Here is a 72,089-nt window from a genome sequence, read left to right on the forward strand (position 1 = left end):
ACACTAGAATGATTTAAATACTCTTGGTGAACTTCTAATTAATTTTAGTGAGTTAAAAATTAAAAAATGGTCAACCACCAGGAGATTATGGCAAAATTTTTTAAAAATTTGTGAAATAAATTTCATCTTTTATTAATAAAAAAGAGTAATCCCCATCGTTAGAGTATTCTAAAAGTGTCATTTTCCTTCATGCATAGAAAGATGCATATGGATTAAATTTTATAAAAGAATGATTTTCAATAGAATTAAATTCTATGAAAGATACTTATTGATAATTTTTTTATTATAAAAGTGTGTATCATTATTGATTTCTATGCATAAAAGAAAATTTTTTAATTATAAAAGTGTTACTTTTATCATTATTGATTTCTATGCATAAAAGTATGCATAAAAGAATTTTTTTAATTATAAAAGTGTTACTTTTATCATTATTAATTTCTATGCATAAATGGAACATAAAATATATTTTTTATATTAAAAGTGTGATTTTTATCATAAATGATTTGTATGCATAAACATATGCATAAAAGATATGTTTTTATATTAAAAGTGTGATTTTCATCATAAATGATTTTATGCATAAATTAGACGCATAAAAAAATCTTTTATTTTAAAAGAGTGATTTTTATCATAAATGATATTTATGCATAAATATATACATAAAATATATATTTTTATATTAAAATGTGATTTTCATCATAAATGATTTTATGCATAAATTAGATGCATAAAAGAAATTCTTTTATATTAAAAGAGTGATTTTCATCATAAATGATTTTTATGTATAAACATATGCATAAAAGATATTTTTTTATATTAAAAGTGTGATTTTCATCATAAATGATATTTATGCATAAACATATACATAAAAGATATTTTTTATATTAAAAGTATGATTTTCATCATAAATGATTTTATGCATAAATTAGATGCATAAAAGAAATTCTTTTATATTAAAAGAGTGATTTTTATCATAAATGATTTGTATGCATAAACATATGCATAAAAGATATTTTTTTATATTAAAAGTGTGATTTTCATCATAAATGATTTTATGCATAAATTAGATGCGTAAAAGAAATTCTTTTATATTAAAAGTGTGATTTTCATCATAAATGATTTTATGCATAAATTAGATGCATAAGAGAAACTCTTTTATTCTAAAAGTGTAATTCCTACTAAATTGGATTTATGCATGGAAAGATGCATAAAGAATTTATTTTAATCCAAAAGTATCATTCTCATCAATTTTGATTTTATGCATAGAAAGATGCATAAAGAAATCTATTTTTAGTTCAAATGAGTTATTTTCATCAATTTTGATTTTATGCATGAGAAGATGCATAAAAGATCGAATTTTAATTCAAAAGTGTCATTCTCATTTAAAATGATTTTTATGTATAAACATATGCATAAAAGATATTTTTTTATATTAAAAGTGTGATTTTCATCATAAATGATATTTATGCATAAACATATACATAAAAGATATTTTTTTATATTAAAAGTGTGATTTTCATCATAAATGATTTTATGCATAAATTAGATGCATAAAAGAAATTCTTTTATATTAAAAGAGTGATTTTTATCATAAATGATTTGTATGCATAAACATATGCATAAAAGATATTTTTTTATATTAAAAGTGTGATTTTCATCATAAATGATTTTATGCATAAATTAGATGCGTAAAAGAAATTCTTTTATATTAAAAGTGTGATTTTCATCATAAATGATTTTATGCATAAATTAGATGCATAAGAGAAACTCTTTTATTCTAAAAGTGTAATTCCTACTAAATTGGATTTATGCATGGAAAGATGCATAAAGAATTTATTTTAATCCAAAAGTATCATTCTCATCAATTTTGATTTTATGCATAGAAAGATGCATAAAGAAATCTATTTTTAATTCAAATGAGTTATTTTCATCAATTTTGATTTTATGCATGAGAAGATGCATAAAAGATTGATTTTTATTTCGAAAGTGTTATTCTCCTTAAAATGGAATTCATGCATAAAATAGATGCGTAAAAAAATCTTATATCAAAAATAAGAATTCTCTTGTATTCTATAAATAGATATGAGGATGCGAAATGAATCAGATAGATAAAAATGAACGAAGAATGGATGTAGATGTATGGATGTGGAGGTATGAATGTGGATGTGAAAATGGATGTATGGATGTAGATGCCAATGTGGATGTATGAATGTGGATGTGGATGAGGAGGTATGAATGTGGATATGGATGTGGATGTGGATGTATGAATGTGGATGTGAAAATGGATGTGGATGTGGATGTATGAATGTGGATGTGGATGTGGATGTATGAATATGGATGTGAAAATAGATGTGAATGTATGGATGTGGATGTGGATGTATGAATGTGGATGTATGGATGTGGATGTGGATGTATGAATGTGGATGTGGAAGTGGAAGTGGATGTATGGATGTGAATGTATGGATGTGGATGTGGATGTATGAATGTGGATGTGAAAATGTATGTATGGATGTAGATATGGATGTGAATGTATAGATATGGATGTGAATGTATGGATGTGGATGTGGATGTGGATGTGGATGTATGAATGTGGATGTGAAAATGGATGTATGGATGTAAATGTGGATGTGGATGTATGGATGTGGATGTGGATGTGGATGTGGATGTATGACTATGGATGTATGAATGTAGATGTGAAAATGGATGTAGATGTGGATGTGGATTTACGAATGTGGATGTGTATGTGGAATAATGAATGCGAATATTTATGTGAATGGATATGACGTCGATATGAGCAAATGGATGAGATGAGATGTCATGTGAATCAGAATGTGAATGAATGATATAAGATGTAAATGGATGAGATGAGATGTCATGTGAATCAGAATGTGAATGAATGATATAAGATGTAAATGAATGAGATGTAATGAGAAATGGATATGATGAGACGTAATGTAATTTAAGAAAGTTAGGAATGGATGTTATGTGAAGTGAATGAATCTGATGTGATGGGATGGAAAATGATGTATCCGGTTATTAAGAATGGATACACATATGATTTGGATTTGGGTTAAGTAATATGGATTGATGTGGAACAATGTGGAAAGACGAGAGTTCAATATAGAAACTGTATTTGTGACCTGTTTGTAAATGACTGTTTTATGTCAAGAATGCTGAGGAAGTATTTGGACCGTCTTGTGATTAAGGTCGTGGAGACCTAACTGATAAAGTTGCAACTGCTGACGGAGAGTCATTAGAGGACGTCTCGCGTAGTGAGGTCGCGAGGTCTTGACCAGCCTCAGTTCGATTTAAATGGTGAGCTTCCGGCACGGGCTTTCGGTACGGTGGATGAGGGACCAAGGAAGCGGCCTATGAGTGAAGTGCTAGGTGACCTGCAAGAAGGACCCTAGAGGGCGCTAACCATACGGTGCTCGGGCTCTGGGTCGCCGAAGATACCCACACGTGCGTCGTGGAAGATATTGGAATAAGGAGTAAAAGTTGTTTTCTGAAACCGGGCATGGATCTGGTTGATTGACCTTGCTGGTCCTCAACAGATGAGTCCATGGCTTTTTTATATGGATCTGTTGGTTGATCTTGCTGATCTTCAACGAAGATTCCATCTTGATTTTTATAAGTGATTATATTGCCGGGTACTATGAGCTAGGAACTATTGAAAAGGCCCCCCTGAGTGGACAGGTGGTGAGCGTTCTACCATGCACATCTAAGATCAAATCATTCCACATAATGGGCTACGGGTTAGCTTCCTCCACTGAACGCGGGGGGATGTGTACCAAAAAACTCCTCAGGCGAACCAGGGGGGATGAAGGGGAGCGGTGAACTGCATCCAAAAAAATAAAGCGTGAGCTGAGAGTCCAATCACCTCCCACGAATAGGGACACACTTCGTGATCTACTGCATGAGAAAGTCCTTCCACAGCTCAGTGCTTGGAAGAAAGCTCCTAACAACAAGCTTACAAAGCAAAGCCTTACATTGCACCTCAGGGTCAATGATATTCAATCCCCCTTCCTGCTTAGGCCTAATAATGGTTTCCCAAGCAACTCTGGCCCTGGTGTGTGCATTTCCATCAAGCCCTGACCAAAGAAAGTTATGAATAAGGCAACGAAGCTGGCCAACGCAGCCCTTATGAAAAATCTAGCTACACGAAGCGATAAACCAAGCCGTGGCTAGCAAAACTTGGTTAACCACCAAAGCTCTAGAGGCCAAGTCGAGCTTCCTCCTACTCCAATGATGAAGTTTGCTTTTAATGCTTAAGAGCATTGGAGCAAACTGTTGTGCAAGGGAGATAACACCCACCTGACAACCAAGGTATTTGGCAGAGCATCCTCTCTCAATCCAAGTAAAACCAACATCTGTACCCCAATCTACAAGAGGAGAATCACTGATCCAAAAACCAACTGACCTATGCCAATTGATAGTAGCTCCTTCTGCCAAACAAAAGGCCTCCAAGGCTGTCCGGAAAGCACATAAACAAGCACGTGAAGCCTCAAGGAACAACGTCGTATCGTTTGTTAACTCAGAGTTCAAAAACTCTTCCTCCATGCATAAAGGCAATCTGAGACCCACAACACTATAAGGGGCAGCCCGAAGAACCCAGCTCATAGCCTCAGCTACAATGAGGTACAATAAAGGGGCAAGGGGACAACCCTGCCTCACTGAACGGGAAATCTGAAAACGCTCGCCGCGGCCCCCACAAGCTAAAACAATGCTATGAGCCTCCCTGTATAGGCGACACCCCTCTGATCTAGTTTTGGGAAAACCCCATGTGTGCCATAGTGCCCTCCAAAAAATCCCAATCCACTCTGTCATAAGCTTTTTCAAAATCAAGCAAAAGAATGGCAAGAGGCTACTGACTAGACTTTGCCCACTTGATAGCTTCACAGAAAGAAAAGATGTTATCAAATATACTCCTTCCTTGGAGGAACCCATTCTGTGTATCATGGATAGTCCTGCAACCTCACACTCAAGGCTTTAGCTAAGATTTTATATGCAGATCCAAGGAGGGTAATGGGCCTCCATTGCTTGATGTCAGTCTTGTCCCTACTCTTGGGGGATAAGGTGAATAGCATCTCCAATACGATCCCAAAAAAGAATAAAGAAGGCGGGAGAAAGACCATCATCCCTTGGGCATGAACCACTGGAAAAGAGCATCCAGTGCGTAAAGGAATTCATCCTTCGAGAAAGGGGCATCCAGGGAAGAACACATAGCATCTGTAATGAGGCTGGGCATGCACTCCCAAACTTTCTGTCGTGCCACATCTCTCTGAGGAGAGGGCACCTCTGCAGTCAACAAAGACCGATAAAAATATGAAGCAATACCCCTCACCTTATCATGCTCAATCTGAACCTCCCCCTGTGAATCCTACAAGTACCTACAAGTACCTCACAGAATCGCTGTTGACTTTGTGAACATCGTCCAATGATGACCAAACTTTGCGAGCATGTGGGGGGAGTCCACATCGTCTGATGATGGACCAAACTTTCTGAGCATGTGGGGGGAGACTCCCCCCACATGCTCGCAAAGTTTGGTCATCATCAAACGATGTTCGCAAAGTTAAGTAGCACCTCGTGTGAATATTTAAAGTCTCTTTAGTGCTCGAGAGTCTCCCCCCACATGCTTGCAAAGTTTGGTCATCATTAGACGATGTTTGCAAAGCTAAGTAGCACCTTGTGTGCATTTTTCAAGTCTCTTTAGTGCTTGAGGGACTATGGAAAATATCGCTCTTCTCCATGCCATCATACCCAAACATTGTTCGATAGTGATCAAACTTTGCAAGCATGTGAGGGGGGTCCCAAGTAGCATCCCGTGTGCATTTTTCAAGTCTCTTAGTGCTTAAGAGGTTATGGAAAATCCTGCTCTTCCCCATGCCATTGTACCTAAACATCATCCGCCCCGATGGTAACCAAACTTTGCGAGCATGTTGGGGGGGGTTGATGACCATTAGACGATGTTCACAAAGTCAAGTAGCACCCCATGTGCATTTTTCAAGTCTTTTGGTGCTTGAGAGGCAATGGAAAATCCCACTCTTCCCCATGCCATCATACCCAAACATCATCCAATGGTGACCAAACTTTGCGAGTCACATGCTTCGCAAAGCTTGGTCACCATCCCATGATGTTTAGTATAATAAGTAGGGCTCCATGTGCATTTTTCAAGTCCCTTAGTTCTTGAGAGGCTATGGAAAATCCCACTTTTTCTCATGCTATCATACCCAAACATGGTGAGACCAAGCTTTGAGAGTTTGGTCACCATCGGACGATGTTCGCAAAGTCAAGTAGCACCCCGTGTGCATTTTTCAAGTCTCTTAGTGCTCAAGAGGGCTATGAAAAATCCCCCTCTTCCCCATACCATCGTACCCAAAGATCATCCCAAATTGTCATTATCGGATGATGTTTGCAAAGTCAAGTGGAACTTTATGTGCATTTTTCACGTCTCTTAATACTCGAGAGGCTATGGAAAATCCCACTCTTTCCCATGCCATCATACCCAAACATCGTCTAATGGTGACCAGACTTTACAAGCATGTAGGGGGAACTAGTGACCAAACTTTGCGAGCATGTGGGGGACCTTGATGGCCAAACTTTACGAGCATGTGGGGGGGTCCAATGACCAAACTTTGTGAGCATGTGGGGGGGCCCACATGCTCGCAAAGTTTGGCACCATGAGACAATGTTTACAAAGTCAAGTAGAGTCCCATGTGCATTTTTCAAGTCTCTTAATGCTCAAGAGGCTATGGAAAATCCCGCTCTTCTCCATGCCATCGTACCCAAACATTGTTAGATAGTGACCAAATTTTTCAAGCACGTGGGAGGGATCCCCCCACATGCTCGCAAAGTTTGCTTATCATTGGACGATGTTTGGTATATCAAGTAGTCCCCCATGTACAATTTTCAAGTTTCTTAGTGATCGAGAGGCTATGGAAAATCTTGCTCTTCCCCATGCCATCATACCCAAACATCGTCCAATGGTGACCAAACTTTGCGAGTATGTGGGGGGGTCCCTCCCACGTGCTCACAAGTTTTGGTCACCATTGTACAATGTTCGCAAAGTCAAGTAGCACCTTGTGTGCATTTTTCAAGTCTCTTAGTTCTCAAGAGGCTATGGAAAATTATGCTCTTCCCCATGCCATCATACCTAAACATCGTCCAACTGATGATGGTGGACCTCCCCTACATGCTCACAAAGTTTGGTCACCATCGGACGATGTTCGCAATTTCAAGTAGCGCCTCGTGTGCATTTTTTAAGTTTCTTAGTGCTCAAGGGGCTATGGAAAATCTCGCTCTTTTTCATGCCATCATACCCAAACATTGTTCGATATGGTGACTAAACTTTGCGAGCACGTTTGGTCACCATCGGACGATGTTCGCAAAGTCAAGTAGCATCGCATGTGCATTTTTTAAGTCTCTTAGTGCTCGAGAGGCTATGGAAAATCCCGCTCTGGTAGTAGGAGAGTACTTTCCCTTTATGTATGTACTCTTATCTTTTTGTTATATTGTTGTAAAGAGGAGAAGAAGATAAAAAAATATATATTCAGTCATCCATCTCTCTCTTGTGTGTGTGTGTGTGTGTGTGTGTGTGTGTTTTCTTGCAAGAAACTCAAGCTCTCTCTCTCCTCCGCATTCTCTTTATGGTATCAGAGCTCTAGTTCATGTGAGAGCTAAGCAGGCAAGAACAAGCAAGTAAGGGCGGTACACAGGTAAGAGCATCATTATCTCTTTTCCTTCTTATTTAGGTGTAACATCCCCTTGGTAGCTATGGGAGCTACACATATCCAATTGAGGAGTTGTCTTCACAGGCTTGGAGGTGTTGTGTGGTAATCAGTACTTTGTACTATGGTTTTGTAGCTAGCTTCACGTTTTAGTCTCCGTTGGATCACTGCAAGGTATTTTTGACAGTTTCAGAAAGTTCTAGTAGAGAACTATCTCTGGTCAGAATCTGGTTATTGTAGTGCAACTGTATTGTTGATATTGGATGTATGTATATGCACTATATTTAGATTTGGTGACATACATATTGTGTTGAAGTTGTGTTGAAGTACTGCAAGCAGTAACAGTCATCATAGAAGTATCGTCGAAGCAATCATCACAGAAGATACTGCTATGTTGAAGTACCTGCAGAGCAGTCATCTCACAGAAGTACCATTGTAGCAGTTATCACATAAGATATAGTTGTATTGAAGTACCGCTACAACATTCATCTCACAGAAGATATTGCTGTGTTGAAGTACCGCTCTGCAGCAGTCACCACATATCCAATTGAGGGGAATATTTAAGGAGAAGGGCAAAAGCCTAATGGTACTCTTCAATTGTCCGGCTTTCCTGCTTTAGTTCCAAGAATGTTCCAAGAATGTCCGGCTTTCCTGATTTAGTTCCAAGAATGTTAACCCGCAACTCGTGGTAGAATATCAAATTGTATGAACTTTATCACACAATTACAACCTTTTTGTGCTTCTTGATAAATTTTTGACATATTTGGCTTCTCGGTTGATCCTCATTAGCCAATTAGCTCTGATACCAACTGTAAGATCCCCGTCCCCACCGCGCAATGGATTTTGGGTGATAGCACCGGAAGTAGTACATCTAGCGCGAGGCAGGGTCCTACACTCGGGGCCTCGCCCCCACAGATATCCGGACAGGTGACTAATTCCTCGGTTCTTCCAAAACCGAACTCGGAAAAACTTCTCTTGCTCCAAAAGCACAGGCGATTCCTCCAGGATAAAATTTTACTCTAACGTAGTCAAGATCATTACTGACCAAACTGATCCGACCGCACCTATAAAGATACTCGGCTAGATCAAGGAAGAAACTTGTACTTGGATCATAGAGATCAACGCTTTTTTCCCCATCAAGAGACACAACCGTTGATTCCTATCCACACAACAATTACTATCCGTGATTTACTTCATCTATCGTAATAACAGAAAGGAGTCTCATTTTACGGATCCATCAATCCAGCAGCCTAACCCCATCCAGTCCCATGGGTTAGCCAACCGCCCAACCACTGTAGTGATGGGATCCAATTAGGAATTTGGTTAGGTTTCGTCTCCCGGGTACCAGGGAAAAGAGTTCCCAGGTCCCCTAGCCGGATATTCATGCAAATTTAACACCAGTCATGCCGCTTACACACCCAATATGAAATTGCCTTTTTCGCAGATTCAGCCATCTTTAAAACAATCATTTAATGAAATCATAGTATCACTGATCACAATCTTCCAAAATATCCGGTTGAATCTTAATTTCCAATCATTCCTTCATCGGAGTATCTATGGCATCATTGGCAACCAAAACGCTCACCACTATTCACTCAGGGGCCTTTTCAATAGTTCCTAGCTCATAGTACCCGGCAATATAATCACTTATAAAAATCGAGATGGAATCTCCGTTTGAAGATCAACCAACAGATCCATATAAAAAATCCATGGACTCATCTATTGAGGACCAGCAAGGTCAATCAACTAGATCCATGCCCGGTTTCAGAAAACAACTCTTACTCCTTATTCCAATATCTTCCACGACGCACGTGTGGGTATCTTCGGCGACCCAAAGCCCGAGCACCGTATGGTCAGTACCCTCTAGGCTCCTTCGCAGGTCACCTAGCGCTTCAGTCATAGGCCGCTTCCTTGGTCCCTCATCCATCATACCGGAAGCTCACCATTTAAATCGAACCGAGGCTGGTCAAGACCTCGGCCGACCTCGCTACGCGAGACGTCCTCCAATGACTCTCCGTCCTCACAGCAGCAACTTTATCAGTTAGGTCTCCACGGCCTTAATCACAAGACGGTTAAAATGCTTCCCCAGCATTCGTGACATAAAACAATCATTTACAAACAGGTCACAAATATAGTTTCTATATTGAACTCTCGTCTTTCCACATTGTTTTATGTCAAGAATACTTCCCCAGCAGTCATTTACAAACAGGTCACAAATATAGTTTCTATATTGAACTCTCGTCTTTCCACATTGTTCCACATCAATCCATATTACTTAACCCAAATCCAAATCATATGTGTATTCATTCTTAATAACCAGATACATCATTTTCCATCCTGTCACATCAGCTTCATTCACTTCACATAACATCCATTCTTAACTTTCTTAAATTACATTACGTCTCATCATATCCATTTCTCATTACATCTCATTCATTTACATCTTATATCATTCATTCACATTCTGATTCACATGACATCTCATCTCATCCATTTGCTCATATCGACGTCATATCCATTCACATAAATATTCGCATTCATTATTCCACATACACATCCACATTCGTACATCCACATCCACATCTACATCCATTTTCACATCTACATTCATACATCCACAGTCATACATCCACATCCATACATCCACATCCACATTTACATCCATACATCCATTTTCACATCCACATTCATACATCCACATCCACATCCATACATTCACATACATATCTACATCCATACATCCATTTTCACATCCACATTCATACATCCACATCCATATCCATACATTCACATCCATACATCCACTTCCACATCCACATTCATACATCCACATTCAAACATCCACATCCACATCCATACATTCACATCCATTTTCACATCCACATTCATATATCCACGTTCATACATCCACATCCATATCCATACATTCACATCCATTTTCACATCCACATTCATACATCCACATCCACATCCACATTCATACCTCCTCATCCACATCCACATCCATACATCCACATTCACATCTACATCCATACATCCATTTTCACATCCACATTCATACCTCCACATCCATACATCTACATCCATTCTTCGTTCATTTTTATCTATCTGATTCATTTCGCATCCTCATATCTATTTATAGAATACAAGAGAATTCTTATTTTTGATATAAGATTTTTTTACGCATCTATTTTATGCATGAATTCCATTTTAAGGAGAATAACACTTTCGAAATAAAAATCAATCTTTTATGCATCTTCCTATGCATAAATTCATTTTAAATGAGAATGACACTTTTGAATTAAAATTTGATCTTTTATGCATCTTCTCATGCATAAAATCAAAATTGATGAAAATAACTCATTTGAACTAAAAATAGATTTCTTTATGCATCTTTCTTTGCATAAAATCAAAATTGCTGAGAATAACACTTTTGGGTTAAAATAAATTCTTTATGCATCTTTCCATGCATAAATCCAATTTAGTAGGAATTATAATTTTAGAATAAAAGAATTTCTCTTATGCATCTAATTTATGCATAAAATCATTTATGGATGAAAATCACACTTTTAATATAAAAGAATTTCTTTTATGCATCTAATTTATGCATAAAATCATTTATGATGAAAATCACACTTTTAATATAAAAAATATCTTTTATGCATATGTTTATGCATAAAAATCATTTATGATGAAAATCACTCTTTTAATATAAAAGAATTTCTTTTATGTATCTAATTTATGCATAAAATCATTTAAGATGAAAATCACACTTTTAATATAAAAAAATATCGTTTATGTAAATGCTTATGCATAAATATCATTTATGATGAAAATCACACTTTTAATATAAAAAATATCTTTTATGCATATGTTTATGCATAAAAATCATTTATGATGAAAATCACTCTTTTAATATAAAAGAATTTCTTTTATGTATCTAATTTATGCATAAAATCATTTATGATGAAAATCACACTTTTAATATAAAAAAATATCGTTTATGTAAATGCTTATGCATAAATATCATTTATGATGAAAATCACACTTTTAATATAAAAAAATATTTTTTATGCATATGTTTATGCATAAAAATCATTTATGATGAAAATCACTCTTTTATAAAAGAATTCCTTTTATGCATCTAGTTTGTGCATAAAATCATTTATGATGAAAATCACACTTTTAATATAAAAAAATATCTTTTATGTATATGTTTATGCATAAATATCATTTATGATGAAAATCGCTCTTTTAATATAAAAGAATTTCTTTTATGCATCTAATTTATGCATAAAATCATTTATGATAAAAATCACACTTTTAATATAAAAAAATATCTTTTATGTCCCATTTATGCATAGAAATTAATAATGATAAAAGTAACACTTTTATAATAAAAAAAATTCTTTTATGCATAAAAATCAATAATGATAAAAGTAACACTTTTATAATAAAAAAATATTCTTTTGTGCATACTTTTATGCATAGAAATCAATAATGATAAAAGTAACACTTTTATAATAAAAAAATTATTCTTTTATGCATAGAAATCAATAATGATAAAAGTAACACTTTTATAATAAAAAAATTATCAATAAGTATCTTTCATAGAATTTAATTCTATTGAAAATCATTCTTTTATAAAAATTAATCCATATGCATCTTTCTATGCATGAATGAAAATGACACTTTTAGAATACTCTAACGATGGGGATTACACTTTTTTATTAATAAAAGATGAAATTTATTTTATAATTTTTTAAAAAATTTCGCCATAATCTCCTGGTGGTTGACCATTTTTCAAATTTTAACTCACTAAAATTAATTAGAAGTTCACCAAGAGTATTTAAATCATTCTAGTGTAAACATTTTCTACTTATTTAAGAGAAACATTATGAAAAACTTGATTTTATCCAATAATCAATCATCTAGGATAAAGAATGATTAGCTTTACTAAAGAAGAGAGGGGAATGCCTTTTTTCAATGAGGCATAACATCATTTCATTTTAGAGAAGACAAAAATCATAAAAAACTATAAAAGAATTAGAAAAGAGAAGAATCTCCAACTTACAGGGATAATTTGAGAGCTTTCCTTTGGCTTGATGGTTTGAGGGTTCTACTCTTGTTTGAAACAAGAGTGGCCACCAATCTTTTAGAAGAGGGAAGGTAAAAAACTAATGAATTATGAGTAAAATTCACAGTTTTTGGCACTTGAGAGAGGCAGGGTAACAGTGCAAAACACTATTGAGTTTCAACAGAGGGGAAGGCTTCTATTTATAGGAACAAGTGAGCTTCTAACCAAGCCAACTGATTCTAGAATTTTTCAGATCAGTTTGGTCAATTTTTGACCATTTTTGGGTCAGTTTAGTCCACTTTTTGGATCTAGTTGAAACAGGAGAGAGGAGAGATAAAAATATCTCATTATTTGGGAGTTTAAAACTCATTCAAGCATGTGAAATAGGCGCCTCCTTCATGAGGGGAATTCCCCCATGCTGAGGTGTCAAAAATGCATCATTTCACCTAAATATCTCTCTTTTTTAACTATTAACCTTGTCCTTAGTCAACTCTTCATCTTATGTAAGTATTTACTCATTTTTGGGAGATTTTTCTTTTATTTGTCTATTTATCTCTTCCCTACATTTGGATGAATCTTATTGGTCCATAAGAACCTTAATTTAAAATTTCGAAAAAAATCTCGACCCTCAGGATAATGCCTCTCGAACAGATTATACTTGATTTCTAATGCACCTTCTGGAAATCTTTTTGGACTTCTGTTTCAGGAAAAATTATATTAATAAGATCAGAAATTTTTCTATCTAAAAATATTCAAAATCTGAAAAATCTCTCTCTAGAATATTTTCTCTCTCTAGGCCAAAACAGGCAGAAACAAGATCTTTTATATTTCTAAAGAGGGAATTGATTACAGGGGAAGATATTGGACATCCTGAGAGGCTCGGGAGGAATCTTATAACATCTCCATTTTGTAAATTTTTTTCATACATAATAGAAGTCTCCTTTCTGCAAAACAATAAAAATAAAAATAAAATAAAATAAAGCCAATAATAAATGGCAGGACACTACTACTGGCAGTGGCATGTTGCAAAATTTGGTCACAAGGGCATTGTAGAGGAGCAAAGAGTGCTGTTTCTCCGTCAAAATGGGCTCTTTAGGCAAGGCCGTCTACCACATTGGCTTCTGGATTCGCGAGACAGGCCAGGCCCTCGATCGTCTCGGATCCCGCCTGCAAGGACATTACGCGTTTCAAGAGCAGAGTAAGATCCTTTACCATTCTCTTGCATATATGCATGGTCTGATGCTAACCCGCAGAAACCTTAACCCTTACCATAACAAACCATGAGAAACCCTAACTCTACAACCTAGCCGTAACCCCAACCATTGTCTCAAATTGTGTTGCTGAGCTTACAACAAATGATCTTTCCTGAGTACTCTTGTCACCATAAAGCCTGCAATCTGATGCCCATACACACACGAAATTAATTATGCAATGCAACTATCTTGCGTGTTTGTCCTGTGGTTGTCTCTAGGACTCTGCGTGTGTGCTGACCACTTGACTTGAAAATGTATCCTCAGCCAGTTCACAGGGTTAAATGTAGGTATATGGCTGCTTTGCAAGGCACGCAGCCGGCAATAAGAACTTGATTGAGGGCTACAGCTTACCGTTGGTGATGGACTAGAGGGTCCCTTCTAGTCTGTAACAAGCTTTTTAGTCTGACGAGCTTGTTTCTTTGTGCCATGTGACAGTAAACCCCCCTTGCTTCACCTTCTCCAATAAGCAAGCTGGCAGCTGAATGGACGGGCACACGTAGCTTTTGCCCCAGCCCTTTGCCTTTGCCCGTGCCCTTCACCTTTTATGTCCTGATTGGCCTAGGAAGGTGAGGAGCTTGTAGTAACGCAGGTCAGGGTTAGGGCTTGGAGGGCCAAGGGCACTGGCAGGATGAGGTCTGGATTGGCGGTTGCCTTATAAATAATAGCCAGGGGCTAATTATAGCTAAAAGCTAGTAAATAAATAAAGGGCCAATAATAGCGGGTAATTTCTAATGTAAGTGACCTTGGGCGAAGGTATTCACATCGTATCATGAGGGTTACTAGGGGTGACGCCGTGCAAGGCCTTGTGGCGGTAGAGCTGCAAGCGCGTGGCTTGGCTTGGTGGTATGGGACGCTAGGTTGGGGTCATCTAGGCTTGGTAGGCTTACGACACTCCGACCTCAAGCTTGGGGGTGGTTTGAGGCACCGCTACATTGTGTGTCACGAGCCATAATTCTTCACGGGGGTTATGCAAGGGCGTATGACATTGGGTCTATGAAAACCCAAATAGGGTTTCTCATATATACCCAAGGATCAACTGACATAGATTCCACTGAGTACTAGGGTTAGACCCACATACTTGAGAAACCCTAATTGGGGTTTCATAGACCCAATGTCGTATGCATTGTGTAACTGTGAAGAATTATGGCTAGTGACTCACCGCCCAGTTGGAGGTTCAATGCCTTGACCCACCCCCGAGCTTGAGGTCTGATTGTCATGAGCTTGCCAAGCCTGTATGACCCCAATGTTTTTCCCATTATCCATACCACTACGCTAAGCGACTTGCTTGTAGCTCTATGGCTACAAGGTTGTGCATGTCCATAGTGAATCTCATGTTATCGCGTGGATACCTCTTTATGACTAATAAGTGCCCCCAACGTCACTTCTATAGCAATAACCTTGCTAGGGTTGTTGCTTCATTTATTAGCTTTTTAGCTATAATTAGCTCTTGGCTATTATTTATAAGCCCATGGCCACCCTTAGCCTATGTGTGAACCCTCCATGTCACCATGTCTTGCTAAGCCCAATCTTAACTTAGGTTAGTACACGCTCCTCACCTTGGGTTAACCTAACCCTAGGCTGATTGAGATATAACATACTTCTCCCCTTTTGTTCAATTCATGTCCTCGTGAATCCTTAAGGAGACACGCTTATGAAAGCGAATCCTCGGTTCACATATAGCTCTACAAGTGCTCTGGCTTACCTAGTCTGTATGAGAGTTCTCTTAGTAAAAGTGAGTATGTGTCCTTTACTGAGAGTATGATCACAAAATCAGCCTTGTCCAATCCTCACCTAAGAGTGAATGGAGACTTTGTTTTTCACACATAGCCAATATCTTCCATGTCTTTCGCTAAGGAGTTTCTCCTTCCTATCAAAAGTTGCCTTTATTACTAATACGCATACTGGAAAAAATAAATAATCTGCCAAAACTTGTATGGAAAGATTCCCAACAAACTGGTTCCGATTTGGCAAAGGCATAATTGTCTGTTGCCCTTTCCCATCTTGACTCCTACACTCCCATCTAAATTCGCCTACTCCAAGAATCTCGACTTTTTGGAAGTCTTGTGTGGATGCCAATAATTGTCATATGTACGCTACACTATGGTGCTATGTGACACATTGGCTCAGCATTCAATGTAATATTATACACCATTAATAACCTTTTTAGGAATATTTGTCGTATGTTGTGGCTCCTTTGTGAGCCCTAGTTCCGGACATGGCAGGCACAAGCTACGTAGTGTCACGTGCATCCCGCACTTGGATGCCATGTAGACATATCTGTATAGAAGGTGTAGGACCTGGGATGGTAAACTGGTCCCATGGGAGCCCAATCCGGGACGAGTCATCAGCCAGGGATCCATCTCAGTCGTCAGAGCTCAGGCGTGCATTGTCCTGCATAGGAGTCCAAGGTCAGGTGTGCACTGTCCTGAACATGAAACAGTGCCAGTCCGCGCTGTGAGTCTCCCTTTGGAATGATGACAGTGATTTTGTGTATGTGGTGTGGTACCGGATGCCAGATCATTGTGTAGATAGTTAGGGTTTGCTTTTAGGAATAGGGGCCAGCCCATAGGGCTACCCCAAGTCTTAGTGTGGGCATGAGGATAGTGTGAAACCACCCCCATGAGGGCCAAGAAGGCCCTGGTTGTACCCACCAGCCATGGAGAGGCTGTAGGACAGCCCTACGGGCATGCCAGGGGCAGCCAACAACACATCTAGTGTTATAAGGGCTGTAGGGCAAGTTTGGGGCAGCCCATACAGGCTGCCCAGTCCCCAAGGCAGTCTAGATTCAGTGCTCGGCCCATCTAGATTCAAGCGCATAATGCCCAGCCAACAAGGGGGAAAAGCGCAGATTTTTTATGTGAATTTTCAGCATTTAATGCTGAACAGTCGTGGGACTTTTATTGCTGGCCGCTTGTTTATCTCCTGGCCGACTGCTGTTGAGGAGTAGTATAAATAGGAGAGCCACAATTCATTTGTGTTATCTCATATTTCACCAAGATCCAAGGCAAACAAGGGCTAGACAAGCCAAGTAGTTGCTAAAGCAAAGGGGTGAAGGACTGAAGGTCAAGGGTAGAGATTTCTCAGCCAAGAAAGGTCAAGATTTTTGTATTTTCTTTTCAGATTCACATCATTCTAATAAAGCAAATACACCATCCGTGGTGGGGGTCCTACAGAGGGTATTTGGGACCCAATACTGTGTCCTCTCCGTCTCTCTCTTTCTCTCTCTCTATTTTTTGCACATCTTCATTCAGTTTTGTGCGTTAATTCCGTCGAGAAAAGTGTGCTGATTTTCTGAGCATCGAAGTTACCGATCTTCTCCGAAGCTTCCGCTTGTTATAGTGGTATGAGAGCCTACTTCAAGTGCAAAGATTCAACAAAGAAACCATAATTTTTTCTTGCTCGTATGGTTGGTTTTTAGACGCCGGTGGACTACCCCTTTAAGAGTGACTCATGTCCCTTTAAGGACGGTTGGTTTTCAGTCTGGAAGCCTTCGGACATCTCCCACACAAATAGTGGATGGTCAGATTGCTCTCTAGAAAGGAAGTGCGTTTTCCTGCTGTGGCGAGCTTCGACAATGAGAGAGACCAAGAACCATGGGACCAGACTGCACGAGGCAGCCCAGCTAGGACACCAGGCTTGAGTGTTACAGATATGTTCCAACAGATGATGCGAGCAATCGCAGACCAGACAACCAAGTTGGATGAGCAGAAGGCGCAGATCTTGGCTCTGGAAGAGCGTACCCATTCTCCAGCGTCGCGTTTTCCATCTCCTCCCTCTCCTTCCGTATCCCAGATTCTTGATCCTCGACACAGGGACCCTCTCGCGGGGTCACGACCGCCGCAGCCGAGCTCTTTGCTTGAGTTGCAGATGCGTGCATTGGAGATCTGACAACGTGAAGACAAAGCCATGCGACGCGTGGAACACGAGTGTTACCTAGCAGCTTTGGACGCCAGATTGACACCGGCGGCGCCCTCGAATCATTTTCCTGAGAAAATGAATTTCAGTAAGTATAATGGTAAACTCGATCCCACAACTCTTTATTCATGGTTACATTTGTTTGAAGCTTACTTTGCCGCAGTTAGAAAGACAGATACTGACAGAGTGATCTTAGCCAGTTGGTACTTGGAAGGTGAGGCCATTCCTTGGTGGACTCAGTGGGCTCATGTCCACACCAGATTAGATATGGCAGCTTATGTGTGGGACGAGTTTGTCCGTGACCTTAAGCAGCGGTTTCTACCGCCCCACTACCTTGAGAGACTCCAAGACGAGTTCAGGGGAGCGTGTCAGAACGCGCAACCAGTCCTTTAGTTTGCCAATAGAATTTCAACCTTATGTTTGCAATTAGGCTTATTTGATTAGGACAAGAAAGGGCAGTTTTTGTATGGCCTTGACAAGCAAATCCAATGGGAGGTGCGTATGTTTAGGCCAGCCACCTTTGAAGACGCACTCTCGCTTGCGTAGAGTGCAGAAATGAAGCATAATGGTGGCAAGCCCAAGACTTCCTAGCCGGCTTCTCCCAAGGCTACTGCCTCGGGGGGCAAAGGCCAGAACCAGACGGGGTCTTCCCCAGGACAGAGCCCGGCCTCTGGCTCCAAGAACTTGAACAATGCGTGTAAGCTTACTCCAGACCAGAAAGCGGAGGCAGGCAAGACAAGTGGCAAGTTGAGTGCTGAGGAGCTTTCTCAGTACAAGGAGGGTAGATGTTTCTTTTGTCATACAAAAGGACATACTTCTCGGGAGTGTCCTAAGAAGCCTCCAAAGCCCGCCGCCGCTGCCTCCACAGCTTCTGTGGTGAGCTCAGCTCCCACACAGACCCCAATGGATGCCCCTAGTTCTTCAAATCCCGGTGCTTCAGTTGGAGCAATTATCAGCCGCCGGGAGCTCAAAGATAAGCAGAACGGCGCCCATGACCAGGAGTATGAGCGCAACAAATTGTTCAAGTCCTTTGGCTACATAGGTGGCCAGAGAGTCGTCGTCTTGTTTGACAGCGGCAGCACAGAGGATGTGGTCACGGAACATGCCGCTAGGCGTGCTCGTTTCGTCCTGACTTCGGTGGACAAACAGGTTGAGGGTTTTAGCACAGGCATGACAACGAGCGTCAAGTATGAAGCTCTAGGTGCTAAGTTGGTTATTTAGGGCATAGAATTTGTGCGTGATTTTATGGTTGCCCCTCTTGTAGGAGCAGACATAATTTTGGGTATTCAGTGGTTTCACAAGTTTTTTCCAGATGTCAAGTGCGACAAGCACACGTTCCAGATCAATCGGAATGTGTCAAACACCCCAGTGGCCATTAAGTGTGAGCCAGGAATTCCGAACTTTACGCTGATAAGCCACTTGCAGGCTAAGCGAGCAGTCAGGAAAGGCGCACATGTTAGAAGTCATCTGTCACGACCCTGTGTTTTTCTCTGGACAAGATGCAGATGTGCACGGGGACATGGTGGACAGTGTGAATGGCATCAGGTGGGAGTGAAGATGGAAGCCTATGTGTGGATTACCCCATGTGTGAAAGGGGGCAAAGAGATTTTAGCTTTGAAGGTTTAAAAACCTTTAAAATCTTTTATTAAGCCTTTCATTAAAGAAACGTGGCCCTTATGCTATTTTTGGGGCCACGTGTGAGCTTTTTGGTAAAAGAGGGACTCTTGGGCAGAAAAAGCAGAGAGGCGCCTATCCCTACAGCAGCAGGCGCATGTACTTTTTGGCTGAGGAGGGCTGCTCATCAATCTGAGGAGAAAAACGTGTGCTTTTCTGGGGAGAGGTGGACTGCATGCTGGCTGCGTATGGAGGGGCCTGTGCAGGTAGTGTACGACTGCTGTCCGCAGGTACAGCCCACGTGGCAGGACAGGCTGCAGGTGCAGATTCAGGTGGTGCAGGTACTGGCGGTGCAGGGCAGGCTGCTGCAAGTATAGACGGCGCAGCCAGGTACACCTGCAGGTACAGTCCACGTGGCAGCTGTACGGACAGCTGTACGGGCAGGACAGAACCCGGCGCCTACTGAATCCCTCCTTCCCCTTTGCTTTTTGGAGATTAAAGGGCTGGCTGCTGTGCTGTGCTTCAGAACAGAGACACAGGCCTCTTTTCTCTCTCTCTCTCTCTCTCTCTCTCCCTCTGCTGAAAAGTATACAAGGGCTGATTTCTTTGGACACAAAGGTGGACAGAGGTTGTTTTTCCATGAACATAGACATCATGTCGATGGCGTTCAACTGATGGAACTTTCAGCTTCTCTATGCTTTGATTCGGGACTGTTTTAGGACAGTTTATGGGCTGATTTTATTTGGTAACAAATTCAGCTATGTGCTTGGGACTTTGGCTTCGAGTACAGGTCTTTTGGTTATGTTTCTTGGCATGGGAGTGATGCAAGCTCGCATGGCTGCGTGCTCATGGAGCAGATTGTTTTCTTCCTGCTAGAAAGGAACAGAGGGACCTACAGCTATGGGCATCTCTATGTTGCCAGATGTTTCATGAGGGAACAGGTAACTAGATGTATGCCGTAGTTGGCGAGGAAACATGTTTTTGGGTTTCTCCAGGAGATAGGTCACATGCAGGCAGAAGGTACAGGAGTGGACACATGTTTGGTACAGCCTTGCTACTGATTAGACAAGGGACAGGGAATCCATGACAGAGATGGATAGTACCCTTGGATGGTAGAGAGGGTTTGTACAGGTGTGTCAACTGTATGGTATGCTGTGCTGTGATGCAAGTTCTCTTTTGAGAGACAGTTTGGGAGTCTGTGTTGTGATGCAGGAGCACTGGTGGATGTGTCAGGGTGTGATGCTGTTCATAGTGTGAGAGGCTATGGATGGTTGTGGCAGCCTTGATCATGGGAGAAAGCTTCTGTATGCAGACTCAATGTGAAGGGTCTTTTGATATGAACAATGGCTGGACTTGTTTGTGGATGCCGAGTGGACAAGAAGCCAGATGCAGGTTCTTTGCAGGCTTCCAGGGTTCTACTGTGACGGCTGTGTTTCCAGCCTTATATTGTAATCAAAGCTCTTATAATCAATTAAAGAAATACCGAAGGGGCGCCACTGCGATTTGGGGCCAATCGGTGTCCGTGTACTATTTGCAGGAGCACTCTAGCTCCCCCTGTTTGTTTTCCTTTTCTAGGTCTTCAATGGTGTTGAAGTGTTTTATGTGCAAATGTTTGTTCCACCGCCCTTTGGCTTTCTGAAGGCCGGTTTACATCATCGCTTGTCTATACATATACACCAGGGCCTGTGTTGTGGGTGTGCCCACCCCCTTATTAGGTGTTTTCTCATTTTTCCTAACTCCCCGTATTTTTCCTCCATTTTTTCCTATTTTTCTGTGGCATGGGAGGCAGTCTTGTAGTGGCAAGAGCACCTAGAACTTGGCCGACTGCATCTGTGGAGATACTGGAGGTGGCCGACTGCTCTGCACAGGTCGTGCACCTCCTTGATGCTGGCCGACCCCCCCCCGCTGCTGCTGGCCGACTGCATTTCAGTAGTCGTGGGGTTTTTGTGTCCTGTCGGCTGCTCTACAGCAGGTTGACTGTTGTTGGGGGGCCATATAAAATGGCCCCCAGCCCCCTTGTCACCATTGTATCATTTCCAGGATTCTTTTGTGTATATAGAGCAGAGTTACACGCCTCTACCTCTCTATCTCTTGTGCTGTTATTTTCTGCATTGCGTTTTGCTCGTGTTCCCAGATTTGGTCATCCCATCAAACCAGAGCACATGATGCAATGCAAGGACGCATGAAAGTGACAAAATTGATGAACTACTTGTAACAAAACCACTTAATCAACAACCACAAATAATGAAAGAAAGTAGGATTCAGAGAAAAGAGAAACGAGACCTCATTGAGAGGGGAATAGGTCCCTCCCCCCGCCTCCCTTGTAGGAATTTATTGAATCAAACCACGGACAGTGCCTGAACATTTTACAATAGTTGAGAAGTGCCTTTCCTAAATGAGAGGGAGTGCTCCAATTTATAGGTTTTAGGAGGCTTCAATGCTCTGGAATGGAAAGAGTAAGCACAAGTGGCTACTTTAATTGACAAGTGTTAAGCTAAATTGACTAGTGTAAGGTGAAATGACAAGAGTAAAGACACTTGTCTCATTGTAGATGCCACATGTCTTAAGAGGCGATTCTTTCATAACCTTCTATGCTAAAAATATCTCAACTCGTAAAGAATTTGACATAGGTGCTTAGTAACTCTTGATCCTTGCAAAAATCCGGAGGTATCGACATAAATGGAATTTCCATCCAATTTGCCAAAAATAGTATCTCTCCTAGATTTTAGGAGTTGCATGCTTTAGGTCCAAGAAGGCTTCGTTGTAAAGATTCACTTGTTCATGGTTTGTTCAAATGATTTGAGCATCTGGTTTCGCCTTCAAATCACTCATCACTCATCTAGGCGTTCTAGTCAATTTGGCCACCTGAGTGCTGGGCATTTGGTCGATGACCACCTGACTGAAATCTTTGGGCGTTTTGGCCAATGGCCACCCATCATGGTCACAGGGGACGTGGGGGACGGACCATTGGGACAGGGGAACGCCGTTCCATAATGTGCGGGAATGGAAACGGGCTGGGGACGTCCGGGGACGTGCGAGTCCACGTTGTAACAAGGGGACGACGATTCGGGGACGTTGGGACGGCTGGCCATGTGGGACGGGGACGGAGACGGGACAGTCAATTGACCGTTGCGCAGTGTTGACTGCAGTCTGCCGTTGGGCGCCCTATAGCCGTTGGGCACCTAGCTGTTGAGCAACCCTCCCCACTTGGCCCATGGCTATAAGAAGACCCCCCATTGGCACATGCTATAGGAACTTCAAGTCTTCAAGTCTTCAAGACACACCTCGATCCTCCTTGGCACTTGCTCTAGCCTCTTAGCTCTTGCCTCTTGGCACTCGCAACACTCCTCAAGGCTCAAGCAAGGCGCAAGCTCAAGCCTCAAGGCTCAAGACTCCTCAACTTTCAAGGCTCAAGTGGGAAGCTCATTGGCTCAACACTCCTCAACTTTCAAGGCTCAAGACTCAAGTGGGCATTGGGCAAGGCTCAAGCTCTCCTCAAGCCTCAAGGCTCAAGTGGCATTGGGTAAGTTGTAATTTCAAGTTGTCACTTGTAGACTTGTTGCTCTCCCACACTCACCTCTTGCTCTAGCCTCTCCCTAGTACCTACATCTCTCTCCTACACTCACCTCCATTGCTCAAGGCGCAAGCCTCTCCTATATCTCTCTCCTACACTCACCTCCATTGCGCAAGCCTCCTACATCCCTCTCCTACACTCACCTTCTCTTGCTTTAGTCTCTCCTACATCTCTCTCTTACACTCACCTCCATTGCTCAAGCCTCCTGAGTTCTTAGCACTTGCCTCCATGGCATCTTGATCGCGACCATCCCCCGCACCTCGTTCCGGTGGCGCTAATATGAATAGAGGAAGGAGGACCGAAAGTTGGTCTTGGTGGGAAGAGGTCAACTCCGATCATCCCGGAAGTGGAGGAGGCTCTCGCCCATGGTCGTGCAAGCTATGTCCATATAGGCGAACGGGTGGGGTGGATAAAGTGAGAGCTCACCTCTTGCATGAGCCCGGTCATGAGGTCCGATTTTGTGATCAAGTCACACCGGAGACGAGGAGGCTTCTTGAACGTGTTGCCGCACATGAGGCCTTGCTTTCAAGGAGGAGAGTGCCGCATGTGGCCGTGGATCCCGCAACACTAGTGAGACCATCCCAAGGTTCGGCATCCACATCGGCATCCCCATGTGCATCCACTTCATCGGCATCTGCAGCAGGCGCATCACCCGCCCCACAAGAACGGGTCTCCATGCCGACCGCATCCACACACACGCCGGCAAAGTACTCTTGAGGGTAGTTGGGACCCCAAGAAGAAGGAAGAGGTGGATACGGCCATAGCCCGCTTCTTCTTTCATGACCACATTGCTTTCCATGCTACCAGGTAATCAAGAATTAAGATGTCTAGCTTAAGATCTATCATTTTACATTTTCCTCTTACAAGTTACTTGAACTTTGAAGTTGATCGGTTATTAAATTATTCATTTTTTGTGGATAGATCGGACTACTTCAAGGTCATGGTGAAGAAGATAGGGGAGTATGGTCCAAACTATACGCCCCCATCATCGGAGTCCTTGTGCACCACATTGCTAGAGAAGGAGAAGAGGCTTGTGGAGCAAGCAACATAAAACATGAAGCAACAATGGGCAAGGAATGGAGTGTCCTTGATAGCCGATGGATGGAGTGATACGCGGAAGAGGTCCATCCATGGCCTTGTCGCATATTCCCGTGGTGAGATGTACTTCATCGCCTCACATGATGCTTCTGGGACCGGGAAGAGTGCTGATGTGCTAGCAGCAGAGTGGGCTAGTGGCATAGAGATCATTGGCCCAGACCTAGTTGTGGGCTTTGTTGTTGATGGGGAGGCTTCAAACAGGGGAGTCGGAGCGATCATTGAGAGCATGTACCCCAACATCACCGTGTCATTTTGCATGGCACATTGCTTAAATAATCTCTTGAAGGATATTGGGGACTTGCCCATGGATCCGGCCTATCATCCTTTTGGGCAGCCAAATAGTGACATTTGTCACAAACCATCAGTTCCTATGCCATGAATTCTCCAAAAAATCTAGCCGTCAGCTCCTCAAATACTCAGATATGAGGTTTGCTTGCAACTTCTTTATGCTCCACCGATTGAAAGAGTGTAGTGGTGCATTGAGATAGTTGTTCATTAGTGACGAGTTCACTTCTTCACCATTGGCTTCCACTGAGACAGGAGCTCTATGCAAGGAAAAAGCAAAGAGCCCTGATTTTTGGGAAAAAATGAAGTGCATTGATGCTATGGTTCAACCTATTGTCCACTTGATGAGGCTTGTGGATGGTATGAAGCCATGCATCGGCAAGGTATATGAGGCTATGGACAGCATGATAGAGAAGCTGAGGGATTTGGAGCCAGATGAGGACATGTATGAGGAGATCCGTGCCCTATGTGTGCGTAGGTGGAACTCCTACTTCTCTCCTTTGCATGCAGCAGCCTATGTGGTGGACCTTGAGTTTCAAGGTAAAGGGCAAGAAAGTGACGCAGAGGTGAGCAAGCTATGGAGACTTGTCTTGACTCGACTTGTGCCTGACCCAAATGTTAGGTGGAAGATCCGTGACCAGTTGTCCAGGTATAGGAGCTTTCAGGGCTCTTATGGAGACATGGATGCACAGGATGATCACTTCAAAGTTGGGGCTGCTTTGTGGTGGGAAGATTTTGGTTCAGATGGACCTGAGCTTCAGCATCTAGCCATCCGCATTCTTAGCTAGGTAGTGAGTTCCTCTTGCCTAGAGCAACTTTGGAGTGTGAAAATAATACCCAATATTTACCCAGCCCAAAAAGGGCTGCCTTTTTTGTTGGCCGACCCAATAAAAATCACTCCAGCTCTGTTAACTGCTTTTTATGGGACAACAGCTCTCTCTGCTTATTCGGAGTCTCACATAGAGCTCCTGTATTGGACTTCATCTTTTATATTTACATCACCATTTCATACTGTGTTTTACTCTGATCTTTTATATACTTGGTCCTTTGGTCTCTTTTGCCCTCACATGGTATCAGAGCGATCGTGAGCAAAGGGATCGAAGACCTAGAAAGTACACACCATGGATCGTCTACCCTCGATTCCGGAGGATCAGCTTTTCATACCAGATATTGACTCCCCTTATTCCGATATAGATCACACAGAGGATGAAACTCCTCATGCACTGGAGAGCCCTGTTCGAGGTCTTTCATTGGGAGACGACCAGCCTGCTTTTACCCACTCACCCTCTTCACCCTTGGCGTATGGTTTTTCGTCTCCAAGCTTATCAGCCGTTACTTCCAGAGGAGGATACAAGCCCTCAGCTAGTGTGCCAGTATTGGACCCAGGTATTCAGCCTCAATTGGAGAGCTCTGCTTCTCATTCTAGCCGACAAACTGGACTTTGGTACGGGACTCTTTCTTTGGAAGAACACGTACCTCCTCGATCGTTCGGAGATCCATCATCATCCCCGTCGGTGACCGCGTCAGGTTCGTATGTGCTTATTAGTACGTATGTTCCTAACTCTGCATGGGTATCTTCTTCTGTGGCATAGGTTCAACAAACGGTACCATCAACTACCCTCGATCCCTGGCATTTTGTGAACCTCTAATAGAGGAGGGTCTAGGAGTATAACTCACTCTCCGACTTCCGGTGTTCAAGGAGGTAACACTGTTTTCTCGTCTAGTTCACTTTTTGTTCCAACTCCTAATGTGTTATGGAATACTGCCCAAATTCAAACTCAAAACCCTCCCTCTTAACCCATACCTCTTCCTACTAGTATTGGCATGCAGTCATCACTGCCTGCACCTCTTTTGGGTCCCGCGTATGGTTTCTACCCATCCGAGTTATCTTTTAACACGACGCCCTCTAGCACTGCGGTCCCACCCAGCATTCTAGGGTATCAGGTGGTTTACCAACCCATATCTAGCACTGGTGTTTTTCCCAATTATGTGCCTTCTCCAGGTTTCGTACCTCAACCTAGTATTCCTCCTATGTTGAGTACCCAAAACTTGATTCCATCTTATGGAGCACCCTCGACAGGTCCTTCATCCATGCTTGGTCTTGGTGGACTGTTTGGTTTCTCTCCTCAACACTTACACTCTCGATATGGACACCAGCCTTCCTGGACTCCCCCACCATCTTCCTTTCATGTTTCTATGTCCAGAAATGCTTTCACAGAAAAGACTCGTTTTAACGAGTCTAATTATACAACCTGGGCTAATCTTATGGAACAAGTTTTCACATCCCAAGGTTCCTGGAACCTAGTAAAGGGCCTTGAACTAAAACCCCACCCTTCTCTAGTACCTCCTGAAGTCATCAGCCATTGTAAGGCTAGAAATGCCACTGCTATAGTGGAGCTCATGCAAGGCCTCTTGCCCGAGTTCCATTCACAACTCCAACAGTTCCCTTATGTCTCTGATAGATGGGCACACCACGCAGAGAGAGATGCCGCACGTGATCGTACGCGTCACATTGATCTTGAGCATCAAATTCAAATTTTCTCTATCAAAGAAGGGGATGACTTGACCGTCAAAGTGGCTAAATATTGGTGCCTTAACGCCAAGTTTGCCACCACTGGCTCTGCCAAGTCCCAGAAAGATGAGGTTATCACTCTTCTAAACAAGTTGCCTCCTAGCTTCTTTACTTTTGTCACATAGACCATTAGTTTAGAGCCTATGCCTAACCTATATGAGTGTGAATGCCAACTCTTGCGTTTCGCTAGGTTGCATGACCAATTTCATCCCAAGAAGTCATCCTCTCCCTCCACTCAAGAGGGGGCCCTTGTGTCCAATACAACCTCTACTCAAAAAGGACAGCAAGGGAAAGGGAACAGCAACTTAGGAAATCAAGGCAAATCTCCCGGCAACCACACTGATTCCAAAAATCTTGCCTCCACACCCATTCCCTACTGGCAAAATATTCCCAAAAAGAATAGATTTTGCACTTCTTGCCAAATACCTGGCCATGTTGATGATGAGTGTGTTTTTAAAAACAAGGAAAATAGAGGCAACAACTCCAAGCCCATTACCTCCACCCGCCAAAACAACCAAGGTGGTAGCAATGTCCCAAATTGGCTACCAGTGGGGGTAGCAATCCTGCACTTACTCTACTAAGCTCCCATCCAAGGACCCAACAAGAAGGAAATGGTTCCACTTGGCCATGTTCCTCCCACTAACGAGCTAATAGTCAGGTTGCTCACGCCCCACCTTCCTAGTCAGTTTCTTTCACCACTCCTGAAGAGATGTCTGACTGGTCTTCCCTCACACCTCATCTTGGCCCCTCAGCCAATATTGCTCAGGTCACACTTAAGATTGATTCCATCCACCACTCCACAAAAAGGAAGAAACGAAGGCCTAAACAAGGCCATCCACAGGGAAAGGCCTTTGCCCTCATTCAGATTTGTCAGTTACCTGATAATCCCTCTGTGCCCATTATTGAGGCCCATCCGACTCTTCCCTGTGGTCATCCTGTCACTTGGGTAGTTGACAGTGGCGCTACTCACCATATGGCACGTAATGCTGACATTTTCATTTCTTAGCGTCCTGTTAAGGGAGAAGTTCGATGTGGCAATAACACAATGATGCCCATAAAATCCATTGGCACTGTCTTATTTGACACCAACATTGGCCCCAACGAGGCCACCTTGGAGAATGTCTATCTTGTCCCTAATTTAGGACTCAACCTTCTTTCTGTCTCTCCCAGCTTACCCAACTCGATCGTGGTGTTTACTTCAACAAACGAGTTGTTGAGGTAATTGATGAAACTACTGGTCTTGTTGTTGCCAAAGGACAAGCTCAGAAGGATGGTTTGTATCGAATTTCCACTTTTCTAACTGAGCCATCTTCTGTGACTCAGAGTTTCATCAGGCTTGGGCCTATGCGACACAAGCTCCCTCCGACCTTGAACGACTATGGCACTTCCGCTATGGTCATCTACCGTATTCCACTCTCTATGAGCTATCTCGAGACAAGGTAGTTGAAGGTATACCTAGCCTCAAACTGACAAAGGATGTCTGTCAGCCCTGTCAACTGGGTAAACAACATCGCTCCCCATTCCCACAACATGCTACTCATCGGGCTTCGGGAATCCTCCGGTTGATTCATTTCGCCTTGAGTGGCCAATCCCCAACCCCTTCCTTGAATGGATCTCTTGGGCACTTGGCATCGTCGGGAGCCACTTAAGTGCTTGGTGATCTGTCAGCCCTGTCAACCGGGTAAACAACATCGCTCCCCATTCCCACAACATGCTACTCATCGGGCTTCGGGAATCCTCCGGTTGATTCATTTCGCCTTGAGTGGCCAATCCCCAACCCCTTCCTTGAATGGATCTCTTGGGCACTTGGCATCGTCGGGAGCCACTTAAGTGCTTGGTGATCTGTGATGACTGTGAAAATGCGTCCACAAGGAACATGTTTTAAATGTTTGCGAAGATGATGAGATAGCGGTTATTGATGAGATAGAAGCTGTCTGAGCATAAATCAATGCTCCTTTTGCTCCCTTGCACATAGCTCGTCGGGCTTGGAGATGAGAAATCATAGGAACGCCAAGAATGCTCCTATCCCCCCGAATCATGACAGGCTTAGGAAAACCTTTAGAGATGATAAAGGTGTCCTGCTCCCAATTGGGAATAGGTTCATACTAACGAAACCACTGGATTCCTAAGATCATGTCACATCCCAAAAGAGGAGCGACAATGAAATCTCGATGAAATGAGACCTTTTGAACTTCAAAGGCAAATTGCTGTGCCTTCTGGGAAATGTGGGTGCGGAGACCAGGTGTAAACTCGTCTACCTCCAAATGATAGGGCACTAAGGTACATCTCTTGTGGGTAGCCAACTGGAGAGAGATGGCGTCCTCAGAACTGCCCATGTCAAAAAGGATTATGAACTGTCGGGCCTTGGCAGAGCCATAAGCTTGGATCAGGCTTTTCTGTGTGGTTGTTGCCTCACCCTCCTGCTTAGCATCAAGTACCACGGATGGCATGGGATGCATAGAAGGTAAGATCTGAACCGCATTGGTGGTAGCAGGCGGGTCTGGAGGAGCGGGGGATACTGTGGCAACTGTGGCAGAAGGCTCTTTGGAGGCTTGCTCCGTTTGCCTTTTTGGACAATCCTTCTTACCATGCCCTATGATGTGACAGAAAAAACATCTGTTTTCTGACTGATACTGTCTTTGCTCCTCTGGAGGAAGATAACCTCCAGTGATGCTTGCTTGAGCCTTTTCCTCAGGGGTCTTCTTAGGCTTGGATTCCTTATCCCCTGAACTAGAGCTAGGAGTGGTGTCTGTCTTAGTGTCTTTAGAAGACGAATTACCCTTCCCCTGTTGGGGTTTGGTACTGGACTGTGATGAGTGCTTGGGCTTGCCTCCGTTCATCTTCATTTCTTCATTTCTTCATTTCTTCATTTTGAGTGAGAGTCAAAGCCCGGTCATATGTACTGGATTCAAAGTTATGAACTGTGAACCGAATGTTAGGATCCAATCCACGAATGAATTGCTCCATCTTAGCCTGCACAGATAATCCTAACTGATGTGCTGAAGTAATAATCTTACCGGAATACTGAAGCACTGGGGATCCGTTCTGTCTGAGTCCATAGAACTCATCTTTGAGACCGGTCATGTACTGGGGCGGGAGAAATCTGGTCTTCAGGTCATGGACAAAGATGTCCCATTCAAAGGCTGTGACATCTGTGGCCTGGTCTGTATGAATACTAGACCAATGCTGCCACCAAGTGACTGCCTCACCAGTGAGATGGGGAGCTGCTAAGTGGATTTTATCTTGTGGGTCTGTGATCCTAGCTAATGGAAAATGAACATTAAACTGATGAATAAATTGATTAACTGATGAATGATCGCACTTATCATCATACTTACTGAAGTTTGGTTGACTGCGAATGACGGTTGTTGATGCTGATGCGGACTGCGGGCTGGTGACACCTATGACTGGGGAGACTGAGGAGAGTTGCTGATACCTCAAGTGTATGGCCTCCTTTTCCTGTTGGTGCTCGAGTAACATACGTTCTCGATCAAGCTCACGTTGGTGTTCCCGAGCGACGAGTTCAGCCTGACGCCGGACTTCGTCGATCCTGCGTTGGGCTTCCTCATAGTTCCATCTTTTTGCTTTTTCTTCTTTCCTTCGGGCCTCATCCTCTCTCCTTTGTTGTTCCATCTTAAAGAAGAGGGAGATGTAGTCGGGTGCTGCTGGAGGCGGAGAATGACGTGCTGCTGCTACCTCTAAGAGTTGGAGACGCTCCATGAGCAGCTGGTTCTGAGCTCTCAGAAGAGCTATGGTGTCTGCTGTAGGCGGAAGAACATGGTCTCCTTCGGGGGAGACGTCTTCCGGCTGATGAGTACTCTCTTCTATAGACATGATGTTGAAGTCGGTGGTCGTGCCGGAACTCAATCTAACCATCCAAGGATGTCTCCACGCTAGGATACGGTGTGTGTGGACAATCTTGTTGAAATTAGAGCAATGTGATGAGCTATGGTGGATCAAATACTAGAATCAACATCATTAACAAAGTGATTAGCAAATAATTAAGACGTAGTGAGTAATTAGCAAATAACTTAATGTAGGCATGGATAATCAAAAACTAGCAAATTCTCATTAGGCCAATGCCTCAATTCATAGAGTTTACATCCAAGCAAGGTGGTACCAAACGTTATGTACTGTACGGATCCGTATGTACTGTACGTTGTTTGGAACGAAAAAAAATTTTAAGGTACGTAAAAATATGTACCATTGGTAAAAATACATAAAAATACGTACCAATGTATAATATTTAGTGGACAGCTCAGCTGAGAGAGAGAGAGAGAGAGAGAGAGACTTGAAGGAGAGAGAGGCTGAGAGCTCAATGCACGGTCCACAGATGGTGGGCTAAGGCTCTAAGAGAGAGAGAGAGAGAGAGAGAGAGAGAGAGAGAGAGAGAGAGTTATGTTGCTGCCTTGGGGGCCTAAGCAAGGGTGGGTGGGTGGGTGGGGAAAGGGGGCGGGCCAGCATATTGCCAGCTGTACTGGGCGCCAGTGGCGAACAGAGAGGGCCACAGAGGCGCGAAGCGAACAGGGGCGGTGAGGGCAGAGGCGAACTGAGGCGGCGGTGAGCAGGGGGCGGCCCAGGAAGAAGGCAGCGGCGACAGTAGCGAAGAGAGAGAGAGTGCGACTGTAGAGGAGAGAGAGCATGGCGGCTGGCCCTTACTGGAAGGTTGAGGTCGTACGGCCTCCAGAGTCCAGACGCAAGACGTAGGCATGCCGCACAGAAGGAGCCAAAAAAAAACGTACGGATCGATCTGTACGTACGGATCCCCGTACAGTACGGATTGGATCCGTACGTACGATTTGATCCTACCTTGCATCCAAGCATCTAATCCCACTGATTTCTCCTTGATTCACTCCACCTCTTTTGCTTTATTCTCTCCACCTCTTCACTTTTCCCAGAATATCTCCTAGAATATCTCCACACTTCCTAAATCTTCTCATGCTACCCTTTATTCTCTCCCAATAGATTCTTCTCACCTTTTTACAGGTTCTTTCACATTTACACATTCTCTTTTACAGCCTCTAACCAAGGGCTTGTTCCCACACACACCCTATTCACTTGTATATTTCAACACCTCCCCTCAAGTGAATACTCCTAGCACACCTAGACCCTATACCAAGTTTCTCTCCTTACTTGATAGTCTGCGACTAGTGTCTAGCACACCTCCCCTCAAGTTATCTTAGCACACTTGGACCCTATACCAAGTTTCTCTCTTACTTGATAGCCTGCGACCAGTGCCTCGAGTCCCTAATCTCATAGTCCTTGACACTCTCTCTCTCTATGTGTCCAAGGCTTACTATAGTTGACCGCGACCTTGACTAACGTGCTCACACATACATCTATCTACCACGTGGCCTACATCATCGATGACTCAGAGGTGGTTTTACTTTGTTGGGGCAGGTTACATTGGGTTGTGGGGTCTCTCTCTCTCTCTCTCAGAGATTTTCACATGGCTCCTCACTCTTTGGAGCCTCACATCTTCTCTTTTCTTCAGTCTTCTTCTCGTGACAGCTTCTCTCCACGTGTCCGTCTCTTCTTTCAGTCTTCTTGGGGCAGCTTCTCTTCTCGTGTCCATGTCTTCCTTTAGATCTTCTTGGTGTGGATCTTCTTCTTGGAAGGAGATGTTCTTCTTCTTTCATGGCTGGGGCCATGAACTTGACCGTCAGGTCTTCTTGCTCCATGTGAGCAACATGTTCAAATGATTTGCTGACAGTTCCTTTGGGTTTTTGATGTTTATCTTGTATCATTATGCAATGCAAACCCAGATCTATGCGGGAGGTCTTACCTCTTGCCTTATTCTGGACAAGGGCAGTGTCTGATCCCATTTTTACACTGATGTAATGTGCCCAATACATAATGCGTATAGCATTCATTCTTATGCATATTTCCAAATGCAACTGTGGTTGTGAATAATCTTGAATTTGAGTGAGATTTACAGGCATTAACCAAGGGTTAAATGCAAAATGATGATTATCACAAATTTATCAGTACAATTTTATCCCATGCCTACATTAAGTTATTTGCTAATTACTCACTAATTACTCACTAATTACGTCTTAATTATTTCTTCGTTAGCGCAAACCGCCGGCGCATGAGGAAGAAATCGCGATTTTCTGCAGCGCAGGTTTTTCTGATGAATTTGCAGATCTTGTCCACTTCAAATCAAATTGACCTAATTCCTCTTAGCCCCAAGGGTTTTCAAGCATGCTCTACAAGCTGGTGAAGACAGAATTCAATTTCATAAAGTCTATAGTGAGATCCAAGCTCTTCATCAAATCTGCACAGCAGGTGACTTTGGTAAAACAGAGACTAAGCATTCAATATTTGGTCAAATCTTGTGTTTATTGGCTTAATCCTCTACTAGACTCATTGCTATTGATGCCTTTGAAAGCATTTGAGCTCATTTGAAGTCTAAGGCACCAGATCTGGACTCCTCGCATACTCTGTTTTCTGCACACAAAACAGTGGATTAATTTGCTAATCAGTGATTAATCAATGCTAATCATTGTATTTTGGTGCAATTGAGGGTTCAAATTAACCATTAGGTATCTGATACAGATCCCTATAACTTCAGATTGTAATTCGGAGTTGGTGTGATACTCCAACCGTTCCGTACAAATTGGTTACCCTTGATTTAATGTAATTTATAAAAAACCAACAAATTCTCATTAGGCCAATGCCTCAATTTATAGAGTTTACATCCAAGCATCTAATCCCACTGATTTCTCCTTGATTCACTCCACCTCTTTTGCTTGATTCTCTCCACCTCTTCACTTTTCCCAGAATATCTCCACACTTCCTAAATCTTCTCATGCTACCCTTTATTCTCTCCCAGTAGATTCTTCTCACCTTTTCACAGGTTCTTTCACATTTACACATTCTCTTTTACAGCCTCTAACCAAGGGCTTGTTCCCACACACACCCTATTCACTTGTATATTTCAACAAATCTGAATCTGATACCAATGTAATATGCAGCAGAAGTCTTTGTATTGGAAGATCATGTCACACAAATGCTCACACCGTCTTCTGTATCCTGAGTTTCGTGAGTTTAGCAATCCACTTTAATACTTCAAACTTTAAAGAGATGAGAGAGAGAGATATGAGAACTGTACACCAGATTGGGTCCCAAATTACCCACCGAAGGGCCCCCTATCCCGATAACGAGATAGTATTTGCTTTATTACTTTAGAGAGAATGATTGTGGACTGTAGATAAGCCAAACGCAAGATCTCGGAGGATCGGAAGCCTGGCTGAACTGTACACGGCTGTAGAAACACCTCAATGAACCGATCTCGAGCCTAAGCACTCTTCCCAAGGGCATGAGGAAGGGCTGCACACTTGAGGTTGAGAAAGGACTGCGGTGGACTGTTCTAAGCTATGTAAATATGTTGAAAATGCTTATGAATGATATGTTACCTTCACCAGATGACTGTAGCATGTATGGATGATGCACAGAGGGCGGAGGCACTGCTTAGGTAAACTGCTGTAGAACTACAAACGTAGGATTAAACTGACCTGAATACCTACTGTGGTGGTGATCTATGCTCAAACGCAGAGGGTACCTACTGAACTGGGGCCTGAAAGAGTGCTGTATGCAGGCGCCTGTAGGTTGAAAGGACAGAACTACTGCGTTAGGGTACAGATGGCTGCGCCTGAGGGCTGTAAGGATTGTGGTGCTGCGTTAAACTGCTGGGACTGCTGAATAAGACTGCTGATGTGTTGCGTTAAATTGCAGGGATTGCTGAGAGCAAAAACGCAAGCTTAAGGGGTGTTGAGAGGCTAACGCAGAAGCTCCAGAAGGGCTGGATTAGTCTAGGCTGAAGGTGGGGAATGCTTCTAGTGCTGAGGATGAAGGTGCCTAGCTTTCTATAGACTGAATGGAGAACTAAGCCCTATGCAAGCCTATTTATACTAGATAGGGTTTGGTCAAGTTGGCTGGTCATAATTTAATAAACTTTATGTTTATAAATGACAATAAATGCTTAAATAAAAACCATAAAATATGGAAAAAATACCAGATAAATCCTAGTAAATTCCATAAGGCTTCTGGGATGTTCTAAATGATGCACAAGCATATGAATGCATATTATGCAAGATGCAGAGTGCTTTCTGATGCAAACCCTAAGGCTTCTACTGACTCTACATGCATGAATGATTCTCTCCAAGTGGGTTAAGGGACTTGACTGACTGATTGACCCACTAAGGCTGAGGAATGACCTATGTAGCTCGTGCCTGACTTATCCTGGATTGAGGATGTACAATGGGGTCATGGCATACGACAAATATCATCCTACTGGGTTCTAATAACGTACAAATGTTGCACTGCTGATGATGAGCCAGTTTGTCACCATGCACTGAGTGCAGAGTGCATGTGACAATACTACATGCTGATTGTTGATGATTATTCAAGATACATGTGGGTATATTTTCTAAAGCATAAATCTGACGCTTTCCAATACTTTTCCACATGGTTTCAGTTAGTCACAAATCAAATGGGCGTCTCAATTGGGACTGCTCGTAGTGACAATGGGGGTGAATTTATCTCCCATCAATTTTCTCAATTCTTGCAAGATCATGGCATTCAACGCCAACTCACCTCCACCAACTCTCCCTCACAGAATGGAGTGGTCGAGCGCAAGAACCGAACAGTCTATCAAGCATGTGGGTGTCCATTTTCACTTTAACAAGGAACAGGTTGAGCTTGGTACCATCCGACTTCAGTACATTTCCACGGTTGACAACCAAGAAGACATCCTTATGAAGTCTGTCAACCGCCCCATTCTCGAGTGTCTTCGCAATCGGATTGGCGTCGATCTCCGCTCATTGAGAGGGGGATCTACCTCTCCCTTCATTTTTTAACCATTTTTGTATCAGGCACACGAGTCAGTGAAAACCCCATGAGGACACGACTCCTATGAAAACCAATTGCATTGCATTTTTTTCCATCCTGCATTCCTATGCACAGCATTCTGTTTTGTGTGTTTGGGGCGCATGTATGAATGAAAACCCAAAATGGGCATTCATGCATGTGAAAACCTCTTGCATTGTGGCATTCTTCCAGTACTTCTCAATCCGAGATGCCTAGTCAATCACTGAAATCCTCATCTTCGACAATCAAATCTTTTTCCCCTCTTCTCCTCTCATGATCCCTTTTTGGTTTGAGAGGGGGGGTGTGAAAATAATACCCAATATTTACCCAGCCCAAAAAGGGCGGTCTTCTTTGCTGGCTGACTCCCATGTTGGCCGACCCAATAAAACCTCATATAAATATGAGGCCCCTCCCCTTGCTCGCGTGTAACCATCAACCTACGAGGTCCTTGGCGCCTTGCGTTCTTTTCTCCTCTGCGTTCATCGCATGCTGGACACCTCGTGGAGTGCACATCACTGAGCGCATCACTGTCTCTTGCTGGTCAGTACACAGACGGCTCACATCTGTACTCTGGCCGCCTACATCAAGTTCTTTTTGCAGCGTTAACTGCTGTTGGTCTGGCTGCCCACATCAGCCTTACCAGAGTGTTTTCTCTGCCTACATCAAGATCATTTTGCAGCGTTAACTACCGTTGGTCCGGCTGCCTACATCAGCCTCTCCACAGCGTTTTCGCGGCCTACATCAGGTTCTCCTGTATCGCCTACTTCAGGCTGACTTTGTCACCTTCATCAGGCTAACAACAACGTTTACATCACCTACTGTAGGCTGACTTCATCGTCTACATTAGGTTGTCTTCAGCGTTTGCATTAGGCTTATATCAGCGCTTTCATCAGGGTCACTCCAGCTCTGTTAACTGCGTTTTATGGGACAACAGCTCTCTCTGCTTATTTGGAGTCTCACATAGAGCTCCTATACTGGACTTCATCTTTTATATTCACATCACCATTTCATACTGTGTGTTTTACTCTGATCTTTTATATATTTGGTCCTTTGGTCTCTTTTGCCCTCACATGGAGCTCATACAGTCACATTGCATCGAAGAAGAGGAACCGTCTTGGGGTGGAACAGGCAAATGATCTAGTCTTTGTGAGTGCAAACTTGCGAATGCTTTGCAAGAGTGCAACTGTAAAGGCTGATGCATTTACCGAGTGGGAGATGTCTTAGGATGATGAGGAGTTCGAGGAGCAAGTGGAGGACATCTCTATGGAGCCTGCAGGCATTGCAGGGACCCATGATCGTGAGGCCAGCACTTCACATGCCCCTTGAGGCTTTTTGACATTTGTACTACTCGTGATAGTCTCTTTTTTGTATGCCACTTACGTGGTTAGGGCCTAGGCCTTTGCCCTTGTCTTTTGCTTTAGCCTTTGGCACCTGGGTCCTGGGTGCCTGATCTCCTTTTTTGTAACACCCATTTTTTTGCTAGTATGACTTAATATTGATGCTTTGGAAGTGTAAAGTGACCTTGTTTTAGTATTGTTAAGTTTCTTGAATGAGTGCTTACTTAAAATTGCATATTTTGTATGCTGTTCCCCGTCCTGGTTCCCAGGAATCCCCGTTCCTCGTCCCATGTTACTATGGCACCCTTAAATAGAAATGAACATTCTAGCTTAATTAGCTACTCGAAAGATATACAAATCACAATTCATACCTCATGAGATATCTGGTAATTACAAATTAAATATGGAACAATTTTGAGCAAGACAATGATCAGTTTGAAGAACAAAGTAGGAGGTTGGTTACATCCCTCCCCCTTATAATTTGTCTTGGCCTCAAGACAATGAATGACGTGCTTCTGGCCTGATAGCTTCTTAATAAGTTGAGTATTGCAAGATAATCCTTTGTGTACTCCTCTGGCATCCATTTAGCCTCCATGTGAGAATAGTTTTGGAACCTCAAGGGGAATTTTCTGTGATGTTTCTTCCTTTCTTCCTAACCATGTGGAAGATAATCTGTTTTGGTTGCAATATCTCTTCTTGTTCATCCACTTCCTGTGGTGCCTCCATAACAGGCTCCTTTGGAGGTGGTCTTGCATAGGGTTTTAAAAGGTTAACATGGAAGGCATTATGAATTCTCAAATGATCCGGAAGCTGCAACCTTTAACAAACATCACTAATCTTTTTGTTAACCTGAAAAGGTCCATAGTTTCTAGCGGCTAATTTAGGAATTTGGTGCTCTTTTTCTTTGGATTTCTTGAGTCTGGTTTTATCAAACTTTCACCAAACCCAATCTCCTTAAAAAGTAGTTCTTCTATGCTTATCAGCTGCCTTCTTTTGTTTGGCTTGAGACCTTCGTATTGCTCTGTTGACCGAATTCATTGGCGTGGAAAATTTCTTATTTGGTTCTAAGTACAGGTGACAAGAGTGGAGCTTTAACTGGAGAAGTGTGTACTATGTTATTGTAAGCATATTCTACCAATGGTAGGTACTTCTTCCATTGTACTTTGGCTTCATAGCAATAACACATATCCAAGATGGTGAGATTTGCTATCTCACTTTGTCCATCTGTCTAGGGATGATAAGAAGAAGAAAAAGTTATCTTCGTACCCATGTTATCAAAGAGACCTCCAAAAAAGCCTGGTAGTTCTTGGATCTGTCTCCCACAATGGATTGTGGCAATCTATGATGCTTAAAGATTTGTTGGATGAACAACTTAGCCATGTGCTCTGCCTTGATAGTTTTCTTCTCTGGAATAAAATGGACTTGCTTGTTGAACATGTCAATGGTGGTCCATATCCCATCATTTCCATTGGCTGATTTTGGCAAATCAAAAATGAAATCCATAGCAATACTTTCCTAAGGTTGGTTGTGAATTGGCAGTGGGTGCAGAAGTCCAGCTGGTTTCCTTCGATCAAACTTGACCCTTTGGCAGATCAAGCATTCCCGAATATATTGTTGAAGATCTCTTCTCATACTTAGGCACACTAAATACATCTCCAAGGCTTGAGATGTGGCTAAAATACCACGATGAGCCATGTAAGGAGGAGCATGACATTCCTCCATCACTTTAGACATGAAATCCTTTGTCACACATAACTTGTCTTGCATTAACAGAAATCCATCCTCGATGGCATAAGAAGTCACTATTTCACTGTGTTGCAATTTGTCCCATATTAGCTGAAAATCTTCATCAAGTATTGAGACGGAAGTCAGATTGGGAGAATTATTTGCCATGTCACATGCGGAAGCTTTGGGAGTCTTCTTTCAGCCCTAAACACCATCTAGAACACGCTGATGCAAAAACGCAGATAGAAGGGAGAGTAGAGAGAGAGAGAGAGAGAGGTGGAAATTCAGTATATTCATATGGTACAAAAAGGTACCCCTAATCTACAGCCATAGGCTGCCTCATATAAAAGGTGGAATACACCAAAACTGTCCTACTCTATGGACCCAACTCAAAAGGAGTTGAATGATCTATCCAATGAGCATATGCGCCTTTTATAGGCCCTTTGGACACAAGGAGAGCTGGCCGACTGCTCATCGGCCAGCCGACTGGGCGTGTTCTTCATAAAACGCAGCCACCATGCAGCCGACAGTAGTTCCCTGCATCCGAAAGCACCAAACGCAGCGGACAGGTCATCTTGTAGCTGATAGCCTCCTCTTCATGTCCTCCTAGTCCACATTGGCCAAACTGCACAGCATGCTCCTAAATTCTAGTTCTAACTGATCTTTTTCTGGCTACCCCTTCTCGACTAGCTTCTATGCACTCATGCACATGACCTGCCATTGGTTGAGTTTGCATACAACATAGTGCATGCTTCCATAGGTAAAGCACCTTTTGAGACCATTTATGGAAAGGTGGTGTTGCCATCTGTCTTGAGGACCAAAGATGAGTTTTTTGCAATAGCTGAGTATGTTAGGATTTGGATACTGCATCCGCAAAGGTGCGGATAGCCATTGAAAAGTCTCAAGCCAACCATAAAAAGGCAACAAATAAGCATAGAAGGCCTAGGGGCTTCAAGGAGGGCGATTGGGTTCCGCCAAAGTTTGAAAAAGCAAGTTTTAGGAAGAGGCTAAGTAAAGAAGGAAGGTATCCAAAACTTTCCGACAGAGGAGGAAGAGAGTTACACCATATACGCTCCCAAAAGACTAGTTTATATTGATTATGAGTTTATATATATAGGTGAGATCTAGGTCAAGTTAGAGTGTTATATATATAGCTCCAACACCCCCACTCAAACAAAGGTCTCTAGCTGCGAGTGAAAAACCCTTGGGGAGAATTTTTATAAACGTGTAAAATGTTGGAAATACATGAACATGAAGAGATAGGGACAGAGTGACTCAGAGAGAGAGAGAGAGAGAGGAGGAGGAAGAGAGTTACACCATATACGCTCCCAAAAGACTAGTTCGTATTGATTATGAGTTTGTATTATAGGTGAGATCTAGGTCAAGTTAGGGTGTGATATATATAGCTCCAACACCCCCACTCAAACAAAGGTCTCTAGCTGCGAGTGAAAAAACCCTTGGAGAGTACAAGGGAAAAACCCGAGCCCCTATATATACATATCATATACAAAAGATCAATGTGCGTAATGTGAAAGAGTTATTAGAATATATAGTGGAGATGAAGACAAAATCTGAGAACACAACAGCAAGTGCACTGCAGAAAAATACAGCAATAGAGAAGGAGAGAGAGAGAGGCGTGTAACTCTGCTATATATACACAAGAAAATCCTGAAGATTGAATACAATGAGTTGGGGGTCAAGGGCCATATAAAAAGGGACCATTTTATATGGCCCCACATGAGCAGTCGGCCTACTCAAAAGACAGAGCCGACAGTCTCTCGGATGTCCACGACCAGGTCCAGTCTCCAGTCAGCCAGTTGCTTAGAGTCGGCCAGCACACAGGACAAGTCGGGGACCAGAAGAAGCAGTCGGCCAACATCCAGGACACCCAGACCAGCAGTCAGTATGCTTGGATTTGCTATGTTGAACATAATCCTTGGCAAGACTAATGGCACTTTGATTGTCACATCTAAGTGGAGTATTTGACGATAATGGATGTCCAAGATCAACAAGTAATTGACGAAGCCATGCCAATTCACGAGCTGCTAAAGATGCAGCTACATACTCAGATTTGGTTGTAGAGACTGCAACACAACGCTGTTTCTTGCTAGCCCAAGAAATTAAGAAACCATTAATAAAGAAACAATTTTTCCTTGTAGATCGTATAGACGAGTGAGAACTTGGTCAGTCAGCATCTGAATAACCAAGAAGACATAAAGAATCCCAGAGAGGACTCTTGTTGGCGGCGATAGATGAGTCCAAAGTCTTTAGTGCCTTTCAAATATTTAAGAACACGTTTGGCTGCTGTCCAATGCCCAACATAAAGAGAAGCAAGATGTTGTTCCAAGAAATTAGCTACAAAGAGAATATCTGGTCTGGTGTTTAAGCCAACAAATTGTAAACAGCCAATGAGATTAGCATAAGATTGATGTGGGGCTAATGCTTCATCATGAGTCGTAGCTATATACTTGGTGGAGCTTACAAGACACAGAGTATTTGCAGAATGAGCATTAACCAGACCAAGCTTTTCAATAATATCGTCAATGAATTTTGATAGACTAAGAAACAAGATACCTTTCTGGTGATAACGCTGAACTTGCATACCAAGACAAGAGTGAATCTCACCAAGATCCACCATCTCAAAAGCCGATGACAAAATCTTCTTTATGAGTTGCATAAAGTGAAGATTATTGGAAACAAGTATGGTATCATCAACGTAAAGAGCAAGAATAACAAATAGAATACCTTCGCACTTGACATATATATTAGGATCGGAGAAACAAGAGATAAACCCTTTCGATGTAAGGAAGAGATCAATTTTGATATACCAAGAACGTGATGCTTGCTTTAAACCATAAAGAGCATGATGAAGATGACACACAAGATGTTCCTTGCGAGGAATTGAAAATCTTTCTGGTTGTTCCATATAAATATCTTCTTTGAGATCACCGTTAAGAAAAGCAGTTTTCATATCCATATGATGAATCTCCAAATCAAAATGAGTAGTAAATGCCAAAAGCCTAAAGGACACGTATGCTAGTCATGTGAACAACAGGGGAAAAATGTATCATGATAATTAACACCTGCAACTTGTGAGTATCCTTTTGCAACTAAACGAGCTTTGAACTTATTAAAAGATCCATCAATCTTTGTCTTTGTTTTATATACCCATTGCACTCGATAGAAACACGATCAAGAGGCAAATTACTAAGAACCCATGTACCTTTGGAAATCAAAGAATCATATTCGGCTTGCATAGCTTCTTACCAGTGATTCTTTTGTGGAGAAGAGATAGCTTTTGTATAAGTTTCCGGATCTTCATGAATATTCATAGCATCATCAAAATTGTTATCATAGACATGATTTGTTCAATATCAATGGGAAGATCAATGTATATATCAAGATTATCACTAGAATTCTTCATAGAGTCTTCAGAATCCTTCATAGGAGAAGAAGGATGCACAACATCTTGAGAGATACAATGATTATCAAACAGAAAAGGAAAAGTAGTAAGGATTGTGTATCATCAGAATCCTTACGAGACCATGTACCTCCCATTGAATGTGTATCGAATATAGCATCACGACTGATGATGACTTTCTAAGAAGTAGGATCATAAGATTTGTATCCTTTGGAATTATCAGAATATCCAATAAATATAACTTTCAAACCAAGAGGACCTAACTTTTGTCGCGTTTCTTTTGGCACGTAAATATAAGCAATGCATCCAAAGGTGCGAAAATGTGATACAGGAGGAGTTTTCCCTGCACGAATTGTAGTGGGAATCTTACCAGCAGGTGCAGTTGTGGGAAGATGATTTTAAACAAAGACTGTTGAATGAACTGCTTCAGCTGAAAAGCTCCTGGATAATCTAGAATGAATAAGCATACATCTCTTAGCATTAAGGATGGTTCAATTCTTACGCTCTGCAATGCCATTTTGTTGAGGAGAATATTGGAACAGTGAACTCATGATGAATTCCTTGTTCAATACAATAGTCATCGAAGAGATTTGAATATATTCTCCACGGTTGTCACTATAGAGCGTCTTGATAGAGCGACCAGTATGAAGTTCAACTGCTTTCTGATATTGCTTGAATATGGATAAGGCTTCAGATTTATGCCTCAAGAGAAAAACATATGTGAAACGAGAGAAATCATCAATGAAGGTAATGAAATAACGATAGTGAGATTTGGAGGGAGGAAAAGGTTCACAAATATCCGTATGAATGAGATCTAAAAGGGCATGTGAATGTGTAGAGGTAGAGATATGAAAGGGTTGTCGATGATGCTTGCCAAGAGCACAATACTCACAAATGTCCATATGAGAACGAGCTTTAAGATCCATACCTTTGACGAGATCACAACGATGAATATCAAGAAGCTTTGCAAAATCCGAATGGACAAATCGATGATGCCATAACTTGCAATCAAGATCTCCTGGAGCAGAAACAGCATTTGCAACATCATCATTCAAAGAGAGCTCAAATAGATTACCACGTCGAGGAGCTACTGCGATAGTATGCCCATCCTTCTCAATTCGACACTTTGTATGATCAAAACTTACAAAAAGACCAAGATCAACAAGCCGGGCAACAGAAAGAAGATTCCTTTGAAGATTTGGAACATGCAAAACTCCTCGCAATATTCTGGTAGAGGAAAGGGTGCCAAGATATAGATCACCAACACCCATGACTTGACAAGTAGTGTCATTAGCAAGATACGCCAATTTCTTAATTGGAAGAGCATGATAATTATGAAGCCATTGAGATTGGTAAGTCATATTACCAGTAGCACCAGAATCAACAATAAAAAAGAACCATCCCGAACAAGTACTCTTCCAGGAGAAATATCATGATGAACACAGTTTACCTCCTGATGATTATGTTCATCACTACTTGTATGTTGAGTAACATATGTGCGTTTGCGATCTTGATCATATCGCCTTTTGAAACAACGATGAGATGGATGATCTATACGATCACAATAGTCACAAGAAGTACGATTTTTGGAGGAATTCGAATGAGGTTGCATTGGTGGTAATGCCATGTTCCTCATCATATTGATGTGCCCAACAATCAGAGATAGTATGACCATTCTTATCACAATAGGAACAATTTTTATTGGGATAGGAAAGTGGAGAAGAATTGCCACCTTGATAAGAGCAACCACCACGAGTAAAACGTGAAAAGGAACGCTTACGAGCAATGCAAGCCGTTTCGGAATCTGCAGCTTCTTGTGTATTCAAAAGAGTGTCAGAATTCTCTATACGACGTTCATGTCGTTGAGAATATTCAACGAGAGAAATACAAGTAGTTACAAAATCAATGCCATCCTCGTTAGATGGAATAGTGACAATATTATTATATGAATGATTCTTGACCATATGAAGAAGATGTGTAACCAACTGATTTTGTGCAATAGGAGCACTAGCAACAACAAGTTGATTGACGATGTCTTTGAAGGATTCAATATGCGAACTCATAGGAGTACCGATTTTGTATTGTAAATTGTTCAGGAGATTACGAAGATAAAGAATTTTTGTAAAAGATTTCTTCTCAAAAGTAGTAAGAAGATATTGCCATATATCATGAGAAGTAGGAAGATTAAATATATCCAGTATAAGAGAATCATGAAGAGTAGATAAGATATACTGACGAGCAGCTTTATCACGACGGATCCAATTCGAGTAATCAGTTTGTCGTTGCTAAAAAATAGAACCAAGAGTAATAAGAGCATTATCGTGTTCTGCATCAACAGGTTGAGACAGATAGACAAGATTGTCCAAAACAATATCAGAAAGATCGTCACCTTCAAGTATCAACATCATCTTGGTCTTCCATCCGGGAAATCCTTGGTCTTGAAATAGGGGAATAGATCGTTGACCAGATGGAAAACCATTAACGAGAATAGAAGCTGCTATCTCGGATTGTGAGAATATGTATAGAACGAAATCACAGAATTTGCAGACCATGAAACGAGAACATAAACAAGGAGGGCCCTGAAAGTTATATGAGATACGTACACGAAAAGCGAGTGGCAATGAACTCGTCAAATATAGAACATGATTTACGAGTTACGAAAAGCAAGTGGTAATGAAAAGTAGTATCCGAAAATAGACGAAATGTGATATGCAATAAGAGAGTAACTTAAAAAATAGTTGGAGTATTGCTATTTTGAGATGTGGACAAGCCCAAAAATTGGCTATTTTTGGATTAAAACATTAAAAGTGTAGCACACGAAAAATGAGCAAAAGTCTGCTGCACAAAAAATACCGTAACTTGAAACTCCGAACTCCGATGAAGTCGAGTAAATACTTAAAAATTTACCGCACGAGCTGCATGTTGCCTGTTTTCCTGTTTTAAGTGTTGTTTATCTGAAATGACATAACTTTTGATAGGAATATCAGATTGACAAACCAATTGACTCTATAGAAAGCTTGCGACGCCGTGCATACACCAAAAACTGGTTTTGGTACCAATTGCGTTTCTATAATACAATTCCAATTAGGATAAGATAGGGTGGTCCAGATCGACCATCCAAGGACCTATATAAACTTGTTAACAGTGATTAATCACTGGAATTCTACAAAACATGAATAAGAGATTGAATAAAAGATAGAACATGCACATGAATGGAATTAAAACAATTGATACTTCCTTCCTTTTCTCTTCACAATAGCAAGATCGATGATGCTCTGATACCATGTTGGAAATACACGAACACGAAGAGATAGGGACAAAGTGCGTGTGTGAGAGAGAGAGAGAGAGAGAGAGAGAGAGAGAGAGAGAGGAATAGAGTTACACCATATATGTATGCTCTTAAGTACATGGTGACAAGATGGCTCTGACAAGATGGCTCATCATCATCAGTGCAACATTGTCCATTATTAGTACCTTTTTAGGATGATAATTGTTGTACGCCGTGACTCCATTGTAATCCTTAGTCCAGGATAAGTCAGGCACGAGCTACGTAGGTCCTTTTCAGCCTTAGACAGTCAGTCAGTCAGTCCAAGTCCCTTAATCCACTTGAAGAGATGCATTCATGCATGTAGAGTCAGTAGAAGCCTTAGAGTTTGCATCAGGACATGTGTGCATTTATGCATAGCATTCATTCCATATGCATGTAGGCCATCTAGATCATTGCAGAAGCCTTTAGATATCATCTAGCAATCATCAGTATTTATCCAATATCATTCCCATATTTTTCAGCATTTATTGGGCATTTTTTACATCATTTATATATTTCTCCTGGACAAGTGTAGTCGGCCAGCCCTGTAGCCAGCCGACTAGCACCCTATGTCCATATAAATAGCCCAGCATATCATTCTTTCATTCATTCATATCATTGCAGAAGCCTTCAGATATCATCTAGCAGTCATCAGTATTTATTCAGTATCATTCCCATATTTTTCAGCATTTATTGGGGATTTTTTACATCATTTATATATTTCTCTTGGACAAGTGCAGTCGGCCAGCCCTATAGTCAGCCGACCAGCACCCCATGTCCATATAAATAGTCCAGCATATCATCCTTTCATTCATTCATATCATAATTCAGCAATCAAGCATCAAGCGTTGGAGCCTTCAGCCTAAGGAGCATCAACGATTGAATATTCAGCATCTAGAGCACTTCAGCCCTCAGTGTTTTCGGCCAGCGTTTCATCCTTCAGCAACTAGGAGCATCAACGCATGTGCAATCAGCATCCATCATCAAAACGCATCAACATACAGCATTCAGCATTCAGCCTTCAGAATACCTTGCGTTTTCTGCATAGGAGCAGTTTTCAGCATACATATCTTCATCGTTTTGCTACTTCACTTTGGTGAAGGTAAAACTCAGCATTCATTCACAGCCTAGAAACAGTCCCAATCAGCCCCTACCTCAGCCTCAGATTTGCAGCCTTCCCTCATTCCATTGGGAAGAGTGCATAGGCTTGAGATTGGTCATCATTGGTGCTTCTACAGCCATGTACAGTTCACTCCGACTCTTGGTCTTCCGAGATCTTGCGTTTGGCTTATCGTTAGTCCACCGTGAGTCTCTTCAAAGTAATAAAGTAAATACTATTCCGGTAACGGGATAGGGGGCCCTTCAGTGGGTAATTCGGGACCCCATACGGTGTACAGTTTCCATATCTCTCTCTCTCTCAAATCTCTTAAAGTTTGAAGTCTTAAAGTGGATTGCTAAACTCGCGAAACTCAGGATACAAAAGACGGTGTGAGCATTTGTGTGACAGAATTCTCATTACAAATACTTCCCTTGCATGTTACACCAAAAGACTAGTTAATATTGATTATGAGTTTGTATATATAGGTGAGATCTAGGTCAAGTTAGGGTGTGACATATATAGCTCCAACATAAAAAGGAGAATCTTTAGGACCATTGTATACAGTTTGCGAGATAACATGAATGAGTTGGTTATCCCTTGGATTTGCATACTTGTCATATTTTCTAGTGCTTTGGCATTCTCTAGTTCCTTAAGCAAAATCTTCTATTTGCGTCAAATTTGTTGAGAATCCATAATAATGCATTTATTCTTTTTTAGAAAGAGGAAAATTGTACTTTGTATAAGCTTTTAGATTGCAATAGACATTAAAAGTGTAAATGGGTATCGTCGTTTGTTATTTTCTGAAAGGACATAATAGGTTGGCTTTGCCGATGAGGCTAGGCTTAGGATTATTAGTCTTAGTGTAAACTGACCCATCGCATGCGAAACCCATCTTTCATTGTATTTTCTTTTATTATGGAATTGAGATATGTGCAACATATATTTGACTTTGAGCTTTTGATGTCTCCTTCCTTGTTGGCTTTGGCTTTGGCTTGTGGCATCAAGACTGTCTGAGTCGTCTGTCTTGTTGCTTCCACTTTATTCTCATTAGAACAAATTGCCTCGTGTGTGTTGTTGAGACCTCTTTTGCCTTGGGTCACTTTGAATGGGAATGTCGTTGTCTTGGTGTTGGATGCTCCTCTTGATACCTAGGTGTCACATGCATAGATGTGGAAATACTTTACCCTCTATTTTAGCTATGGTTTAGGAGCTATTTTAGGCATTAACCGGCTATTTTATGGAATTTTTGGGTATTTGCTGTCCAAGGACCTGGTTGATAGCAGTAGGGTATAGGTAGGGGCAGTTCCATGAGCAAAAGGCTATAGCGGTTCATCATGTAGTCATCTGATCTGAGGCATTGTGGGATAGGTCATAGGCATAGATATTTCTTTTGGAGGCCAGGATCTATGTACATCTTGATACATATATACAGAAAACACTGTTTTAGCAACATATCTCTTGTTTCTCTATTGATCTTTGCGTTTTTGCATAGTTCTTGATACAAGTATTTCTTCTACATGTTCCATTGGTATCAGAGCTTGGTGGAAGTACTAGTGGTGCTGAATTGGGGCAGATATGGAAAATGCACAGTACAAAGGTGGTTGTTTTTGGTCTAGACAGGATAACGCAGCCAAATGGTTCTTCAACATCAAGTATCCTGGTGGTGCTAGAATGAGGGCAGCGATGGGGTATAGAGTCCGAGGTGGGTATTGTGGGTTCGCATGGATGCTTAGCTTGGTAGCCAAGCTACAAGGGTGAGGGGTTGCTAGTTTCCAAGAAGGGATCTAACTCTCAACGGAAGAAAGGATGTTGGAAAGCCAGAGCCACACACAGAAAGTTAGGGTTTCAATTGATAGCCACACAGAGATGGAGATGGACACAATACACAGATGTTGAGAGTGAAGTATAATAAAGCCTGATGGTCCACAAAGAATACAAATTTGTTGGCCAATAGGTAATGTCGATACTTCTTGACAGCATAAACCATAACCAACCCTTCTCGTTCTGTGGTGGTATGATTCACCTCTGCATCATTCAATTGGCGACTAGCGAAGCAGATTAGGTAGTCCAATTTGAACTCACCAGGCTACGCTAATACACATCCAATAGAAAAGTTCGATGCATCAATGTGCACATGAAATATAAGGTCCTAGTTAGGTGGTCTCAGAATTGGCGCACTGGCTAGTGCTTGCTTCAATCTATCATATGCTTCCTGGCATTCTTAAGTCCATTTAAAGACAATGAGTAGCTTATGTAATGGTTTGGAAATTTCAACATAAAATATTATGAAGCAGCGATAATACCCAACGTGGCATATAAATCTCTGCACACCTTTGTAATTAGTCGGTGGGGGCAATTCCAAGATCAACCTGACCTTGTTGTCGTTTAGTGGATATACAATTCTTAGAGACAATGTGCCCTTTGACCCAAAATTGGCACTTTAAAAGGTTTAAGGATATACGATACAATCGACATTGCTCAAACACTTTTCTCAAGCAAGCCAAATGGTCTATCCATCGAGAGTGTGCACACAGATCATCAATGAATACCTCCAACCCTATAGTGTAAGTGTGGACCTGTACAAGGTAGCAGATCACTCTGTGTATGAGAGCAAGCTGCCAAGCCTAAAGCTTTTCGGAAAGCTTCAAACCTCTCTCTAGGCGAAGCCTTTATAAATAGATCTGCATTGTAATCTTGTGTAGGGCAGTAAGATAAATTGTCATGTGCACGTCCGTGCAATGGCTAATCTCCGGCATGAACTATCTTAATTCTTGATTAGTGCAATAGTTAGCAATAGCATCAGAGTCATCATCAACATCTTTAGCATCATCATTAGCATCAACATTAGCATTAGTAGCAACACATCATCATCACCAGTAGGAGGGCATGGGGCCTTGTCGGTAGCCAGCATGGGGGTTCAAGGCAGCAGGTGACAACATCTAGTGAGAAGGCCAGCAAAGGGGGCAAACAATTATGTAAGTGCATAATTTATTACAGCAAAACAACATTTTTATGTCCAAAACCTACCCGACAGCCTCTGGGGTTGGCCGACCAGCACCTCATTGAAGTATATAAGCATCAACGCATAAATCAGTCAAAGCAAGTCATTTCCAGCATTCATTCATCCCATAGCATCAATAGAAGATATGTAGAAGGGCCAGGGTCATCCCTATGGGGCTGACCATAGCCCTAAGTCATGTACAAGCATCATGTAATCTTGTTGTACCATATCAATACGGAAAACCCTGACACCAAATACTCTCTCTTCTCCTCTCTCGTTTGTCTTAATCATGCTTATTTAGCATCAATGTTCTTAATCAAGCTTAGGGTTGCGGATCAATACAGCAAGGCTTTCGCGCATGCAACATAAATTGATCTCCCTTGCATATAATCTCTCTTTGACATAATGATAATGGATCTCAATGTGCTTGGTACGTGCATGAAATACGGGATTTCGTGCCATGGCCACTGTGGCTATCAGCGAGAATAGTAGTGGGTGTCTATTGACACTCACGAAGATCAGCCAATAATCTCCTTAGCCATACACAATCCACTATAGCAATGAGTGAAGGCTGCCTTGTACTTAGCCTTGCAGGTAGTTATGGCAACGGTGGGGTTGCTTTTTACTCAACCAAGATATGCATGAACAACCAAGAAAAGAACAATTCCCACTCGTAGCTTGCATGGTATCATAATCATTGGCCCAATCTGAATCATTGCATGCATAAAGCTGCAAGTTGCTGTTAGAAGTCATCTCCTGTCTAGTTTTATACACCAGGGCCTTTGTTGTGGGTGTGCCCGCCCTTATCAGGTGTTTTATCATTTTTCCTCACTCCCCGTATTTTTCCCCTATTTTTTTCCATTTTTCTGTGGCTTGGGAGGCATCCCTGAGTTGGCAGGAGGATCTATATGCTGGCTGACTACATCTGATATGTGTATTGGAGCTGGCCGACTGTACTTGATCAGTCGTGGACTCCTCAGAGCGGGCCGACTGGATGCATGCTGCTGGCCGACTGCATATGCAGTCGTGGAGCCTTTTTCAGCAAGCCGACTGCACTTGTGGGGGCATATAAATAGGCCCCCACCCCCATACCACTGATTGTATCATTTCTCGGGATCTTCTTGTGTATATAGAGCAGAGTTACACGCCTACATCTCTCTCTCTCGTGCTGTTTTTTCTGCCTGCGTTTTTGCTCGTGTTCCCAGATTTGGTCATCATCTCCGTTGCGTATTCTGACATGGTATCAGAGCCTAGGCTCTAGATAGGTCTTGGGATTTGTGTGAGCAAGAGGGGGACTGTTGTGTGGCTGATTGGTGGACTGTTTTGGACTGATCGGGAAGAGGAGAAGCAAGAGGAAGGCGGGCTGATTTGCTGGACAGCCACTTGCAGGTTTTAGTTCTTCTTTGTTCCCACCCACCCACCCTTTTCAGAGTACATCCCCGCTATGGCAGATCTGTTTGAGATGGCCGAGAGACGTGTGAAGATCCCGACACTCCCCACGTTCCCGGTGGACCGTCAGTTGGACAGGAACAACTACGGCATATGGAAGGTGATGATGGAATCTGTTCTGGAGTCTTACGACCTCGCCGATTTCGTCGTTGTTGGTGTTCCACGGCCGGAAGTAGAGGAAGGGGAGTTATCGTCGATCCGAAAGGACCGGGAGGCCCAGACACAGATCTGGGATCGTGTCAACGCCAGGGTCCGTTCATTTATTTTCCTCAACTACACACCACAGGTAATCAATCATGTAAAGCACATGACGCTGGCCAGAGGTATATGGCAACATTTGGCCTCACTTTACAACAGGGTATCGCCCATGAAGAGGATCTCCTTGGAAGTACAGATGCGGGTTATGAGCCCTGCAAAGTCGTTGACGATGCGGGAGCATATTAACAAGTTGCAGGCTCTTCAGCAGGAAGTTCTCCAGGGTGGGAAGGAGATATCGTCAGAGGACATGGCCATCACGTTGCTGTCACACTTGCCCTCTTCGTACTCAGCATTTTACTCGTCGTTGATTACCAGTGGCAGGCTCAGCACCATCACGTGGGAGGAGCTTGTGCCCATGGTCCTGGACCAGGAGGAACGATTCACGAACCCTCCTCAGGGTGGAGGTTCAGAGGCCTTTACTGGCCAACGGTCGAAAGGCCGTAACTCGGGCAAAGGGAAGGCTTCATCGGATAAGTCTTCTGAGAAGAAGTCCGACGTTGACCGCGAGAAACTGAAGGCAGAGAGGACCTGTAATGATTGTGGCGAGAAAGGCCACTATTGGAGGCAGTGTCCCAAGCGGAAGGCCGAGAAGGGTGAAGACTCCTCAGCAGCAATCATGAAGACTTCGGCTTTTGTGCACCTGGAGGTGATGGACACCGATGCTTCATTTTCTTCAGGCAGGGAGGAGATTGGAGGACTCTCCGCAACGGATACTCGGGAGTGGATTCTCGATAGTGGTGCTTCCAGGCACATGACTCCTTCCTGTTCCGGTTTACAGGATCTCTGCAGGCGTTCTGGTCATATTCTTACTGGGGATACATCCACTATCCCAGTTCACAGTGAGGGTAGGATGGAGATAGTTCCCGATGGCAGAGGGGGGAAGCATTCCTCCCAGGTGTTGTATGTTCCGGCACTTGGTTTTCATCTGTTGTCAGTGCATCAGGTTTGCAAGACTGGCTTACGGGTGGAGTTTGATGTTTGTTGCTCTCCGGGACAAAGCAACAGGCCAAGTGGTTTGGGAAGGCGGAGTGGAGAATGGAGTTTACAGGCTTTCAGCACTCTCTCTCCCAGGTCCTCAGGGTTGTGATGAGTGGTGGATAGCTTACCATTAGATGGCAGCAGTTGGCAGGAACTTTCCAGTACTGATGTTGGTAGTTCTTGTGTTCGTGAGTCGCTTGGGCTTCCACTGGAGGAACCCATGGTCATCCAGAGGCACTTTGTTCGTGAACAGATCGTTGCTGATGACATCTTGCTAGAGTTCTGTTCGACGGAGGACAGTACGGTGGACCTCTTCACGAAGTCGCTCTCTCAGGACTTGCTCGGGCGGCACCCCAGCTCCCTGTGGTTGGTTACACAGCCAGGAGTTGAGAGGGGGTGTTAGAAGTCATCTCCTGTCTAGTTTTATACACCAGGGCCTTTGTTGTGGGTGTGCCCGCCCTTATCAGGTGTTTTATCATTTTTCCTCACTCCCCGTATTTTTCCCCTATTTTTTTCCATTTTTCTGTGGCTTGGGAGGCATCCTTGAGTTGGCAGGAGGATCTATATGCTGGCCGACTACATCTGATATGTGTATTGGAGCTGGCCGACTGTACTTGATCAATCGTGGACTCCTCAGAGCTGGCCGACTGGATGCATGCTGCTGACCGACTACATATGCAGTCGTGGAGCCTTTTTCAGCAGGCCGACTGCACTTGTGGGGGCATATAAATAGGCCCCCACCCCCATACCATTGATTGTATCATTTCTCGAGATCTTCTTGTGTATATAGAGCAGAGTTACACGCCTACATCTCTCTCTCTTGTGCTGTTTTTTCTTGTCTGCGTTTTTGCTCTTGTGTTCCCAGATTTGGTCATCATCTCCGCTGTGTATTCTGACAGTTGCCTCCTCGGGATAGAACATATCTTATAGATAATGGAAAATGCGTTTCACTGGTTGCCAATGCTGTGTGTCTGGGCTGTGCATGAATTTGCTCAACAGAGACCCCCCAAAAGCTATGTCAGTCCTTGTGTTACACAAATAAATGAGGCATCCTACTACTTGGCTATAAATGAAGGCTTGAAAAGGTTCACCAATGTCGTGCATGCTGAGCCGTAAATGTGGTTCTGCTGGTATTGAAAGTGGCTTGCACTCTTCCATGTGAAACCTTTTTAGCAAACTCTTTATGTACTTAGTTTGCTGCATAACAATGCCATCATCTCTATGCATAAAGGCCCTAGATCTGACATATCAAATTCAACTTTCAAATCAGCCTTAAAATCTGAAATTTCTTCTTCACAAGTCCTTGTTATGAGCATGTTATACACATACAAGATGACTATGAGAATATTGGCATGAGTTTTCTTCACATACAAAGTGCTTTCAACTGGACTATTGACATAACCTTGGTTGGTCAAATGAGCATGTATCTTATCATACCAAGCTCTTAGAGCTTGCTTCAAACCATACAATGCTTTGTGCAACCTACATACTTTGTGTTCCTCGCTCTAGGAACTTCAAAACCAATGGGCTGATTTACATATACTTTCTCTTGTAAATCCCCATTCAAGAATGCAGTCTTGATGTCTAGCTGATGCACTTCCCATCCTTTTTGTGTAGCCAACGCAATCATTGAACGGATTGTAGTCATCCTAGAAGGAGGAGCAAAAGTCTTCTCAAAATCTATTTCCTTTTTCTGAGAATAGCCTTTAACCACAAGTCTTGCTTTTTACGTGTTAATGGTACCATCAGACTTTTTGTTGAATTTATACACCCACTTTGTTCCAACGACATTCTTGCCATTTGGCAAGTCCACAAGATCCCATGTATTATTCTTCATGATAAAAGAAATCTCATCCTGCATGGCTTGCACCTAGTGCTTATTTTCTTGTGCTTCTTCATAAGAAGATGGCTCTTCTGAATCAAAGAGGCCTTCCATGGCAAATGTGGACTCCCCATGCTGTACATTCAATGCATGGCTGGAACTAGCTCTTCTTCTTGCCGTTAGTGGAGCTAAAATTTTGCTATCTTGCAAGGTTTTCAACAACCATCTAGGCATAGATTTGGCTCCCTGTATGGCTGTTTGCTCTTCCTTGACAACATCTTCAACCTCTTCCATAGAAGAGCGCTGATTTGCTGGCTGTTCCATATGTCTTACATCTTGTTCAACTTGAGGTATATCCTGAATAGGGGCTGGCTGAACTGAATCCCCACTAATGGCTATGGGTAAAAGCCCATCAAACATGTCCTGGGAGCTTGTATCATGACTTTATACAAGCAGAGCATGGGATGAACTGAATTTTCAACAAATACCACATCTCTACTAACAAAAATCTAGCATGTCATTGGATTATAGAGACGGTATCCCTAGCTCTCATTACAGTAGCCCACAAAGATGCATTTAATTGCTTATCATCTAGCTTTGTTCTGAGTTGGTCTAGCATATGAGCATACCTCAACTTAAAGTGGTTACAAACTTGTGTGGAGTTCATGCACAAAAGAATGCCTAGACCTCTCCAAGCCTACCCGACGGCAACGTCCTAGCATGTCCCTAGACTAGGGCTCACTCCAAGGCATGGGGCACATCAATGATCCAAAGCTAGCACATAATGGTGATTTATTGTACGTGCACACTCACCTGAGTGTGACGTGGACATGTTTCTACCCGTTGGGCCTTGGCCAACTCAGAAGTCGAGTACGTGACTGGATTCATGTGTTTGCAAGGGCTATTGTGCCCCATGCACCCAATGAGCAGCCCAATGTGGATAGAGTTATTGAGTTATTGTGTGAAAACACTTAGTTGGACATTATTATTAGGGTTGGTAGAGTTGGTAGCCAACTCACCAACATTAGACACCACAAATAGGAGTCTAGGCCATAGCCATATTCATTCATTGATCAATCAGTCATCATTGAGTCACTGAGAATCTAGTAGTGCTACCATCAGGTGTCTCTATTCAGCATTGTATATATTTCATGTTAGTAATACATGGTAGATTAGGTGATCTCTCTCTACTGTGTATTCAGCATGAAGTAAAGTCTTTGATTAGGTGCTAATTGCAAGCAATCAATTCATACACGCTTCCACAAGCTTACATTGATATCAGTGCGTCGGGTTTTTGACGGCTAAAGGGTTGCAATTTCTTTTTCTCTCAGAAGGGTGTGGAGATCCATTGCGAAGAACCCCATCACATCCAAGTTTCCACCTAGGTTTTCGTTTTTTTTCCATCAAGGCATTCTATAATAACAGATAGCTCGTGTGTGCAAGGGACGCTCAACTGAAGGGCAAGAAGGAGGGCCAAACTCACCAAGTAGAGGGCGGATAGAGCAAGCAAGCAAGCAAGGTTGCTTGTTGGTGCTTCAAACGTAGCTAGACAGGAGTGGAAGAAGGTGCATCAAGGGGGGAGGGGGGGAGCTGGAGCTGAGAATAGAGCCGAGCTGGAGGAGCTGTGGGCGTGACAATAATCTCATACAACGGGCTGAGTTTTGAGCTGAGTTGGTCTTAGAGCCAGTTGAGGCGGTGCACAAAGGTGAGCCTGAGCAGTGTGGGTTGCAGTGGGCGCAGGCGCCAGACAAGGAGGCGGACTGGCGGTGGTTATTGGGCACTAGCACCGCCCGTCTGGCCAGCGGCGGCAGGCTCTGAGACGGCGGCGACGAGCTCTGAATGGTGGTGATTGGCTCTAAAGCGCGAAGCTCCACGGGTTGCAGCAGCACCGGCTCTGATACCAAATGTTGACTAGTGCATAGAGTGCAACCACACACTGGTGGGGAGAAGAGAGAAAGAGATGATAATCAACAAGATAATCAACACAAGCTTAAAGGGATTGAGGAAGTACAAGATGTAGTGGAAAGCATAAATTCATTATAGAAGTAGGTCCTTATTATAGGAGAGACCTCATTACATATTCTAAAGCATATGCTAGATATGATGCCACCACATATGCTAAATATGATTCCATAGTATGATGCCCCCACCTATTCCAAGTATGATGGCACCACATATGCCTTGTAAGAGGCTGTTCCCACACAAGAGACTTATACATACTAGCGGTTGTTTACACAAATTGAAACCACTTTATTTAAGGTCTACATTCAGTGCTAGTTTACTTAACTACCTAGCACTTGTTTATTCCCACATTAATCACTATTATTTAGCAAGAAAAACAATGCACAAAGATGGTCTAGTAGAAGATGAAATCACACACACATAGAAAGTCTCCACACTTATGCCATGTGTCACTAGTGCAATAAGTGTAAGTACTAAGGTTTCTTACCCTTTATTGCTAACACTAAAAGTGTGCACTACCCCTAGCACTTATTCCGAACTCCTAACACATCTACCACTACCAAATGTGCATCTCTCTCACACTGCAACCCTTACTTCAGGCTGACTTTAGGTTAAATGGTGCATCTTCTAGGTGTAGTCATTGTTGGCAAAAAAACACGTTTCATACCTTAGCATACCCATGTGAAACGTTTCAGACTTCCTTGAAGTGTTTCCCAGGAAGGGAGGGGGGGACAGGATTTAGGTAGGATGGCTTTCTACAAGGCATAAGAAGTTTTTGATGTGGTTGAGGCTATGGAAATATGAGACTCACCTATTTACTTGTTTGCTGATGTTGGTTTTGCAGTTTCAAGGCATCGTACTTTTATGAACCTCTATGACAAAGCACCTGATGTAGCTCAAAATGCATTTGTTGCCCCTAGTGCAGCCGTCATTGGAGATGTAAGAGTGGGTGCTGGTTCTTCTATATGGTATGGCTGTGTCCTCCGAGGTAAGCTATATGTATGGTTTCTTTGTGGTTGTCATGCTATTTCTTAATGTGATGGTTTCTTTGTGGTTGCCATGCTATTTCTTAATGTGAATATACTTAACAAGCACTGTTGAAAATTTAAAAAAGTTCACTTTTTAAAATTCCAGTTAATGTGTCTATGCAGGGGATGTTAACAGCATCAGTGTGGGGTCAGGAACCAACATTCAGGACAATTCTCTTGTTCACGTTGCCAAGACAAATATCAGTGGGAATGTCATGCCAACTGTCATTGGTAGCAGAGTGACGATTGGTAATTGGCTTATTCTTCACATTCAACAACAGCTTGATGGTGGAATATTAACTGTTGTTTAGATGGATGCGTTGAGTTGCCAGTAAAGTTAATTACTGATTGGTTTGCTGCTTTGAGTCGGTCTAAATTGTGTACTTTGTTGCCAAGCAGGGCACAGTGCGGTGATACATGGATGCACCATTGAAGATGATGCCTTTGTTGGCATGGGGGCGACTCTTCTAGATGGTGTGCATGTTGAGAAGAATGCCATGGTTGCAGCTGGAGCTCTTGTGAAGCAAAACACACGGATTCCGACAGGAGAGGTATTGTCAAGAAATTTTCAATGCATGGCAGGCAGGTATACCAATGAGACAAAGCGCTTGAGTCTTTGTTTTTTTAGTGGGAAAGACTGACACCTTCTTGAAAACCTAAGTTGTTAGTTGGCTACAGTTGATTGTCTTTGCATGTCAGTGCTAGCTTGCATGAATCATGCCCCTTCACCTCCCAAAGAGTAGTATTAGAAACATGTGTCGGTGGTTTTCGAGTTAGGATTTGTTCAGCAAGCTAGAGAAGTCTTCATACATAAACCTGCACCTTCTCTTGGGTGCTGAGGATGGGTGACTTTTAAAACTTGTTTCAGGCTACGCAGATCACTGGTTGGTGGCCTTTATGTAGGGCTTACCATGTCCAAGGTGGGTGCATGCAAGGATGGGAGGGGGGCTTTTAGTAGGATTTTTGGTCTCAACTCTTGGAAGATGATGAATCATAGATTGTGGTGCATGCAAGGTTAGGAGGGTGCTTTTAGTAGAATCATCCTAGGATTTGGTCTCAACTCTTGGAAGATAGAGGAGTCATGGTTCATGGCCAATAAATGCAAAGGTGTTGTGTATATCTGATGTGTACTGTGTTGCAGGTATGGGCTGGAAACCCGGCGAAATTGCTGAGAAAGTTGTCAGATGAAGAGATGGCATTCTTCTCCAAATCAGCGGACAATTATGCCAAGTTGGCGGAAGCGCATGCACAGGAGAATGCAAAGACTTATCAAGAAATTCATGCTGACAAAGTTCTTCGAAAGAAATGGGAAGTCCAGAGTGATGACTATGATTCACATATTGGAGTGATTCGTGAAAAGGCCCCTGTCCACGTGACCATGAGAGATCCCACTGCAGTTTAGTATAGGGTGACGCACATAAATAACTCAGTAGGTTTACTGGAAAAGACCTCTTAAACCAGGCCACAGGACAAGGAGAGATTCATTAGCTTGTTTTTGTGTTGTTCTTGCTGAATCAGTCTTGAATCCCGTAGCAAAAAGCCCTCACACAGGACCACATGTTTACTCAGTCTGCAGCACTCAGAGACAGGGCTGCCACTTTAGCCTTCCTGAGTGCGGAGGAGTGATTGCAATTTTTTCCTGGAGGGTAAAGGAATAAAGTTGTTTAATTATGACCTGTGTCGGTGACAATTCTTTTGTAGATCAGAAAGCTGCTGCTTGATTTTCTGACTGTGGCGATGCCCCTTTGTTTTCACAAGCCTTTGTAAGAGGCAAGTCTAAGGGATTGTTCTAATTTTCGCTTCGGAAGCAATGGGAAAACTTGTGAACACCCCCCCCGTCCCCCCCGCCCAAAACCCTTCCTTCCATTTCTCTCTGTCTCACATAGGTCATTTTGGCAGTCTGTAGACGTTAATATTATTCTCTCTCTCTCTCTCTCTCTCTCTCTCTCTCTCTCTCATCCGTTCCTCTAGTCAACAAATGCTGCCCTGTGACAGTGCTGGTGGGGTTAGGTTTGGGTTGGATATGGGGTGTCTGTGTGTGTGCTTGTAATTGGGTGATGTCTATAAGTGTATGGGTCTAGATGTTTGGCTAGCCACTATATGAATGCAACAAGCTTTACCACTCAAGTTAGTCGTAGATCATAAAACATAGCTTTTGTGTGGGAGGAAAACGTCAATGGGCACCCATTTAGGTTTGTTCTTAGACAGGTGTGATCAAGAGGGAAGAAAGATGATAGCTTCCATGTGTGGATTACCAAGGGCTTCATAAGATGAATCCATATATGTTGATTAGTGTAGAGCATTTTTAGAAACACTCTTTAGTTTAATGGACATGCTCCTTGGGAGCCACGCTTGTAGAATATCAGAGTGTTGTGGAATCACAGATACAATACACACAAGGCCTAAACTACTGCTTTGTCTTATGTACAAGAAAGAAGTATAAAACTCAAGCACAAAATGAAGACGTCAAATAAGAGCTTTGTGACCTACTGTTCACTCTTGGCTACCACTTCGCTTATGGAGAAAAGCTCAGTGAGTACAATGTTGAGGAAAGTAGACGAATATGACAATTTGGCTACCCACGTATATACAGGCACCAATGCTTCTAGTTGGCTAGATGTACCCGATCGCCATGTAATCAAAGCCATGTTATTAGTGCCATGTCACCATTGCTATGCCATCATTGCCACATGGTAGTGCCACATGTCACTTGTACTATTCGATCCTAACCGTCGGTTGCTATCTGATGTTTGGCTCTGTCCTGCATTCTCGTAGGTGCAAAATGTCCATATAAAGTGTCCTTCCATAAAAGGAAAAGATCCAAGTAAAGCTTATTCAAGATGCCCAAGATCTTGAACATTGTGAGATCACTTTGCGTCCATTGCGAAGGTTCACATTCCGTTCTCGCCATGTCACTACAATGACCTACATAGAAACGTGTGGATGACCAACTTCCACTTAATCAAGCACTCTTTGTTTGTCCAACCGTCCACGAAAAACATTGCACACCTCTAAGTATCCTCTAGTAGCCCACTAGAACACTCCTCTAGAGAATAGCGGAGCAAAACTCTGTTATCAAAACTCTAGTCACTAATGCATCGGCTCAGATGGAGCACATGAATTGCTTGCACCGTCTCCAATGCACCTTGAAGGAAGAAAGCAAAACCAAGACCCATACTTTTTAGAAACATTGCAACAAGTTTGTATCCATCATTAGTGCTCGGTACCAGTATGTATAAACCATCCATGTCTTGTCGTTACCATCCTTGGGCTTGGATTGGTTACCCTTGTCTTTGCCTTTCTGTTGCCCTGTCGGGTGGAGTTTGAGACTTGGAACTCTCCTGCGTCTCAAAGGTTGAACCAAGACGAATCACATCTGAAAGATCACAGGGTTGATGTGCATTAATGTCTGTGTGCAAAAGCAGTTTCAAAGCATCTACAAATCGCTCGACCTACTTTGACTGTGGAACGGTATTTGGGAGCATGAGAAAAAGCTTTCAGAAATGAGCGAGAATCGATTATTGATTCACCATGTTTTTGCATAGAACGCTCCCACTATTTCTTTAATTCACGTTAGTAATCTATGAGAATCAACTGTTTCAAGGCCGTCTTGTGGTAGTCATCCTAGCAAATCATGGAATGGTGCCTAAGGTGGTCTTCCCACTACAAGATAGCGGCACCAGCCAAAACCGTATGCACCAAATGGAGCTGAAAGATATCTGAACCACCTTCTGTGTTGCCAAGGTGGTAGCCTTCTGAACCACCTTCTGTGTTGCCAAGGTCGTAGCCTTCTCGCGGGCCCGATTGGTGACGACTTCTCGGTCCATCTTCTCATTGAACTTGGGAGGCTCGAGAAGCTTTATTACTTGAGCTTGTTCCTCATGAGGCATGGAGGAAGAACTTGGTAAACTAGTAGTCCCCCAACGTCGAGCCAATGAAGGCGAACGAGAATTCTTTGGAGAATTCCGTGGGGAGGTACTCCACGAAGGAGATCGTCGGTGATGCGAATGACATCTCTCTTGTCGACTATGTGCATGTATAGAATGATAACTATTGGACTAGGAGCAAAGCAATACATCATTGCCTGCATCCAAAGGAGTGAACAATCCTCCTCCAAAAAGTTTTTTCACTTCATGGTTGAGAAGTTTATGAGAGACGAGCTCCATATGAAGCAAGTTAAAATCAAGTATGAATCCTTATAGAGCATTGTTAGTGGGAGACAAGCCGAGCCCACATATCAGGGAGTAAATCTATGGAAATTTAGCATGAGAAGGCATTAACAATCATTTGAGATGCATTCATCTATCATGTAACGTCAAAGACAAATTAAAGATGCATGGGATGAGTTGGATACATTGTTTGGGGCAAAGGGTAAAAGGTTTAAGATTAGCCTAAAGATCTCCAATTATTTGGATTAGAAATGATGCCAATGAGTCCCTTGCAGACTAACATCAATAAGATGAAGAGCATAATGTAGCAGCTTGCTAGCATTAATGCTCCTATAGTAGCATATGAAGATGCCATTGTCATACTCCTCAAGAGTATGCATAGTGAAGACTATGGGGCATGTGAGTCCCGGATCCAACACTTCTAGGTATCAAGGCCTCTGTCTGGAAGAGGAACAAAGAATCAAAGCAAACGGTGGGTTGACTTCGATGGTAGGAGAGATATCCTTCTACACCAACAAAGGAAATGGACTAAGAGTCAAATGTAACTACTGTGGTAAAATGGAACATTTGGCTAAGATTGTTGGCATCAAAAGAGGGCCGAGTAAAACTACATGGATGAGGATAAAGAGAAGAAGAGCATCAATAAGGAAGCTTTCCAAAAGAAGGGAGCTACAACCTCAAACATGTCTTTTAAATCATGTTGTAATGGGCACATAACTCACCTTTGTTGTAATCAATAATTGTAACTACTTGGTGCAAAGTCCTCTCAATCAACAAAGTAGCTTAAGGGAGAAAACAACTAGAGTAGACTACCCTAGCAAATGACTAAGGATATAGGTTCTAGACATGTTGATGGGTAAAGGATTCATCACCTAAGAGAAAGTGTTGAAAAATAGGTGATGAGCAGCAAAAGTATTTGTATGAGAGGGGGTTTGCACACCTATCAAGTAAGAGGAAATTTGTATGGTTGTATTAGTCAAAGGTTATTTGGGGAGTTGCTAGTTTGTAAAAAGGTATGGGAAAAAGGTTAATTTGGGGAGTTGCTAGTTTGTAAAAAGGTATGGTTGTATTAGACAAAGGTTATTTGGGGAGTTGCTAGTTTGTAAAAAGGTATGGGGGCAAAAGGTTAATTGGGGAGTTGTTAGTTAGTAAAAAGGTACGAGAAAAAAATAATAGTGACCCTTGGAAAAAGCAAGGGCCTTGCTAGCAAAGAGTCATGGCTTTTAGAGAGTCCAGAGGGACTTTTTTCCAATGCTATAGAAGCATGGGCTTGTGGCTTGATTTGAGTGATTTCTAATGCAAGAATTATGTGTGTTGATCCATACCATTACTTGTCATTATTGTTCATTGTTTTGCTTAAGTGTCATTAAGCTAAATAGTTATTTTAACCCATTTCTACACACCCTAAATTCCTCTAGACTTAATTTCTAAGTGTGATCTATGCTATTACTATCAAGCTTAGCCTTATAGGCTTTGCTCCAACTTTCCATGATATAAGTTTGGCATGCCAATGAATGTGAGCCTTTGCATATCTTTACATAGCTCTTTCGGTAGCTATTATTATTGTGGGTTTCAACACTAGTTATCGCTGACTCTCAACAGCTTTGAGCTCGCATCCCAATCTACACATCAGAGTAGTGTTGGATTACCGACCTCCTGTACTTTTCTCCTTTAGCCAAATTTGGTTCTATTATCTAATCCTTATGATACCTATAGTCTTCATCTTTCTCACGTTTTGACTTAGATGAGCTTACATCTATGAGCTTTCTCCCTTAGTGTTGGTGCTTCTCATAATAGACCAAATTAACAAAGTTTTCATCATGTTTGATGGGATGACATGCTTGCCTCACCTCATATTAATAAACTTGATGCTAGAAATATGAAGTGGCTGTAAATAGCTATTGGGATGGCATGCTACTCACAAAGATGGTTGCGCTGTTATGTTACACTCCCAGCCCACAACACTAAGAGAGCTCTTCATTATTTAGCAGCCCACAAATTTGGTCCCACCTCTCAGCCTCCTACACAAAAGATGACTGATCCCATCTAATACGGTATCCCAACTACAAACTGGCTACCACCACAAGCTTAGTGGTAAAGCCCTTGAGGGTCTTGTCCTCCATAGCCTCCTTCTTGCTCCATATCTTCAGGCCTTTGCCCAACGTGTTCTCTATCAATGCCAGGAAGGTGTTATTTCTCCTTGAAGTACCACCTCTGTGTTTTAGGCCTAAACTTTGGCAATCCAACTCTCCTATTATTGTGTGTCACCAACTTCTTCGAATCTTTCCCTGAATATACCTGCAACATGCCATGAGTTGTTAGGTTCCCCTAGTATATGCAACTATCCCATCATCTTGTGAGTGGCTCATCCTATTCCAGCCTGTAATGATTGTACTACTACCAACTCCACAAATGTGTTATCATTCATCTTATTCACATAGTATACAGACCAGTAGTAGTGCACACAACTATAGATCAACTCAATAGTATCTAATCCCTGTCTTAAACCCTTTTGAAATCTTATTCACATAGTATACAGACCAGTAGTAGTGCACACAACTATAGATCAACTCAATAGTATCTAATACCAACTCCACAAATGTGTTATCATTCATCTTATTCACATAGTATACAGACCAGTAGTAGTGCACATAACTATAGATCAACTCAATAGTATCTAATCCCTGCCTTAAACCCTTTTGAAATGCCAGATACTTCCTAGAAATCGAGGTTTTCCATAGGCAAGTATATCTAACCAGGCTAAAAACCACATCAGCTGCCCCCTTAGATCTAGTCAATTTTTCCATTAACTAGTCCCCCCAAGAGCCCCTTAGACCTATGTTATAAAGAGAATGTGGGGGAGAGGGAGAGCTTCAAACCCTAGCAAGCAAACACACACAAAGAGAGAGCAAGAGACAAGAGAGAGATGGATAGCTGAATTTTCTCCTATCTTCTTCTTCTCTACTCAACCAACATAACATAAAGATAAGAGTACACACTATATGGGTTAGTACTCAACTACTACAACATACAAGGGTCGGTCCATAATGTGAACCCGACTAAATGAGTCTCTAGTAATCCAAAATGGCTGTCACACAGCCTATCATCCCACTTGCCGCATATCACCCATAATCTCACCAACCATGCCAGTAGTGTACATGCGGAAGCTATCACCCACGTGGGTCATCAATGTCTGCCGCGTAGCACTAGTTGAGCTCGATATCTCAATACTTGCCCTCGAGCTCAACTCCACACACTGCACTCCAAGTAAGCTCCTAAACCTGTGGAGCTTCTCTGTGTCCAATGCCTTCGTGAAGATGTCAGCCACCTGATCCTCTGTGTGGTGCTGACATATACCAGATCTACATCTCCTGCTAGAGCCTTCTCCCTCACAAATTGATAATGTATCTCAATGTGCTTCGTTAAAGCATGATATACTGGGTTACTAGTCAACTGTATGCTGCTCATGTTGTCACAATATATGACAACTGCCCTCTCCACAGGCTCTCCCATGTCACCAAGTAGCTTCTACTAAGCTACCTCACAAGTTGCCATAGCAGCACCCCTATACTCTGCCTCTGTGTACTCGACAAGGCAACTGTTGGTGCTTCTTACTGCTCCAACTCATAGCAGTACTCCCAAATGAGAACATAAAACCACTGGTAGATCTCTTGTCTGCAATACTACCAGCCCAATCAGCATCTGTGTACCCTTGCAAGTGTATCTCTGTTAGTATTAGCCTCATAGAAAAGTCCATAATCAATTGTGGACTTTGTGTACTTGAGGATCTGTCTAGCCGTATCTAAGTGTGGCTTCCTGGGCCTGCATAAACTGACTCACAAGTCCAACATCATAGCTCAAGTTTGGCCTTGTAATGGTCATGTAGATCAAACTACCCACTATGCGCCTGTATGTAGTGGGGTCCTCCAAAAGCTCACCTGTATCTACGAAAAGCTTTGTGTTTTGCTCGAATGGCACTGAAATAGGCTTATAGCCTGTCATACCATACTTGGACAACATGTCCAAGCCATACTGTCTCTGCAATAGCAAAATGCCATGAGGTGATCTCACCACCTCTATGCCCAAGAAATACTGCAGCTCACCCAAATCCTTCATCTCAAACTTTTGCTTCAAAAGCATCCTGACATCATGTATGTCTGCATCACTATCACCAGTGATAATCAAGTCATCCACATAGATGACTAATAGCATGATCCCTCTATCTATCTTTTTCACATATAGTGAAAAATCTACATTGGATATGTGAAATCCAATGGTAACAAGATACTCCTCGATCTTGTTTGAGCATGCTCTGGGTGCCTGCTTCAAGCCATACAAGGCTTTGCATAACCTGCACACAAAACCTGGATGTGCATCACTCTCATAACCTGGTGGTTGTATCTTGTACACGTCTTCTTGCAAATCACCATGCAAGAAAGCATTCTTTACATCCATTTTATGTAAAGACTGACCCTTCACTGCAGCCATAGCAATGACAGCTCTCACATTTGCCATTCTTTTGCAACCGGGCTAAATGTCTCCTTATAGTCTATGCCATAAGTTTGCGCATACAACCAATCTTGCCTTGTACCTGCTCACTGAACCATCAGCATTGTGCTTGACTTTATACACCCACTTACATCCAATTGCCTTCTTTTCCTTAGGCAAAGGCACTAACTCGCATGTTGCATTTGCATCCAATGCTGCCATCTCCTCATCCATAGCATCTTTCCATTTCTTATTTCCAATTTCCTGCTCAAAGCAAGTGGGCTCAACCTCCTATATTGCTTTTACCATGTAAGCATAATGATGGGCTGTATATCCATCATATCTCAACCTGTCGAACAGGGTATCTAACCCTCGTAGACCTTCGTACACCTAGATCACTGCCAGGTGTTCTCAAAACAGCCTTGGTTCTCCTTACACTAGGAGTAACCACAGATGGAATGCCAAGCTCCTCATCAAGGCTCTGCTCAGAGCCACTAGAGTCACCATCCACATATGAGTGACCTGCTGTGTGACAGATCAGACACAAAAGTTTGATCTACCTTTTCCTTCCCTTTCCGTGACACATGTGTACCTGCAACATTCCTCAACCTTCCTGACCATGGGCTAACATTGGATCCACTGCTCTCTAATGCATGGAGCTCTCTATGCTGCGTGCATTAGAGCTCGCTATACATTGGATCCACTGCTCTCTAATGCATGGAGCTCTCTATACATAGAGCTATCTAATGCATGGAGCTCTCTAATGAATAGATCTCTCTATGCATGCATTAGAGAGCTGCATTAATATCTCTCTATGCATAGAGCATAGAGTCTCTCTATGCATAGAGCATAGAGTCTCTCTATGCATGCATTTAGAGAGCTCTATACATGGAAGGGGAAAAGAGGATTGAGGCTTTGGTTTCTTACAAGGAGTGAAAGCTTGAAAGGAGAGAAAGCTTGAAATAATGCATGGTTTAGGGTTGAGAGATTAATATAAGAAAAATCAAGGCTTTGGGGTGAGGGCAAAGCCATGATGAGAGATCAAAGGGCAAAGAGAAGGACATTGGGGAGAGGTCAAGATCATGATGAAAGGGTAAGGGGGAAAAGAATCAAGCATGAGAGAGGGGGTACTAACAAGAAATTAGAACTTGTATTTGCAGAGCTACATAGGTCCAGGAAAAGGAGAAAATGACGTGTTGTAGCTCGACGGGCCAAGTTTAAAATTTTCAAACCCTTGCTATTTACAATTATAATGAGGGTTAGCGAGGCCTCGGCATTTTAAGTGACAAAAAAGAGTTTGCCTAAAAAAAATAGACTAAGTCCCCAAGTTTTTCTCTCAAAATACCCTCGTATGGGCCCATCTTGTTGTAGTGCGTCTTGGATAAAACACTATCGTCTTGGCCATGAACCTTGCCTCTGATGGTGTCGCCCCAAAGGAGTCTATGCAAATGGTTAATGAGCAAGGATGATAGAGCTATGGAAGAGCTCAATCTCACTCTTGCCTATGATGCAATGCAAGTTGATGGGAAGAAGTCTAAACTATGAGAGAGAGAGAGAGAGAGAGAGAGAGAGAGAGAGAGAGAGAGAGAGAGAGAGAGAGAGAGAGAGAGAGAGAGAGATACAATCAAACCACCAAGCATCCACAATCCCTTGTAAGCATGCACTCAATAAGAATAAGAGAAAACATGCAAGTTGATGGGAAGAAGTCTAAACTATGAGAGAGAGAGAGAGAGAGAGAGAGAGAGAGAGAGAGAGAGAGAGAGAGAGAGAGAGAGAGAGAGAGAGAGAGAGAGAGAGAGAGAGAGAGAGATACAATCAAACCACCAAGCATCCACAATCCCTTGTAAGCATGCACTCAATAAGAATAAGAGAAAACATGCAAGCCTCAACTACAGGAGCACTAGAAAGAACTCAAACTCAAATTATGTTTAAGGGGGTTGTTCCCTTACAGGCATGAGAAGTTGGCTTTTATACTTCATAAACCTTTTCTCTCTAGGCCACTTGGGAGTAAGTGACCCAAGGTTCCTATGACCAATTACAAGGCTTTGTCAAGTGTATGGCCTTTCTAGTTGGGTTTCTCATGTTGTAACCTTGCAGTACAAAACTAGGGATCATCTTATGAGTGCTTAAAACATCAAATGATATGATTTATAATATAAGTAAAGGCATTCATTACAATTGTGTGCAGAAATTGTTAACAAGACCCATGTTAAAATCAATGTGGTTAACATCACCCCCTACCTAATGTTAAAATCAATGTGGTTAACATCACCCCCTACCTAATGTTGATTGCATCATCATGATCGGCTGAAAAAGTTGGTCAAGGGGGGATGTGAAAAGAGTATCACACTATGAAGCAAAGATTGCTGAGATGTTTGGTGATTAGTCCATTGTCCCTAGTGTTGCACTATTAGTATCCAAAGAATAGTAAAATTATGAAGCTAGCTAAATAATTATTAGTAAGAGTTAGGCAAGGAGGATTGACAGGAGTAAGGACACAACCATTAGTGTGAACCAATATGAGCTCCATGTGGCTTCTTTCGATGCTAAATAGATTCGTGAGATGAAAAAAATTAGCATTGGCAACATTGTTGTTGAGATACATAGATATGTTGTATCTTTAGCTCCATCTGGGTGAGCTTTTAGATTGCTTGAGTTCTCTCTCTTTTATGGTTTTTCTTTTGTTTTTTCCTCTTAATAAAAAATTGGTATGTACAAGTGGACTTCACTAGTTTGTTGATGTCGCGGATGAGTTTGGGATCCAATTTTGGAGATGGGTTGTCTAGTGGCTAGGATCCATTTGGCGAAGCAACACTTTTTGATGCTAAGTAGACTAGAGAGGATATTGAAGGGATAAGCTTGATTGCTTTGTGTAGGCATTACAATATATCATATTGCAATCAACCTTTGGTTTAGATAGCTAGGTAATGCACACATGGCACTAGACATTTTGTCACATGGGGGCAAGTTGAAGAAGAGGATTATGTGGGATTTGTCACCCTTGATGTGGAGTTATACACAAGAGTTAATGTACTGACACATGATGATGATGATGAATTAAGAGTTAGGTTAGCATGTACTACCTCTTTGTCAACTTGTTGTGGTGATGTTCATGGTTGGCTGATACCTTGATGTAGGGTAGTTGCTCAATGCGAGGCTAGTCAGCAGGGGTATTGGGCAGAGAGTGGATTCTCCTATGAGTGATGACTAAATCTCCAACTTGCACCTTATGCTTTATTGCCAGCTCATCTACATTGTCCTTTTACTTTGTTTCTTCAAACTCCAACACTTTCTACTTTCTTTGACTCTTTTTTATCATTTTCTTTGACATTTGTTGGGCCTTTGGTCTCTATGGAGAATTCAGGTGATGGGTAGTACCATGGACAGGCTTGCAACAACCACCACGGCCCCCCATCTAGAGATGTACCTAAATGAGTCAATGTTCCATCTGATGTGGCTTATCTTGATGTGCCTTTTATCAAGCCAAGTTTTCATATTATTGGTGAATCCAAGAAGCTATTTGTATTGCTATGAGAGTAATCTCTAGCAACTTATTTGTATTGCTATGAGAGTAGTCTCTAGCAACCAATTGACATGTTTTGGTTCTTGCAGTGATCCTTTGGCTTAAGAGCTATTAGCCTTGGCAAGAATGTTGGGGTTGGCACGCAACAAAGGTGGTGATGGCCTTTCTAGAATTGGATGACTATTGGGTTGGCTAATTTGAGGCTCAATGGCATCCTTGATTCCTTTTGCAACATCATCTTGTCTTGACTCAACTTCTTTAAGTGCAAGAGCACGTGGCCTTGTTTGATATTGCACACGCATACCTTTTACATTTCATGTGGTTACTTGGGTGTTGGTAATCATACTTGGGAAGAAGTTGTGGAGCCCTTAGGTACCCATGCAAGGTTGCTTTTCACATGTTTATTTGGCTTAGTCTTGGCTATGGATCCATAGTGGCCTCTTTGGTAGCCAAACATAGGTTGCATCTTCATAATATCCCTATTCTCTGAGCATTCTATATGGAACCCACCATATTTGCAATGGCATTGTCTTATCAACCTTTACTTTTGTTGCATTGGGTTAGGCCTTGTTTTTTATTTGTAGAAGGCTAGGTATTGGCACAGGATTTGGTTTGGGTTTTTTGGGAGCCCAGATGGTATGGTGGCCATCATGGAATTTCTGTGACCCGCAAGGAGCCTTTTGGGTACCCACAACCAAGTACCTTGATGATGAAGTATGCATGGTGCGGGCTCACTTGGTGGTTGTAGTTCTTCCACTTTAACCCAAGGGTTGGTTCTTCTGATCTTACCTATTCATTTGTGGGGTCCTCTAGAGGTACTTGCTCTTCCATGGGGTATTCTAGAGGTATGACCATATCTTGGGTTTCTTCTTCATTTGTCAGGGTTGATTCCTTAGGAGGTACCTCTTCTTCCATGGGTTTTATGGGGAGAGTTTGGATGACAATGTGTTTTTCATTGAGTAGGAATGTTGGGAGCTACAATGTGGCAATCCTTTTTGCTCCATTAGATATGGCAATTGCAGTGCCCCATCCATCTATACTTTGATCATGGTATTTGTAGGCATAATAAAAACTTTCCTTCTAAGGGATTATTTCCAATGTGAAATTATATGCAAACACTACCTTCACATGCAACAATACGAGAATATACTATTTTAATGCATGTGCAAGTTGGTGAGAATGCATGTCATTCAATGTCATCACATGTCTTATAAGATATAACATTGTATAGCTAGCTCCTGAGTCAACGAAGGATAGTGCAAGATTTAAGTCCGTTTTAGTGAGAATCCTAAGTCGAAGCCGAGCTAGCTTGACATCATTTCCCTCTTCACATCACAATCTTCAATGATTGTGATGTGAACTTGATGGGAAGAACGATTGTGGAGTTTATCTTGGCAAGCTTTAGCTTCCCGCTAGGTTCACATTTCATTTTGGCCTCCTTCTTCTAGGCTTCAATTTTTGCTTTAGCCAAGGTTTGATTTCCAGCTCTCTTCTTGGAGTGTGAAAGATTCTCCATTGAAGGGATTGGGGTGTTTCTTCCCTCATGGTAGTCAAACGAGTCTAACTAGGATGGGAATTTGGTCTAGCTCCTTTTACCAATGGTGGCAAAAGTCTGTGTGGGACTCAATGGCTTCCACATATCTAAGCCAATGCTCTTCTATTCCCTTCTTAAAGAGGCAATCTTCCTTGTCTTGAGGCATTTGCAACACGGTCACATCCCTAAGCATGTAAATCGAGGTCAAATCTTTACCTTGTGTAGTGGAAAATCTAGCACCAGTTTTCCTTTGGAAGAATGTCAATAGTTGCCAGAATATGCATCCAATCCTCAGAGTCTTCCAGCTTTGGGGGTGGTTCAAATTTCAAACTTTGATATTTGTCTTCCAATGTCTAGTTACATGTGTGGCACATGTTGTGAGACTGATCTAGACCTTGCAGTCTCATGATCAACTCTTCTTCCAGTGACCCGCCACTCATGGGGTGGGTTTTCCAAGTTTTGATGACTTTGAGAGTGTGATCTCTCTTCTTGATGTAGATGTGGTCCATGTCCTAATCATCATGAACCAATATCGTTTCTCCCAAGTAACAAATGACCTTGGATATAGCCATACAAACTAGGCTATTGGGCAAAGTTCGTCACTATAAAAGAGTGATGAAAACTCATACAAAAGGTTTTAATCTTTGGGTCTTGTAGAAGCCCAATGGGCTTCAAGGTTGTGCCGTTAAGAATCTTCACTACATCTAATGGAGGTTGTCCCTATGGGGACTTGGTTTGGTGCCCTATGTGTCGTAAAAGCCACACAAGCATACAATGTCCACATTTGAGGCACAAGGTACAATAGTATTGTGCACACTGTAACCACTATGAGAATCATGAGACATCTTAATGTTATAGCCAACACAGGCACAGAATGTGGGTGAGTGCCAACAGTTGGCATTACCCCCCCAAATCCTCAAAGGCAACAACTTGCCTTACTAGCACCACTAGGAGCCCACCACTAGAGCTAATCTCTAACCATATACACAATCTATGGGTATG

General features: G+C 42.4%; 1 protein-coding gene across 1 annotated transcript; it reads left to right on the forward strand.

Annotated features, from left to right (window-relative positions):
* Positions 1 to 13,813: 13,813 nt before the first annotated feature.
* On the forward strand, positions 13,814 to 59,180 carry LOC147633328 (gamma carbonic anhydrase 1, mitochondrial-like). The gene is made up of 5 exons (XM_086806380.1): positions 13,814 to 14,002; positions 57,190 to 57,333; positions 57,497 to 57,622; positions 57,773 to 57,924; positions 58,515 to 59,180. Exons 1-5 carry the CDS (start codon positions 13,888 to 13,890, stop codon positions 58,773 to 58,775), a joined length of 798 nt encoding a protein of 265 aa, XP_086662506.1. The 5' UTR covers positions 13,814 to 13,887; the 3' UTR covers positions 58,776 to 59,180.
* Positions 59,181 to 72,089: the final 12,909 nt, after the last annotated feature.

The sequence above is a fragment of the Cibotium barometz genome, chromosome 12 (assembly GCF_041138505.1).
Source record: "Cibotium barometz isolate CiBa-2024 chromosome 12, ASM4113850v1, whole genome shotgun sequence".
In the NCBI taxonomy this organism is placed as follows: Eukaryota; Viridiplantae; Streptophyta; class Polypodiopsida; order Cyatheales; family Cibotiaceae; genus Cibotium; species Cibotium barometz.

What these genes read in the sequence shown, in the direction of transcription:
- LOC147633328 (XM_086806380.1), top strand. Translation starts at nt 13,888, where the DNA reads ATGGGCTCTTTAGGCAAGGCCGTCTACCACATTGGCTTCTGGATTCGC. An exon ending in GTATGGCTGTGTCCTCCGAG is followed by an intron (nt 57,334 to 57,496) that starts GTAAGCTATATG and finishes GTGTCTATGCAG; the next exon opens with GGGATGTTAACAGCATCAGT. An exon ending in TGGTAGCAGAGTGACGATTG is followed by an intron (nt 57,623 to 57,772) that starts GTAATTGGCTTA and finishes GTTGCCAAGCAG; the next exon opens with GGCACAGTGCGGTGATACAT.